The sequence below is a fragment of the Balaenoptera borealis genome (genome assembly GCF_965194805.1).
Source record: "Balaenoptera borealis genome assembly, chromosome: 16".
NCBI lineage: Eukaryota > Metazoa > Chordata > Mammalia > Artiodactyla > Balaenopteridae > Balaenoptera > Balaenoptera borealis.
In genome coordinates, this window is record NC_138872.1 from 33452897 (window position 1) to 33504361 (window position 51465).

At 43.4% G+C, this 51465-nt stretch overlaps 2 protein-coding genes and 2 long non-coding RNA genes across 6 annotated transcripts; 2 read left to right on the forward strand and 2 right to left on the reverse strand.

Annotated features, from left to right (window-relative positions):
• Positions 1–4015: 4015 nt before the first annotated feature.
• Positions 4016–5976, reverse strand: LOC309613269. Its single transcript, XR_014235618.1, has 2 exons — positions 5802–5976; positions 4016–4653 (listed from the first exon to the last, which is right to left on the reverse strand). It is a non-coding gene; the product is annotated as an uncharacterized lncRNA (long non-coding RNA).
• Positions 5977–6115: 139 nt separating this feature from the next.
• Positions 6116–32497, forward strand: CRLS1 (cardiolipin synthase 1). 3 transcript variants are annotated; one of them, XM_082359880.1, is made up of 7 exons: positions 6116–6536; positions 9333–9470; positions 14037–14166; positions 27001–27086; positions 27992–28060; positions 29672–29763; positions 31507–32497. In XM_082359880.1, exons 1-7 carry the CDS (start codon positions 6231–6233, stop codon positions 31592–31594), a joined length of 909 nt encoding a protein of 302 aa, XP_082216006.1. In that variant the 5' UTR covers positions 6116–6230; the 3' UTR covers positions 31595–32497. The 3 variants fall into 3 exon arrangements, with proteins under 3 accessions (XP_082216006.1, XP_082216007.1, XP_082216008.1); XM_082359881.1 differs by having other exon boundaries at positions 6400–6708; XM_082359882.1 differs by lacking the exon at positions 6116–6536 and adding an exon at positions 6801–6822.
• Positions 32498–33515: 1018 nt separating this feature from the next.
• LRRN4 (leucine rich repeat neuronal 4) lies at positions 33516–50221 on the reverse strand. The gene is made up of 4 exons (XM_082359875.1): positions 46556–50221; positions 44511–44715; positions 38946–39083; positions 33516–37433 (listed from the first exon to the last, which is right to left on the reverse strand). Exons 1-4 carry the CDS (start codon positions 47217–47219, stop codon positions 36188–36190), a joined length of 2253 nt encoding a protein of 750 aa, XP_082216001.1. The 5' UTR covers positions 47220–50221; the 3' UTR covers positions 33516–36187.
• On the forward strand, positions 37327–39950 carry LOC309613270. The gene is made up of 2 exons (XR_014235619.1): positions 37327–38479; positions 39251–39950. It is a non-coding gene; the product is annotated as an uncharacterized lncRNA (long non-coding RNA).
• Positions 50222–51465: the final 1244 nt, after the last annotated feature.

Here is a 51465-nt window from a genome sequence, read left to right on the forward strand (position 1 = left end):
CCACCTTTTCCTAGATATAAACACGTGCTCCAGAATTAAAGTTATTAAACAACCTGATTTAACTGAAAAAAAAAAATTAATGCTGGGAATTCCCTGGTGATCCAGGGGTTAGGACTTGGTGCTTTCACTGCCACAGCCCAGGGTTCGATCCCTGGTCAGGGAATTAAGCTCCTGCAAGCTGCGCAGCACAGCCAAAAGAAAAAAAAAAAATTAATGCTGAGTTGTGTGGAGACATGGTTTCTAAAAATATGAGAACTAACAAACTGTTAAGTTTTCAAGGAATATGGGGTATGTATAGGAAATCAGTAGCTGAAGAATATTTACCACATTCAAAAACACTTTAAAAAACAAAATTCTCAAATTTGTATTCAATTTGCAGATATTATATAACCTCTTTAAAATTAACTAAAGTGCTGAGTATTCTGTGGAGGAAAAAAATTATCTTGTGCTCACAGTTGAAGGTTTCTCTCAGAAGTAAACCACTGAAAGAATCCACAGTATTGGTTTAAATTTTTTCCATTGGGGAGGGGTGTGTGGAGGTGTTTATCATCTTTCAAATTCAGTCACTTGTCCTGAAATGGATTGGATAGTTAGATGATAACATTAAAATAGGTCTCTCTAAGCTATAGAAAACAAGATTCTTAAATTTTTGACAAGGAGAAATGGAACAAAAAATAAAGCAAGTCATACGCTAAATAATGTTAAAAATCCTGCTGTTACTTTAAAAATATTTTACTACTGGGAATTCCCTGGTGGTCCAGTGATTAGGACTCGGTGCTTTCACTTCTGTGGGACCAGGTTCAATCCCTGGTCAGGGAACTAAGATCCCACAAGCTGTGCGGCGCGGCCAAAAAAAAATTTTTTTTTTATTACTAAGGGAAAATAGGACAAAAGTATTAAAACCAACTCTTTCACTTCCTTGTTTGTAGATAATGCCTGCCTATGTGACTGTTTTTACTTCCTTTGAAGCTTCCTACAAGAAATGAACCATTTACATGAGTTTTTTTTTTTTTTTTTTTTTTTTAATTTATTTATTTATTTATGGCTGTGTTGGGTCTTTGTTTCTGTGCGAGGGCTTTCTCTAGTTGCCGCAAGTGGGGCCACTCTTCATCGTGGTGCGCAGGCCTCTCACTATCGCGGCCTCTCTTGTTGCGGAGCACAGGCTCCAGACGCGCAGACTCAGTAATTGTGGCTCACGGGCCTAGTTGCTCCGCGGCATGTGGGATCTTCCCAGACCAGGGCTTGAACCCGTGTGCCCTGCATTGGCAGGCAGATTCTCAACCACTGCGCCACCAGGGAAGCCCTACATGAGTTTTTATAAACTTTTAGCTAAAGACTTGTTCACATATTCTAGTAGCATCAATACTTTCTCAGAAAGGAATAATCAAAGGCTGGCACTAGAAATTGCCAAAAAAAGAATTTAGTTTAGATCTCTTAATTATTTAAAGAGCAATCTAAATTATAGAGTTTAGACTCTATAGAGTTCATCTCTGCAGACCCTGAAGAGCTTGACCTTACCACTAATGCCCTCTCTTGGGTACATGTGTTTCAAATCTAAACCCAATCACTTCATTCCTTCCTGTTTAGACTGTTAGTTCGTGTAGTTATTACAATGGTTTAAACCTGTACCTTATTTGTGTTACTAGGTATTCAAAATACCTTTGGGGTTAGGATGAGTGATTACAGCTCACTCCTACAAAACTTAGCTCTCTTTGATTCCTGAGGAGAGAAATAATTTCATTTTCCTGACTTGGCTTTAACTTCCAATTATTATTTATATAAGACCCATCCACTTGCAGAGCTATTTTCTTTGCACTATAATTATTTTCTTCTGGTCCCAGGAAACAGAAAGTGGCTCAAGTTTATTGTGTCCCAGATCGAACAACTTAATATAAGTAACAAACAATATACCTTATTGTATGTCTAATATAAGAAGAGGGTAAACATATCTCTATGTTTATCAATAGACTATTAACAGACAGAAAATATTAATGAATAGATTTGGGATAGTTTTCTTTTCAAAAAGCTTATGCTTCAAATAGAAGTGACAAATGGGAAAGAATGAGTGGGTTGCAGAATTTTCAAAAGCCTAAAACCAGGATCCAGGAATCTTTAGCAGAGGTAAGACGTGCCTATATTCAGCACAGCCCGATCTGCACCGCTTTGCAGCTAACCAAGGAAAGCCTGAGTGGCGAGACAATACTACCCTCTAGGGGCAACATTTTTATTTTCACAACTTCCTCAGCAAAGGATCAATGAAAAGATAAGAAGCCATACACAGGGGCTTCCCTGGTGGCCCAGTGGTTGGGAATCCGCCTGCCAGTGCAAGGGACACGGGTTTGAGCCCTGGTCCGCGAAGATCCCACATGTCGTGGAGCAACTGTGTGCCACAGCTGCCACGGGCTATGTTCCACAACTGCTGAGCCTGTGCTCTGGAGCCTGTGAGCCACAACTACTGAGCCCGCATGCCACAGCTGGTGAGGCGCGTGTGCCTGGAGCCTGTGCTCCGCAACAGGAGAGGCCACCGCAGTGAGAGGCCCGCGCACCGCAATTAAGAGTGGACCCTGCTCACCGCAACTACAGAAAGCCCGCGAGCAGCAACGGAGACCCAACGCAGCCAAAAATTAATAAATAAGTAAATAAATTTATTTAAATAAAAAAGCCATACATGGTATAGCTCCATAGCTCCGCTGTGACTGCACCGTAGATATTAGTAGCTATTGTTAGCATTTATGCTTTCAAAGAAGTAACTTAAGCACACTGTCAACTGGCTAATTATTCAAGGTTAATTATTTACAATCCTTTCTCTTTTCCTGTTCTTTTGTTGTTAGAATTTACATGATTGACTACAGAAGTTGGGATAAGACACCTGACTAGTTTTTTAAAAAAATAATTCTAATAAAAAGGGTGAAGAGATAAAAATTGGAATTAATTTCAAGCAAGAGACTTAGGGCTTATATATGGATACTTACTTGGATTCTTGTTACAGGCTTACTTTTCCAATTATTTTTTCCTAATTTTGGGAAAAAGTCCAGTGACAGAGATTCCCAATCCCTCAGACATATGAGCTGCCCACCTATTTAGTTAATCTTATTGGATAGAAATTAACTTATACAATTTATGAAACAGGGAATTAACTTATTATAAATCAAATACTAACGGTAGAATTTTTAGGTTTCCTCTGCCCCCTGCTCTCCCCTAAGCTGAATATGTTAGCAAATATGCTTCACTACTATTTATTATGTGTATCCTAACAGCTTATACCTGGGATTGTTGTTTTACTGGGTTTCTGCATTTTCTCCACGCTTCATCCCAGATTAATCTGTTCATTTGTTGACACCTGTCATGTTCTACAAAATGAGATCAAAGACTGATAGCTGCATGTTCTCCTGTCTTAAAATGTTAAGGAAATGGTTTGTTGGAAGCACTGTTACTTTTTAGTTCTATGTATTGAGCTGTCATTGACCTTTAGGCCAAAATGCCAGACACTTAACTGCCCTACTTTATAAAGACTTAGTAGTAATATCAGTAGTCCGTAGTAAAGCTGACTTTCTATATTACACATATATACATATATATAATAGTTTCCTATATTTTATTTTATTAAACATTTTCCAGCTTTATTGAGATATAATTGACATATAACATTGTGTAAATTTAATATGATGATTTGATATATGTATATATTGGGAATTGTTTACCACAGTAAGGTTAGTTAACACCTCCATCACCACACATAATTATTTGTGTATGTGTGTATGTGGTGAGGATATTTAAGCTCTACTCTCTGAGCAACTTTGAAGTATATAATACAGTACTGTTAACTATAGTCACCATGCTGTATATTAGTGCCCCAGAACTTATAACTGGAAATTTGTACCCTTTAACCAACACCTCCCCATTTCCTAGTTTACTATATTTAAAGTGTGAGTTTTGTTTTAATTGGGGGTTAATTTTTTCTCTAATTTTATATTGAAGTGAGAAACAGAAGAAAGTAATGAAATCACTACACAGACAACAGACAAAAGTTTTATTTTAAAAACTTACAATTTAGTATAATGTAATTCCATACACAGAAATATACAAAAAATACATACGACTAAAATTGTATTTTAAACAGAAAACCATAAATGATATTTCATGGTTTAATTTCTGTGACTATTTTTTGCCTATGAGCCAAAAGTCTATCTCCAAACAATAAAGCAACTAAGTGAAGAGCTCAGGTGTTATTCTTTTTTTTTTTTTTTAATTTTTATTTATTTATGTATATATGTATGTATGTATTGGCTGCGTCGGGTCTTCCTTGCTGCGTGCGGGCTTTCTCTAGTTGTGGCGAGCGGGAGCTACTCTTCGTTGTGGTGCGCAGGCTTCTCATTGCGGTGGCTTCTTCTGTTGCGGAGCATGCGCTCTAGGCGCACAGGCTTCAGTAGTTGTGGCACGTGGGCTCAGTAGTTGTGGCTCGTGGGCTCTAGAGTGCAGGCTCAGTAGTTGTGGCGCACGGGCTTAGTTGCTCCACGGCATGTGGGATCTTCCCGGACCAGGGCTCGAACCCGTGTCCCCTGCATTGGCAGGCGGATTCTTAACCACTGCGCCATCAGGGAAGCCCTCAGGTGTTATTCTTGATGGTATCATTCTTGATGGTCCTGGATAAAACTAGATTACCATAAATTGATAGTACATAAGTTGAATAAATAATTGCACATTAAACTAGAATTTAGAAAAACAAGATTAGGTAAATACCAAAAGGAATAGAAATAAAAACTATCAGAGCAAGAAATGAAAAAAACATGAAGAGAAAAGCAAGTAAGATCATGCCCTCATAGCAACTATTAGAGGCAGATGCAGCAGGATTGACAGCTTATGGAGCACAGAGAAGAAAAAATCCCAAGAGACAATGAGAAAGTGTCCTAAATTAGGAGAAGGTGGCAAGAGTGAGTAAACGGAAAGAGTGAGTAAATGCAGTTCCCTGAGTGGAAGGGATAAGAGACTGAAATACTGCCCATTCCCCCTTGACAGGATTATCCAGAAAGTCTATGTATCAGTTGTAGGTATTTGATTCCAATATCATTGTTTTTTAAAATTATCCTTTTTACATTGCTACTACACTTTAATTTTTCTCTCAATATCAGCATCTCAATATGTGTCTAAGAAGTTGAAGATTTCTTTTGATAAATACTCAGCTCTACAATGACGTTCAAATTCAATTGGTCTTTCCTAAGCTACCTGAACCAAGTTTAAGATCAACTTCAATGTGGGTCTGTCATCACAGACACGGCTGAGGGGGATGGTGCAGAGGCCACAAGAACCATTCAACTTCACTCTGACATAGACTCTACAAGAAAACAGGTCTGTAACATTGCAATATTAATAAATATTAATAACAATATAGCAATAATCAATATAATTTATAACTTCTATATTAATAATTAATGTATACAATTTGTCAGTTAATTAACGATGAGCTGATTCTTATTTTGGATATTCCTCTAATAAGCACGTTTCTTAACCTCTCTAAGCCTAAATTTCCTTATCTGTAAAAGTAAGATACTAATGGAACCCATCCTAGAGTTGCTGGGAAGATTAAACGGGATGATGCACTCTAGCCTGGCTACAGTAAACACTTTTTTCAGGTAAACGATCAGTAATTGCTATTACTGACATTTTCTAACACCCATATTTTTGGGCATATGCAACGCTCAAAAGAGGGAAAAGAACAGAGAGCTAGTATTAAGTACTTCCTCTGTATCAGACATTTTAGCAATATGTAAAACTCTTGCGAGTGTGCCCAGAGGCGCGCACACCTCGGGTTTCCGGCCGGGGCGCGAGATGTCTCCCGCTCTCTCTCGGCCACAGCCGCCGCGCAGTAGTCGTACCCTGCGCGTTCCTCTCCTCGCCTCCCCACGGAGCCCGGGTCCCGCCTGTGGGCGGACTGCGGCGCCGCGCCGGACCGCTACCCGGCAGCCCACTGGGCCTAACGGCACGTGACTCCCGCCGCCGCCGCCGCCGGCGCTGGGAAGGTCAGCGGCGACGGTGTCGCAAAAGCGTCGCGACGGCGTCTGTTCTTGGCGGCCCAGGCCACTGGTATAACCGAACGTGTTGAGGCTTGAGAACCAGTATGGAGGCTGTCGAGGTTCTCCGATATTGCGGGGCTTCGATGGGGAAGCGACTCGCCGGTGCCCCGGGCTGCTGAGCTCTCGCCGCCTGCGTCCCCGCAGCTCGCCCGCAGGGCCATGCTGGCCTCGCGGGTGGCGCGCGCCTCGTGGGGTGCCTTGCGCGTAGCCGTGTGGGCGCCCGGAGCGCGGCCGGGCAAGGGGCGCGCTCGCGGGGCCTTGCTGCCGCCAGTGCCCTGCTGCCTGGGCTGCCTGGCGGAGCGCTGGTGGCTGCGCCCGGCTGCGCTCGGCCTGCGGCTGCCTGGGTCCAGCCCGCGGGCCCACTGCTCGGGCGCGGGGAAGGCAGCCCCCGGGCCCGCAGCGGAAAAGGACGCTGCCACCGAGGCCCGGGGCGGCCGGTGGGGCCCGGCGAGCGCCGCCAGCCTGGTACGTACCGAGGAGGAGGCGGAGGGGCGACTCTGGGTCGGGGTCGACTGCTCCGGCGGGGCTCGGTCCCGGACGCAAATAAAGTGCCGTGGCCGGTGAGGTCTGATGCTTCCGTTTCAGAACTTTTACAGCGTTCCCCGAAGAGAAGTTATGGGCAGATCATTCGGTCGGGGTGAGTGTCAGGGGTACCAGCCGCGTCCTCCTTCTGTCTCGGTGGTCAAGTTAGAACCCTCTTCTTCCCCTCTATCCGCACCGGTAGCTGGACGCGCCTCTGGATACTGCATTGGTAAAAATAGCCTTCACTTGTCTTATTAAAAGCCCATTTTAAATTTTCTGAAGCGAATCCCCAATGTTTAGGGCAAGTCTCTGGGCGTCTTCAGAAAGATATACAGGCCCTTTTGTTTGCTTGTGCAGGTTTGGTTAACTATCATTTGCCCTTTGGTAACTTTACATATTGTAGGATGAAGGATAACTAAGTAATTTAAATAGTAATTAAAAGATCCTTTAATCTCTAATTATAGAAAAAGATTAAACCTCTCTTCCTGAGGTAACGGAGGAAAATATTTGTCTGCTTACCTGTTGAAATACTGACCAAACAGAAGACATGAGAGCATGAGTGTGGGAGAGCTTTTGATGTCATGTAGCAAGACTCATGCAATTATTACATCTTCAATTGTTATGTCTTAAGTGGGCCCCTGTGCTGCTTTCATCAGTTGTACAGCATGGGTTGGGGTGGCCACATCCTGGCAGGGGTCTCAGCTACATTAATAGCTAGAGCATGTTGGGGTTTGAATGAATGCTGGATGCTTTGAGGTTGCCATATCCTGGCTGAAGTCCTTCCCAGAACGGCAGTAGTTGGTCGAGTATGCCACAGGTTATCTGGTTGGGTAATCTGAGATTAGCTCTCTTAATTTTAACTTAGAAACGTTTACGAAGTTAATGATTAGAAATTGAGGTATTTTATTTTAACTGGAATATTTTATGTGGAGCTAAAAGGAATCCCTTTCATTGTTCCAAGAACATTCAGTCTGGTTTATTAATTCACCAAATGAAATGATCTGGCTGTTTACAACTGTGTCTTTAATTTTTCCCCATGGGCCTCTCTGAGTTTAATTTTGGGCCTCTGTATTCTGACCTTTTGCTTTGTTTTTCCTTTTTGTCAATCATGAACTGTACCTCCCCACCCCCTTAGTGAGCCACTGTAATGCTGGATCAGTATTTGACTTACTCTGTATCACAGTATGGTCAACAGACTTATCTTTTTTCTCTGGACTCTGAAACACTTGGACCTTTGAACTAGAATTTGGAATATGTTCCAAGAATGATTCCATTTAATTAATATAATGTGGATTAGTTCAACAGAAGGTCCTTGAGTAGAGGTTTGGAGTGCTGCTTGTTTGGTGATTGTTTCCTGGAGAATTTGAATTTTTCTGTAGCTTTAGTGACGGTATTTTGCCACTGGGCCCCAATAACCCCATTATTCCTCCAAACTGAGGTGAACATTTCTTGCTGGGTTCTGTTTATAAACACAAACTTAGTATCTTTAGAGAACTGGCTTTTCTTACAGAATGGTTGAAGGTATTTTAAAAGAGGTATTTAGAAGAGGAAATTGTTACTTTTTAAAAAAATCAAAATTAAGGTTCAGGCAAATAGGTTACTGATTGATAAAGAGGTTAAGTAGGGTTATCTTGTGAGGAGATAGTCCCATGGGGTAGAGCTGGCAGTCTTGACTCAGTGGAGAAAAAAAATCCAGCCTTTAGGGAATGACATTTTCTCTGTATTATTTCTGTACCCTTTTTTGTGCAGTGTATCGTAGTTCCACTAGGCTGAGGCTTTTTGAAGTTGAAATACCCTCTCATGAAACAGACTTTGGCAAGGAAGGAATGGTTTTCAGAGCAGCTGCCGAGGTGCCCTTTTGTTGGTGCCAACTTCAAACACCTTGGCTCCAAATGAAGTTTCAAGGAATCATAAAGCCCCCCACAGGGGAGCTGTGAAAGCCCTCAGCTTCTGGTTGGGGATCTTAACATTTCTGTGGCTATTTTAAACAAATTTACAAAACCTCTTTTATTTCCTAAGTATCTCAATCCCTTTTCCTTGTTCCATTTTCTTCTAGCAGTTCTCCAGTTTAGTGATGAGGTTATGGAATTAAATGTTTTTTTCCTCTTCATTCATATCTCCAACACTGTATATGGCATTTAGCATTCTTTTGATGGGTATGTGTAGAGGAGTGAGGAGAGGTTATTTGCAATAAATGTTTTTTAGCCAAAATGCCCATGGTTGACAATTTGGCTTTTTTCTGACACTTTCTAGACCGTTTGTCTACTTGAAGTATAAGATCTTCCTGAAGATCTTTTTTTTAATTTTGTATAATGGGAAGGTAATTCTTTTTTTAAAAAAATTTTTATTTAATATAGTTGATTTACAATGTTGAATTTTCACTTTTAAAAGCAGTATGTTTTTAGTTTTGAATTCTGATGGTGAAGTAATACATTAAAGGCTTGACTTATATGATAGATAATACATGTTTCTTCCTTCTCTCTTTAGTGAAAAAACTTACTCTATATACAGCCAACATTTTAGTCTGTGTTTGGGTATATGACATATCTTCATCTTCTGCATTCTTAACAGTTTTAGATGTGTGTAAAAAGAACAGAATGGATTTTAAAACTGAAAGTACTAATTTTAAGGTTTTTGTAGCTTCTAACCTTTAAGTTGATGGAGTGTATTTTTCCAATGTATATAGTTATTTAAAGTATGAATTTATAGTATTTAAATTTTGTTGTCTTTATGTTTCAGTATGAAAACCCATGGACAATCCCAAATATGTTGTCAATGACGAGAATTGGCTTGGCCCCGGTTTTGGGCTATTTGATTATTGAAGAAGATTTTAATATTGCACTAGGAGTTTTTGCTTTAGCTGGGCTAACTGATTTGGTAAGTTGTACCGGCACTCCCCCTGTTTTGCTCCCCTTCTAAATCCCAGGGTCTCTACTACACTGAAATAGCACAGCCTCAGTCTGCTTTTCTTTGGAAGGAAATCCTCAAGATGAATTTCACCTAGTACTTTGTGAAAGGCTTGTCTTTAACATCCATGTGGGACTCTGTTATTCTTTATATGATCTAAGGAAGGAAGTGGAGGTTGTAGGGAGGCATGGGAGAGGGAGCTTTTTACTCTTGGTTTTTAACTTTTTCATAAAAGAAAAAACCTTAGAAATTCTCAAAGGGCCAAGTACTTGCTTTAGGGATAGAAATAAAGGAGAGAAGCTGTGAGACTTTTTTTCTACTTATATAGTAGAGAGAAATATCTGATCTGCAACAACAGTTGGTTTTACTGGTGGAGAGGGAAACAGTGGGCCAGTTGTTGTGACCAGGGAGCTTGCAGAGGCCAGATCTCTGCTCAGGTTTATGCTGGCAGGAGGCCATAGGCACCCCACAGATTTGGTCCTTGATTCCTTCTCTACACCCCTCTGACCACCTTCCAGAAGACCCTGCCCTGGGTGGGCATTAGACATCCTTCCTTCTTCCACTCTCCCAGCAGATGGACCAAGGAGAAAAGAGCACCTTGACACCACTGTGTCATTTTATAGGAAGGGAAAGATTTATTCAGGTTATCTCTAATTAGAACTTGGAAAATAATTTTCTAACAGAAAGCCTCACTATGTGTTATATAGGCTTTTGTGGACTGGCCAGTCATCATCATGTATGACATTATTTGCATTTACCACCCACCCTGTTGCATAAAAGATTTGAAATGGCTTGTAAAACTACATGTCCTGCAAAAACACAATTGAAGGAAGTGGGGAAAAGGTAGAGGAAAGATTTTAAATTAGGACAAAAGCATGTAGAAATAGACATTGTATATATAAATTGTATATTCTTGTACAAGGCTGGTCTGAGATCCAAGTGAGCACCCAGACAGGCAATAATAATTTGGTGCCTCTTTAAACTGATGTCTGTTTGAAAAGCTTTGCTCAGTATTCAGTGAGAATAAAGAGAAACTAATTTTCTGTTAATAAAAATCACGTAGCATCTTTCTTTGTAACATCAGCTATTCCCTTTGAGGTTCATAGAAACAAAATTCCACCTGCCCAGTAGCATTGTTGAGCAATACAGAATTAGCTGAAGCTTCTGCAGGATAAATAAATGAGGGCATTTGCATTGTTATGTGGCATTTCCAAATATGCATCAAATACAGTTTCTTGAAGTGGTTACCACCTCTTTTTCCCGAGTTTAGCTCCTGTTTGTCACAACTTCTCATTCTCACAATCTCTTCTTTTGTCCCTGCTTTTGTCTGTGAAGCCTGAAGCCCTCCACTTATTAATATGGTCTCCAAGTCTGTCAAAGGCCATTATATTGATAATGGAATTTTTTTTTTCGTAATAGGCAAGATCTTTTTCAGTTACTGGATTTGCTCTTTTTTGGTTTGTAGGTTTTTTTAGTTGCCACATGAGATTGCAATATTCATCGAATGGGAGAGGCCTCATTTATACTTTTCTAAATAACTAAGACAATGTGTATGGAAACCTGAGTTAACTGGCACCATATTACATTTACTTCATGTAGGCTTTGATGCCTCTAGAATGGCTGCTGGGCAGATGGCTGGACTCATGGAGGGTTTAAGTAGGCGAATGTTGTATATGGGAAATGGATTACAGGAATGCAAGAATAGAAGCAGAGAGGCTGGTTATGAGGCTGATAGTAATCTAGGGAAGTGGGTTGGGAAATATGTTTTGAAGATAGAGTTGATATGTTAGTGGATTGGATATGGGGGGTGAGAGAAAGGAATTAAATAGGAGTGCTAGGCTGTTATTTTTTTTTTCCTTTTCAACAAGCAGATGCATGGAGGTTTACATTTTCTGTGATGGTCAACACTCAGGGTAGGACAGGGTTTGTGGGAAAAGAGTTGTTATGCCTGTTCAGATAGAGGTAACATTGGGTAGTTGAATACAGTAGTTTGGAGTTGGAGGCAATCATGGTTAGAGATAGATTTAAGAGTTATCATCATATAGATGGTCAATTCTGGATGAAATCATCTAGCCTGTGGTAAAAGAAGAGAAGAGGTCAGAGAAAAGAACAATAAATGGAGCAATGGAGAAGGAGCCAATAAAGGACACTGAGAAGGAATAGCTGGTGAGAAAGAAAGAAAATTGGGCAGTAAGGTGTCCCAGATGTTAAGTGAAGAAAGTGTTTCAATTGTGTTGAAGTCAAGTAAGCTAAGAATGTAGAATTCATTGGTGACTTTTATGAGTACAATCTCTAGAGGGTGGGGCAGTCAGAATGGGCTGGCGAGCATACATGAGGTGGTGATGACAATAGATGTCACACTGAGGAAGTTTTGCTTCATAGGGGAATAGAGAGATAGTCAAGGAAGGGTAGTTTATAAAGAGATACATACTGGGGAAATTTTTGTTGTTAATTAACTAATTAATTAAATGACTGGGTAGGAAGAGAGAGATTGATGATGCAGGGGAGGTGGGGAAAACTCAAGGTAAGAGGGCCTGGGATCAGGGAACGCAGAGAGAATGTGCATGGATGCTAGTAGGTGGTGGATTTGGAGGTGGGAATACGAGGGAGGGCTGACAATCTGTTTCTGTTTTTTGAGCAAATATAGACATGGTCATGAGCTAGAGAGAGAGGCTTTGGGAGGGATGAGCAGACTGTGAATAGAGAAGGTAAACACAGTAAGCAGATGTAGGTTTGCAGGCAGTATTGAGTGCCCACAGGAGATTTGTGGTCATGAAAAAGAGAGATCAATCAGCCCATTTATGTGTTTTTCTTGATCAGTGTTCAGCTGCTTGGGTGCAGGCCTGGAGTACATGATAGTTGTATTTAAGCAGGGTTGAGGGAGAGTGGAGTAGGGAGTTAAAGAGGTTTACAAAGAAGAGATGATGTTGATGACCTTGGAATCCAATGTGGGTAGAGGAACAATGAAGACAAGAGGGTGATGATGGTGAAAAAATGGGAGGTTAAGTTCCCTGAGATCAGAAACTGACACCTGAATCTTCCAAGGCCCCAACTCCCAGTTCTAGGCACTTTCTGTTAGTGTTACCTGTAGTATACTTAAGAAAATAGATTTTTTCAGTTGAGGTAGTAATAGCTAGTAACTGCTTTTTTGAGGATTTACTAAGTGCTGAGTGCTAAACAAGTATTAATCACATTATGTACTGAGACAACCCACCCTTCGAGGTAGGTAGCACTATCTCTGTTTTACAGATGAGGAAACTGAGGCTTAGGCCAAATAACTTGCCCAGAGTCACACAGTTAAGTGAGTGGGAGAGCCAGTGCTTGAACCACTTATGCTCTGCTGCGAAGAGTAAGTTCTTAACCATTGTCCTGTACGACTGCTCTAAGTCATTGGAATACTTGAGATACGGAGGACTTATTTGTGCTTTAAAATGTACCATGTTAAATTATGTCTAGATTAATTTGATCTTTTTCCTTGGAACTAGGACTGGAAAATTCAAATATTTGTTGAAGTTTGAAGTTAAATAAAATGAGTAAAAGCCAGGGTAGGGACTTGGAAAACCAGAAAATATCTGCCTCGTTTAATGAAAATAGGCAGTACTTGGTTTCAGTCAGTTTTGTGGCCCCAGGGTGGCCAGATCTTCTCATTTCTCAAGTGAGCCTGGAGATCTGGATTTTTTGAGTTAAGACTTTGAATATTTAAATATTGGCAACTAATTTATATTTAAAAAATCACTGGGCAGGTCAAACAAAACCAGCCTGCAGGCCTCTTTGGCCCCCTGGTAACCCAAGTACGACCTCTGCTTTAAAATATAATTTGTTTCCAAGAGTAGTGAATAAGTAATTTTCATATCAAAAATTTTAAGTAGGCCAGGTACAGAGGACTGAGTTTTGTATTCAAATACAGGTCATGCAATATAGTCAGACATGGAATTAACAGTGGCACTAGATAAAAAATATTGATAATAACAGTTAAAAGAGAATAAAATAAAAATAATAACAGCTAAAACATAGGGAGTTGGGTCATATTATAGAAAAGTAGGTAGGAATGGAAGTTAGAAAATCTCGAAGTTAAACGGTAGTCCTTGCAAGTAAAAGCAGCTATTTTGGCTGTAGTGAACTAGCCCAGCGCTCAAGGGGCGGGGGATGGGAGGGGTGGGTTGGGGTGGAGTGCCTAGTCCATGCTCTGTCAGTCCTGCTTTCTTTGAGTTTTATTTGTGTTCTTTACATCTCTAAATTTGTGTCTGGGTTCATCCCACAAAGGGGCATTGTGAAAACATTGCAAAATAGCTGAAGGCCTTGAGAAAGAAAAGTGAAAATTTTTTTCTGTAGAAAAGTGAAATCATTTTCTGACCAGTTGGTAATTTAAAAGCTAAATGTATACCAGTAAAACAGAAGGTTTGGGGGTAAGAGACAGAAGAGGTTTTATCTACATTTTATGCAAGTATAGCTGTTACTCTGGTATCTCTTAACCTTCAAGATATCTACTCTGTACCTATTATGACATTTATTAAAAAAAAAAACTTCTATTTTCAGTTGGATGGATTTATTGCTCGAAACTGGGCCAGTCAAAAATCAGCTTTGGGAAGTGCTCTTGATCCACTTGCTGATAAAATACTTATCAGTATCTTATATGTTAGCTTGACCTATGCAGATCTTATTCCAGGTAAGAACGCCATCATGCGTACTTTTGAATAGTACAGGGAAGAATCACATTTATCAGCTTAGGATTTCTCTTGATTGAGAGACAAATAATTTTTGTTACAAAAATATGTTTTCAACTTTAAAGTGTTTCCCTAAATTTAAACTATTGAACTGTTTTGCTTGCCAAGCTATTTGTTTTACTTTAGAATTTATGACCTTGTATATACTATAGAATGCATTGTTTTCTTAGTAAAATTTGTAAAATTAAAATTGAGCAAATATTTCAAAAAAATTGAGCTAATTCATATTATCTTAGAATCTTTTGAAACTATGATTTTCTTAGTGCCTAGCTTTTGAAAGCAATTTAAAGTTTTCCTAAGTTATTATTTATTAAGTACAATTTAATAAGTGAGAGCTCTGAAATCCTAAAGATGTCTATAAAATTTCACATTGTTATTATTATTACTTAGATGGTATTACGCAATTTTAAATTATACACGTAGTTTGTACATTGTCTGAATACTTTTTTTTAAAATTAATTAATTAATTAATTTATTTTTGGCCACGTTGGGTCTTCGTTGCTGTGCACGGGCTTTCTCTAGTTGTTGGTGAGCGGGGGCTACTCTTCGTTGCGGTGTGCGGGCTTCTCATTGCGGTGGCTTCTCTTGTTGCGGAGCAAAGGCTCTAGGTGCACAGGCTTCAGTAGTTGTGGCTCGTGGGCTCTAGAGTGCAGGCTAAGTAGTTGTGGTACATGGACTTAGTTGCTCCACGGCATGTGGGATCTTCCCGGACCAGGGCTCGAACCCGTGTCCCCTGCATTGGCAGGCGGATTCTCAACCACTGCACCACCAGGGAAGCCCCTGAATACTCTTTGTAACAAAATTTTATGATCTTTTGTATTTTGTATGTGCTTTTTTGGTTGTTCATTTTCTACTTCAGCTGTGTTTCTCAGTTTTTAATCCTTTGGTTCAGATTAAACTGTTTATTTCCAAGAGTTAGAACCTGAGAACAAAGAAGCTGCCACTTGGTCCTTCAACACCATGTTATTACTGACATTTGATAGGAAGAAGTTTAGTGGCGTTTCAGTCTAGTATAGTCTCCCAATCTAGAGGTTCTTTTTCTCCTCTACCTTTAGGCTTTTTAAAAAAAAATAAATTTATTTATTTGTTTTTATTTTTGGCTGCGTTGGGTCTTCGTTGCTGTGCGCGGGCTTTCTCTAGTTGAGTGGAGCGGGGGCTACTCTTCGTTGCGGTGTGCGGGCTTCTCATTGCGGTGGCTTCTCTAGCTGTGGGGCACGGGCTCAAGAGCGCAGGCTCAGTAGTTATGGCGTACGGGCTTAGTTGCTCCACGGCATGTGGGATCTTCCCGGATCAGGGCTTGAACCCGTGTCCCCTGCATTGGCAAGCGGATTCTTAACCACTGCGCCACCAGGGAAGTCCCTACTTTTAGGCTTTTAAATCCACATACCAAATTTAAAAATGAATTAGACTACTGTTTATGTGCTACTTTGAAAGTCAGAATTATGGTGTGTGTATGGTTGGGGGTATTGAAGGGGCAGGGGTATGCTATAAGTAATATATATAATTTGTAGGAAAAAAGATCCTAAGGAGCATTCTGTTAACATTCACAATTAAAATTAGTGTGTGTGTATGTGTATTTTCATGCTTCCCATTTTTCACAGTTACTTTGTATTTTGTTGTATTGTTTTACAAAGGTTGGCCAGCCCAGGTATTTCCCTGTTGAACACAGAAATTGTTTCCAGGTTTTGGTATTATGGATATTGTTGATACAATTGATGTAGGTCGCTTTTGGAACTGAAACTTCCCTTCATTATCATTCTGGGAACTTCCATTTTCTCTCTTCTGTGTTGGGTTTGTTTTTCCAGGCTCCCATGGCTTCCTTGTTATGGTCCTCCTTTTGGTGGAGTAGAATCTCCAGTTGTTTCCTATGCTAGGATGCAGCCTGGCAGCCAGGTTTTTAGAGGTGTACAATGTCTTTATTCTACAGACATCTAAAATGTATTTGTTCTACCCTCCATACTTGAATGGGGCATAATTTTCAATTGCAGGTTATTTTCACTCAGAATTTTAAAGACCCTGATTATAGATTAACAGATTCCATCTTGCTGTTGAGAAGTCTCATGCCATTCTGATACCTTTTCCTTTATGTGTGATTATGTTTTGTATTAGAAAGCTTTTAAGATTTCTTTGCATAATTCCTAGTTGATGGTTTAAAAAAATTCTCTCTCTTAAAAATTAATTTTCTAACTGCTTCTTGGGATACCCAATTATCCCAGCACTTTTTATTGAAAAGTCTATACTTTCCAGACTCACTGCCATGTGCATATATACATGGGTCCATTTCTGGGTTGTCTAGTTTATTCCCCATTGATTTGTCTATCTTTGCACCAGTACCGTCCCTAATTATTATTATTACTGTGCTAAAAGTCTTTTTTTTTTTTAATTTATTATTTATTTATTTATTTTTGGCTGCGTTGGGTCTTTGTTGCTGTGCGCGGGCTTTCTCTAGTTGCGGTGAGCGGGGGCTACTCTTCGTTGTGGTGCGCAGGCTTCTCGTTGCAGTGGTTTCACTTGTTGCAGAGCACAGGCTCTAGGTGCACGGGCTTCAGTAGTTGTGGCACGTAGGCTCATTAGTTGTGGCTCGTGGGCTCTAGAGTGCAGGCTCAGTAGTTGTGGTGCACGGGCTTAGTTGTTCAGCCGCATGTGGGCTCTTCCCGGACCAGGGCTCAAACCCGTGTCCCCTGCATTGGCAGGCAGATTCTTAACCACTGCGCCACCAGGGAAGTCCCCCAAAAGTCTTGATATATGATAGAGCATGTTCTTCCACCTTGATATTCTTACCTGTTTTCATTTGTGTGTGAATTTTAGAATCAGCTTTCAAGTTCCCCAGAAAAACCTGTTGGGATTTTATTGGGATTGCACTGAATTTACAGATTTATTTGGAAGAATTGGTATTTTTACAGTATTGTCTTCCAGTCCATATACATGTTGTATTTACTCTATTTAGGTCTGTTAAAATGTTAAAATGTTACAGTTTTCTCTAGAGAGGTAATAAGTAATTTTTTATTAGATTTATTCCTAGGTGACTGATAGTTCTTGATGCTTTTGTAAATGGTAGCTTTTTTAATATTTCATTTTGTAATAGCTGATGTTGATAGGATGAAATCAGTTCCATCTCTAACAGTGATTTTTGTGTCTAGCAAAACTTGCTGAACTCTTTATTCTCTTGGATTTTCTGTATCCTTGATTATGTATTATCTATAATTAATGACAGTGTGTTTCTTCTTCTCCAATCCTTTTACCTTTTTAAAAATTTGCCTCACTATAGTGCACAGTGCAGTGTTGAGTAGGAGTGATATCTGTTTCTTATTTCCAGTCTAAGAAGGAAAGCTTTCAGTCTTTCAGTATTAAATATGACATTTCCTGTAGGGTTTTGTAGATACCCCTTTTTCAGGTTAAAGAAGTTCACTTCTACTGGCAGTTTGTTCAGAAGTTTTTTTACATTGGATATTGAATTTTATGAAAATTTTTTTCTTCATGTATTATGATAGTCATATTTTTTCCCTTTAAGCTTAATGTGTGGTGAATTACGTTATTGATTTTCTAAGTTAAATCAACCTGATGACATTCCTGTTACAAATCTAACTTGGTCATGATATATTATGAAGATATTGCTGTATTTGGTTTACTAATATTTTGTTGAAGATTTCACATCTAGATTCACAAGATTGGCCTGGAATTCTTTTCTACAAATACCCTTGTTAGGTTTTTTTTTTTTTTTTTTAATATTTATTTATTTGTCTGCGCTGGGTCTTAGTTGCAGCATGCGGGATCTTTAGTTGTGGCATGTGAATTCTTAGTTGCGGCATGTGGAATCTAGTTCCCTGACTAGGGATCGAACCCAGGCCCCCTGCATTGGGAGCGTGGAGTCTTAGCCACTGGACCACCAAGGAAGTTCCCTACCTTTGTTAGGTTTTAATACCAAGTTTATAATAATCTCATAAAATGAATTTAGGGAGTGTACTCCCCCGCCCCACACCCCATTCTTGGGAGATGTTTGTGTGAGATTGCAATTATTCCTTCTTGGAATGTTGGTAGAACTTGTTGAAGCCATTGAAGCCTGGAGTTTTCTTTGGGAAAAAGTTTTAAAATAGTTGATTCATTTTTTAAAAAAGTGGTTACAGGGTGATTCAGTTTTTCTGGTTCATCTTTTGTCTGTTTTGTGAGTTGTGATGTTTTTCTAGGAACTTGTCCATTTCAGCTACATTAAAAAAAAATTTACCATAAGCTATTTATAGTATCCACATTAACTTTTTGATGTCTGTAGGCTATGTAGCTATGCCCCCCTTTTCATCCTAATTATTAGTTATTTGTCCCTTTTTTTCTTTGACTTGTCTTGCCAGAGGTTTGTCTGTTTTATGAATCTTTTCAAAGAACCAACTTTGAACTTTGTCAAACTTCTCTGATATGTTTACTACTTCATTAAATCTTGCTCTTTTATTTCTGTCTCCTCCTTTGGTTATTCTCTGCTCTTTTTCTAAATTCTATAGATCAGTCCTGTCTAGTAGAAATATAATGGGAACCATAGATCTAATTTAAATTTTTCTAGTAGTTATGTTCAAAGTGAGAAGAAACAGGTGAAGTGTGTGTGTGTGTGTGTGTGTGCTTGCACTTCTGCTACAGTGGAGACTGAGTGCTCTTTGCATGCACTGCTGCCTGTGCCAGCCCACCCCCCATTTTAATAATATTTTATTTAACCCACTAGATGGAAAATATTGTCATTTCATTATATAATCAATAAAAAATCATTAATGAGATTTTTTTTCATACTCTGTCTTCAAAAGCCAGTGTGCTGTTTGCACTTACAGCACCTCTCACTTCAGACTAGCCACATTTCAAGTGCTTTATCTTTACATGTTGCTCATGGCTATTGTACTGAACAACGCAGCTATAGATGAATGTTTAACTCGTTCCTTTTTTTTTTGTTTTTTTGTTTTTTCGGTTGTGCCGTTGTGGGATCTTAGTTCTTCAACCAGGGATTGAACCTGAGCCCCCTGCAGTGGAAGCACGAAGTTGTAACCACTGGACCACCAGGGAATTCCCTCAGCTTTTCTTTTTTAAAGTTTGCATTTAAGGCTATATATTTCCTCTAAGTGTCCCTTTCACTGTATCTCATATGTTGGTATTAGTGTACTTGTCATTATTGAGTTCAAAGTAATCTATTTCCATTATGATATTTCTTTGGCCTATGGTGTTAATAAACATTTATTTCTTAATATGTGGGATTTTCTAGGTATCTTTTTGTTATCGATTTCAAGCATAATTACCTTGTGTTCAGAGACCATGTTCTGTGATTTTAGCCCTTCAGCCCAGTACACAGTCAAATTTTATAAACATTTTATGCATTTTTCAAATGAATGTGTATTCTGCAGTCATTGGGTATGATGTTCTACATATGTCCATTTGGTCAATTTTTTTTTTTTTTAAGTAAATAAATTTATTTCTTTATCTTGGGCTGTGTTGGGTCTTCGTTGCTGCACGCAGCCTTTCTCTAGTTGCGGTGAGCAGGGGCTACTCTTCGTTGTGGTGCATGGGTTTCTCATTGCGGTAGCTTCTCTTGTTGCAGAGCATGGGCTCTAGGCACGCGGGCTTCAGTAGTTGTGGCATGCAGGCTCAGTAGTTGTGGCACACAGGCTTAGTTGCTCCACGGGATGTGGAACCTTCCTGGACCAGGGATTGAACCTGTGTCCCCTGCATTGGCAGGCAGATTCTTAACTACTGTGCCACCAGGGAAGTCCCTGGTCAAGTTTTTAATCTTGGTGGCTAAATCTCCTTCTTTACGGACTTATTTTTTACATTTGGTCTGCTTTTCTGTCAGTTACTGAGAGAGTAGAGTTTCCTGCTGTGTCCAATTTTCCATTATTTTTTCTTTTTAGCTCTGAGTTTTGCTTCATGTGTTTTGAAGTCATGCTATTAATAAGTGCATATAAAGTAGAATTGTTATGTCTTCTTGGTGAATTGAATGTTTTATTTTGAAGTGACCCTCTATATCTTTAGAAATGATTTTTGCCTTGAAGTCTCTCTCTCTCTCTCTCTCTTTTTTTTTTGACCACACCATGTGGCATGTGAGATCTTAGTTCCCTGACCAGGGATTGAACCTGTGCCCCCTGCAGTGGAAAGGTGGAGTCTTAAACCATTGGACTGCCAGGGAAGTCCCTGCCTTGAAGTCTCTTTTGTTGACTATTACTATAGCTACACTAGCTTACTTTTGGTCAGTGTTTACATGATAAATCAATCTTTTACTTTCAACTTGTCCACATCTTTATACTTTAGATATTCTTTATAAATAACATATAGATAGATGGTTTTTCTTTACTTTATCCAGTCTAAAAATATTTTATCTTTCAACTGGAACATTTAATCCATTTACTATGATTACTAATATTTGTGTAGCAGTCTTCCATTTTATTTTGTGTTTTATTTGGCCTGTATGTTCTATTCTACTTTTGTCTATATTCTATTATTATCACTGTTTTCCTGTACCAATTGGAAAGTTTTACACTCTGTTAACGTTTAGCTAGTCTCAAAATTATAATTCATCTTTATCAAAGTTTAATGTTAACAAATCTATACATTTGGCCTTCTGTATCTGTGGGTTCTACATCCACGGATTCAACCAACCTCAGATTGGGGGGAAAAAATCTAGAAAGTCCAACCAAACTTTGCTGCAAACTGGAAACTGAGAGTATTTACATTGTATTAGATATTAAGTAATATAGAGATGACTTAAAGAATATGGGAGGGTGTGCATTGGTTATATGCAAATACTACACCATTTTATATAAGGGACTTGAGCATTTGTGGATTTTGGTATATGTTGGGGGGAAGCAGGGTGGATCCTCAGACCAGCCCCCCATGGATACCGAGGGATGCCTATACGCCTTCTGGACACTGGAAGGGCCTTAGAATACTTTAACTCCATTTATTCCTTTCTCAATTTAGGTTATTCTCATACTTTAATTTTATATATGTGTTCAACCCACATGATATTGTTTATTAAGTCAGTGTTCATTTAGATGTATCTTCATACTTTTTTCTGGTTTATGTTTGGTGTATTTCAGACCTTCCACCTGGAATCATTTTCCTTTTCTCTAAAGTATATCTTTAGAAATTCTATTAATACAGGTCTACTGGTGGTACATTCTTTTCTTTGTTTCTCTGAAAATATTTTTATTTTGCCTTTATTCTTTTTTTGTGTGTGTGTGAGGACATTTAAATTCTACTCTCTTAGCAGATTTTAATTATACAGTACAGTGTTACCAACTAGTCAGTGTGTTATACATTAGATCCTCACACCTTATTCATCTTTTTTTTCATCTTAAAATTGAAAGTTTGTGTCTTTTTACCAACCTCTATTTCCCTTTTTTTTTTTTTTTAGAGTCTACATATAAGTGATATCACGCAGTATTTGTCTTTCTCTGTCTGATTTTGCTTTTATTCTTGAAGGATATTTTTGTTGGGTATAGAATTCTGGGCTGGTAGTTGTTTTCTTTCAGTACATTTAAAGAACCATGCAATTGTCTACTCACTTCCATTGTTGATAATAAATTGTTAACCCATTTCTTTTTCAAAGGTACTTTTACTCTGTCTGCTTTTAAGATTTCCTCTTTCTCTTCGGTTTTCCATAGTTTCACAATATTTGATGTGATTTTCTTTTTTATTTATCCTGCTCGTGATTTGTTGGGCTTTTTAATCTGTGGATTGATATCTTTAATCAGTTCTAGAAAATTCTGAGCCACAATCTTCAGGTATTGTTGTCTGTGTTTCTCCTTCTTTTGGGACTGCAGTATATCTGTGTTAGATTTCACTGTATCCTTAAAGTGTCTCAGCCTCTTTTCTGCATGATACCTCATTTTATCTTTCTGCACTCCATTCTAGGTGATTACTAATGAAGCTTGCTCTTTCATTTCACTGATTCTCTCCTCAGCTGTGCCAAATTCGTTTAAGTCTTCTATTATATTTTTTAGTTATAAAATCTCTATTTTATTCTTCTTCAAACTTAGTAAATCATCTTTTATAGTTTGCAGTTCCCTGCTGAAATTTTCAATCTTGATTTTTATATCCCTTTGAACATAGTAAGCTTTAGTTGTTTTATAAACACTGATAATTCTGAAATATCTTTTGAGGGTCTCTTTCATGTGTCTGTTTCTATTGATTCTTACTAATGGTATCTTATGTCTTTGGTTATTTTTGACTGTTTAGACACTGTACTAATATTTAAGAAAATAATTTGGAGGAATATCTTGATGTGTAGGATGATGGCATCACTCTCCAGAGGAGATTTTTTGTTCAGTTCTGCCAGGTATCTAGGCATGCTAACAGTCTGGGACCACCTAGATGGCCAGATGATAAGACATTCTTTTTTAAGGCTTAGTTTGCTTAGGGCCATCTCCTCTCCCAACCCTGTGGGAATAGTTGTTCAGATCCCAGCTTAAAGCTAGGAGGTGGTTTGTCACTGCCCAACCTGAGGGCTCTGGGCTTTGACTACTGTTCCCCCGCCCTTTAAGGCTGCCAAAACCCCTATTCAGCTTTGTGGCTTACTTCCCTAGGGTCAGGGACAGTGGCTTTGAGTGGCTTTGAGTGCCTAGGCTTTATTTTCCTGAGTTCTCATTCTGATACTTTCTTAGCATCTTACAAGCTTTTCACTTTCAAGATTTTTTTGTTTAACGTTCTTCTTTAATTGTCTTAGCAGGAGAATTATTACCTACTCAGATATTAATGGAGCTGAACCTGAGGATCTTTTTATTTACCTATAGGTCTGAAATTTTACAATGGTATATGTTGTAGATCCTACTAGAGTTTGTAGTAAGTCTTTCTTCCATTGTGCTGGGTACTAAGAAGGCCCCTTCAGTCTGAAAACTTATCCTTCAGTTATGAACATTTTTCCCTAGGTTCTTTTCTTACTGGAAACTCTTTTTGTTCTCTTTCTGGGAGATTTCCCCAACTTTGTCATTTACCCCTTCTACTGACATTTTAATTAATTTATTTATTTAATTAAAAAAATTGTTTTTTGGCTGTACTACGTGGCATGTGGGATCTTAGTTCCCCGACCAGGGATTGAACCCTCAGTCTCTGTAGTGGAAGTGTGGAATCTTAACCACTGGACTGCCAAGGAAGTCCCTCAATTGACATTTTTATTGCTATCATTTTTAATTTCCAAGAGGAAATAAAGAGCTCTTGTTCTGTATGTTCTTTAAAAACAAAACAAAGGGGCTTCCCTGGTGGCGCAGTGGTTAAGAATCTGCCCGCCAGTGCAAGGGACACGGGTTCGAGCCCTGGCCCAGGAAGATCCCACATGCCGCGGAGCAACTAAGCCCGTGCGCCACAACTACTGAGCCTGTGCTCAAGAGCCCGCAAGCCACAACTGCTGAGCCCACGTGCCACAACTACTGAAGCCTGTGCGCCTAGAGCCCATGCTCCACAACAAGGGAATCCACTGCAATGAGAAGCCCGTGCACCGCAACGAAGAGTAGCCCCCGCTCGCCGCAACTAGAGAAAGCCCGCACACAGCAGCGACGACCCAACACAGCCAACAAATAAATAAATAAATAAATAAATAAATAATTTTTTAAATGTCTTTTTCTTACTTCATAGGTGAGTATCATCATTTCAGGACATCTTCTGTCTATCTGTTTTTGCGTGTGTGTGTGGGGGGGTGGTTTTAAGCCCCTATATTGTATCTATTTCTTTTCTTCTTTTCTTCTTTTTTTTTTCTGTTTGTTTTGGTCTCTCTTTCATGATGGAGACTTTGCTAAAATATCTGGTGATCCTTGGCTGCTTACTTCATAAATGTTTAACTGGGTGCTCCCTGGGCATTGGTGGAATTTGTTGGGTGGTATACTACCCTCTAGGGTGAACAGGCAGTGAGAGACCAGGCATGGCCCTTAATTCTCAGTACCTTTAGGTCTATTCTGTAGGTAAGAGCTCTCCATTTGCTCCTTAGAGATTGCAGAGGTCCTGGTTTAGAGATTAACATGTAGAACAAGGGTTGGCAGACTTTTTCTGTAAAGGCCAGATGGTAAATATTTCCGACTTTATGGGCCATGTGGTCTTTGTTGTAACTACTCAAGTCTGCTATTGTAGTGTGAAAACAGCCATAGAAAATACATAAACAAATGACTATGGCTGTGTGTTAACTTTATTATTTTCAATGCAATAATGTATGCTATTGATAGTGATCACTTCTACTATATAAAAGTGACTTGATTTTATTTCCCTTTAACACTAATAAATTTGCTCATGATGTACTTCTTTGTTGCAGAAACTGTATTTCAGACAGAGTTAGTAAATAGAGAGGAAAACCTTGGAACACTCCCTGACACATTTTACACCTCCCTAACACACTATCATACTCTAATAGACAAAGGAAAGCTGCTTTAGCCCTGGAGGAAAAGGGAAAGGAAGGCCGGGAGAGAAGGCAGGAACAGTTAGAAGATTCAAAAGCCAGGGAACTGGACAAAATTGCCTCCCAAATCACAGTAAGAGCCTGTATGTATACGTGCTCTCAGTTGGCAGAGGCCTTAGAGATCACCCGGTGCAGCCTGGTCCCAGTCTGGCTGTGCTTGTGAACCCCCAGGGAGCATTCATCTTTGCTTTTATGAAGCTTTCACGAGGTGATTCTGTGATGAGTAGTCAGTTTGGGGAACACTGGATTTTGTAAACAGTCCTATCTTCCACCAGACTGTTAACATGGTAAACTGAGCCCAGAGATGCATTCTGCAGTACTACTGACTAACTGGTGACCTTGGCCAGGTTTTATAATCTGCCTGAGGCTTGTTTTCAATATTTGTAAAATGGGGTAATGATGGTTCACATATCATGGAGTTGATATGTAGATTAAATGACATAATATGTATAAAATACTTAAATGGTGCCAGATGCCCAATAAATGGTAATTTTAGTAGTTAATAGAACTAGAGCCCAAGGCTTTGCAGTGTATTGAATTGCGTCCTCTCTTCTTCTGCAGAAACCTTATTTAGAATTAAATTATATTCTTTTTACCCTGTGGTGATGAACTACAATAACAGGTGTTTATTTTCCGCTAATGTTGTGTTTACTGTATATAATTCACATGAGTTTGCTGCATTTTAAAAATAAATAAAATCTGATTGTTATTTGATTTTGCCAGCTGATTATTACTATAGAAAAGTTTGGTTTACAGGCACAAAAATCCTCCTAAAAATCATGACTGCCTTGTTTTGTTACTTGGTTCATACAGCCGAGTCTTCTTTATGCTCCAAATGCCATGACTTGAGTGGATAAACATTTTCTCTTTGGAATCGTCTTGTCATTGAGTACTAGGCCAAGGATCAACACTTACATCACAGCCACAACCAGCAGAGATTTAAATTTTAAATCTGTAATTAATTAGTGAGATTTTTCGTAAGTTTCTGAACCAATAGAGGACCCTAAGTATAGCCTTAAAAGTAATTCACAAAGAGCTGTTTGAAAGTATTATGGAAGGGATGTGCATGATTCTTTTATTTTAGTAATTGAAACAATTTGAACTGTTAGCCTCGAGATTTTTTCCTTTTTAAAAAAATATTTTTTTCTAATAACATGACATATATTCATGGTTAAAACTTCCTTCAACGTGGAAGGATGTAAAATGAAACAAGATCTCTGCCCTCCCATTCTCATTCGACAAGGGAGCAGGAGTTCCTTGGGTATCCATTTAAAATGTCCTTCTGCTGGCACTGGGACCATCCTGTAGGATCTTAGGAATAATGAGAAAACTATCAACAAGTTGAATTCATGTTTAACTAGAATTCATTGAATGAATGAGCAGAAGAAAAAATAGCAATTGCCTGGATAGGAACTGGCCGGGCAAAAATGAAGATATTTTGGTTCTCCACAAGTGGTACACATAGCAAATTTTACTGTTCATAAGATAATCTAGAATGCAGAAGCAAGCAGTCAGAGTTCTTGAAAGTCAGAAGGGCTTGAGTTGGGACTTCCCTGGTGGCACAGTGGTTAAGAATCCACCTGCCAATGCAGGGGACACGGGTTTGAGCCCTGGTCCCAGAAGATCCCACGTGCCACAGAGCAACTAAGCCTATGCGCCACAACTACTGAGCCTGTGCTCTAGAGCCAGCGAGCCACAACTACTGAGCCCACGTGCCACAACTACTGAAGCCCACGTGCCACAACTACTGAAGCCCACGTGCCTAGAGCCCGTGCTCCGCAACAAGAGAAACCACCGCAATGAGAAGCCTGTGCACCACAACAAAGAGTAGCCCCCGCTCGCCGCAACTAGAGAAAGCCCGCGTGAGCAACGAAGACCCAACGCACCCAAAAATAAATAAATAAATTTATTTTTTAAAAAAAAGAAAAAAGAATGCCTTGAGTCCCGGCATCCTTTCCAACCTTTTTACCATCTCATTCCATGTAATTATAGTGAGCTTGGTGATCTTTTTTCTAAATTTACAAAGCTGGGAAGTAACAAAGGAAATAGGGCTGAGTAGAGCTGACACTGATAACTGCAATTTAAAAACGTATGCAAGGAAAAAAAAAAATACAGAAAGGGGTGAGAGGATCAACATTCTGAAATGTGACTTTAAAAGCCATAGTCTGTCTTTCACCTTGTTTTGAAGGCAGGTTAAAAAAATATAAAAATCAGTGGTTCACTGTAAGGACCCTAAACAGGCATCAATAAGTGTTTATTTTAAAATTTTTGCTTAGGTGAAGCACCAGTTTATGGTAAGACTTCATTGTATGTATAATGTCTTAATAATTTTCAAAATCCCAATCAAAATTATTTTATATTTGATTTTCAGTTCCACTTACTTATATGATAATTTCAAGAGATGTAATGTTGATTGCTGCTGTTTTTTATGTCAGATATCGAACTCTTCCAACACCGGTGAGTTTGTTTCAAAAAAATGTTCTTTTAGTATTACTTGTAACTTAAGGCAAAAGAAAAAAATCAGTATTGTGTACTGAGTTTCACTTTATGGGAATAATTTATGACAATTATGTATTCAATCCATTTACTAGGAATTTAAAGAAAACAGACATAACTGTCATCTTGCTATTTGAATCACCCATTATGGTAGCTGTTCAGTGAACATATGAATAATCAGTTTTTTTAAAAGGATGTTTTTGTTATAAGTGAAAATTGTTTTAGTTGATAGTCCATAAAACTCAGGCCAGCTAGCCCCATCCCTAGCAGCAAACTCTGTTAGGAGTGTTTTGTATAAGTAAGCACCCTTCCCTGTCTAATTTAGCTTCTAGTATGGATTATCTAGAACTGGTTTTTAAAATCACAGTTTTATGAGCATGGAGTGGTCTGTTTGCACATCTGTTCATTGGTTCTACAAATATTTGAGCACATAAGCATAGCATAGCTTATAACCACCTCACGAACATAACCTCATCTTTTGATTCCCAGTCCAGTGAAAATGGCAGTATTTTATTCATTTTGGTTCTTTTTAGCCTATAAAGAAAATAGTGATGAGGGAGATTTGTTGAGTCTATTTAGTAGAAAGACGTAGTCAAGCAGACTTTATGATACTTATTGTGTTAGAAATTTATAGAAATTGAGAAATCTATAAATTAAAAAATATGTTTTCAGTAAACTGTAGGTGATTTATGAAGAATGTAGATGTTGCTCATTTAGTATAATAAAAGAAGATGGAGATAAAGGGTTTATCTAGCATATAGCCAGGCATGTGTTATACACTCAGTAACTGTTACATATAATAACAAAATATTTATTTTAAACTTGAATGATGAATAAACTTTATTTATTTTTTTGTCCTCTGCCAGAGAACACTTTCTAAGTATTTCAATCCTTGCTATGCCACTGCTAGGTTAAAACCAACCTTCATCAGCAAGGTAAGAGACACACAACATCCTTTTAAGTTAAAAACCCTTGTGGATTTTTATTATGATGACTATAAACCTCAGCCTGGAGCAGCTGAAAATGAGACACATTTTAATGCATTGACCATAGAGAATAGAGAGTGGGGTCATTAATCCAGTTCTTTTGTCCTCCAGGCTTTCTGGATCTTTAGTATATATGTTGTGTTTTGTGTTGGTGGTGTAAGAATTTAAGTCTCCAAATGAGGTATTAGGGCCACCACTTAGGGGAGGTGTAGAAAGTGGAAATGTAATTGCATATTGACACAGAGTATGAAGATTCCTTTCTGGTTTCACTACCCACCCCTCCCTGTAGTGAAAACACCATATAACAAGGTCCTTTCATTTGCAAGATCGATTGTTAACATGGAAAGGGATAGGAGAAAGTTTTATTCACTAATAAACAACTCCTACTCCTAGTTGTCCATCTGTTTTCCTGAGCCCTCTTCAGGGTAATAACTGTATGCCAGTCTTTGCACACAGAGAGGACACTATTAATGCTTCTGAAGGCACATTTGTTTTACTAGTAGCCTGGGTAAGTTTGCTGTAATTATTCTTTTGCTCCATGCCTTGTGACAGAGGTTTAACAGGTTAGGGATGTCAGTCATCTTTGGGACGGAGGGATGATTACTCTTAAACCAGAGACTCCCTAGGGTGAATTTTTACCTACAAATATGCGTTATTTATTTATTTATCTATCTATTTATTTTACCTATTTATTTTTGTGACTTACATAAGTATCAAGTACAGTAATTGGAGTATAGCACTGTACAGAAGGTGGCTTAAAGAGGTACCAGGGACAAATGCCTCAATTCCTTGGGCTTGCAGGGAGTTCTCCAGACAATTTTTATTATTTTTAAAACGGAGTAGAATCCTTGTAATTTGGCTGCAGAATGGATGAGAGAACATAGGTGCTTCTCTAGACACATCACCCACAGATTCATACATCACCCGCTTCCCCAGAATGCTTCTCTCAATGAGTAGAGGAAGTCTCCAGTGGTTCTGTTGTCTTCCTTTTCTCCACCACTCTGTCTTTTAGGGTAGGGAAACCTACTCATTTCCGAACTGAGAGCCTCTCTCATGGAGATTAGTGCATTTCAATTTTCTAACCTCATAGGTTTGACAGGTGGTAGGCAAGTGAAAGGAGTATTGAATGAAGTACTAGGAAATCTGGGTTCTGGGTTTGGATCTGTAACCTGCTATGACTGCTGGCAAGTCACTTAACTCATTACCTTTTTACCTGTGAAGAGTAGCTTCATTATTTCCATATTCACAGGGCTGTTTTAATAGGCAACTGAGAAAAAGGCAAAGAACTTTGCAACATTATTGAATTGCTATGGAAATTCAAGATAATGGTGTTTTCTGATAGTTGCCCTTCTCCTCACTATATAGGGCAGCTGTGGAGACAGATGAGCCCGTTAGTGAAGTTTAGCCTTTTGTGTGAATGCCAGCTTCTTTGGCAGGGATATTACAATATCAAGCAAGCTGAGGGTCTGTTGTGTTACACTGTGATGGGTTATGCCTTTCTCTCGTGAGCTTGAAACATGATTGGGTTGGCACTGTTCATTTATGACTTCTTTTTTTTAGGTTAACACAGCAGTCCAGTTAATCTTGGTGGCAGCTTCTTTGGCAGCTCCGGTTTTCAATTATGCTGACAGCATTTATCTTCAGATCCTGTGGTAAGCTAAACTTAGAATTACTCTCTGAGAATGTCAACAAAATGGCTTATTGTGACAATCCTAGAATTACTTTGTTCTTAATCATGTTTATCAAGCACTGGGTAAAGCTGTGGGCTATATTTTTTGATTGATACCATTTTTAAGAAGCTTACTATCAAGTATAGGATATAGAAGTTATAGGGGGTTTCATGCAAGTTAGAAGGGATGAGAGGTACAGATAATGTGTTGGGGTTTTGTAGGAGAGAAAAATACTTCCAGGTAGGAAGAAGAGGGAAAGCTTCAGGGAAGAAGTGGCATTTGAGCCATGAGGTCTAGGTGGAGAGAGACTGAGGGGAGGCCATTCTGGTGAAGGACAGACCCTGAGCAAAGTCAGACATGCAGGAGAGTGGATAAGGGGAAAGTGCACCCAGCCTAGTGAAGGGGGCAGAGTGGGAGAGAAACTTGGAGAAAGGAGTTTGAGTTTTATTTTATTAAGGTTATGTATAGCCTTGAAAATGTGTCACATTCATACTTTATGCCACACTGATACTAAAGCACTGTATTTTTACTCTTAACTCGATAATTAAAACTTTGCTTGATGCAGTCTGAGCCAGAAAATAGTTGGTTAACTAAAGTCAGTTAAGCTAAAAAGCTTTAAAAATGATACACACGCTAGACATTTTATTTTCTAAAATATATAATCATACATTCATTCTGATTCGTCCTACGTCTTCTGATAAAGGCCCAATGCCTTTTCTTTGATTATAGGCTCATCAGTGGGATTTTTTTTCTTTCTTGCAAAAAACTACATCCATAATACAACCTCTGTGATTTTCATGTTCTGCTTCTTTTAAAGTGATATAAGAATGTAAGACATTTATGAAGCAGAGTATAGAAACTTTCTAGATTTTTACCATTTTCTCTAGTATTTTAACAATTACATTGTCTACTTACTTTGACAGTAATTTTTAGCAACTCGCCATGATATCAAGCCTTTCCAAAGCCTCCAGCTTAGTTCTCAGAAATAGTGACTCTTCCTACCTGTATGTTTCATTATGTGTGAATTTAGGATATCAAACTGGCATAAACAGGTTTGGGATCAAACTGATAGAGTCCTGATGAGCCTACACCTCACCTGGTGGAAACAGAAGCACATGCGTGCACCAGAAAGGAATGTGTTAGCTGCGAGCACTCAGCAAGCCCTGAGTGTCACTCGTGTCATTTCAAAGAGAATCTGATTAATCTAATTCTCCTTAATTTTAAGGAAATATCAATAAAGAAAGCTGAATTTTATTTAAAATGACTCAGATATTAGAATTCCCAAGATCTGTAAGAAATAGCTTCTAAAACTAACACTCTAAGCAGCGTGGAACAGTGGGAGGAGCACAAGGGCTCTAGAGTTGGAACCAAGCCAGACTCATAGTTCTGTGGCCCTGAGCAAGCTCTCTGGCGCACTGTTTCCTCTGTAAGATGAGCTTGCTGTGAAAAATAAAACTACCTAGAATAATGTCTGGGTAAAAAATGACAATTGCTATTATTATTTTTTTCAGACTGATTAACTAGATTAATTCTGTTTGACATTACTGATTCAAATGAAGTCTTAAAGAAAAGCAGTATATTTAAATTCTTGTTAAAAAAAAAAAAGTTACACCAACACAGGCTTTTTTACTTTGAAACAACTCTTTTAAATGTATTCTTTATGATTCTTATAGTTAACATTTTTTAGAGTTTAGACTAAATTTTATTTCTTTCCTTCCATAAAAGGTGTCTTACAGCTTTTACCACAGCTGCATCAGCTTACAGTTATTATCATTATGGTCGGAAAACTGTTCAGGTGATAAAAGGCAGATGAAAGTCATCCATCATCATTAGCAAGGAAGCAATATATATCATCGGCGGCAGGGCCAGTGGAAATCTACAGGCGTTTCCTTTTTTGGTGTTCAGCTTGAAAAAGGACTTGTCAGAACAAACCATGTCATCAAAATTTAAGTAATATGCATTGAAAATAAGCTTGATCATGGGCATATGCAGAATTTCCAATGTATTTTTAAATACAAATAAAACTATAATTTAGAATTTTTTTATCTTAGGTTTCTTGATTAATTTATAAGTAGCAATTATTCCAATTATTGTCAGTCATTTTTTGATCTGTAAAACAAAAAACAGTCTAGAGCATGGAAACTGAAGAGTTGTCACTTTAATAGAATTTAGATTGCTCACAAAGCACTAGGGAATTTCCTGGGTTTAAATATGTATCCTGTACAACTTGGCTGCCCAGTTGTTTGTTTGACTTTTAGATCTGTGCACACATTAACAGTACATGTGGTTAATATTTGATTGTTTAGGATAATGACTATAAAGGTAGCTTAGTTGTGGATGAAGTATACTTGTAAAGAGATTAAAAATGCAGTAAATTTTGAAAATAATAAATAAGATCAAAATAGAAGGTACTGAAGTTCATGTTCAGAAGTCTTCCAACCTCTCAGGTGCCTAATAGTTTATGCATCAGGATAATAAGTGACAAAGGTAGTTGAAAAATGAAAACATGTCTGTTACCCTAGCCATCCAAGAGGCAGTGAGTTACATCATGCCTTCCCACTGTATCTCTAACATAACAATGTTTGTATGATATTGGGACCTGTATTCATATGTTATGTAAATAATATGAAATTATATTTTTCAAAGGTTTTTTTAAGCTTTGGGGAATCTTCTTTTGTTAAGATGTTAAAGGAATAAAAGAGCCGGAAAAAAGTGACCTTCAGTTTGGGTTGTCTGTGTTCCACGGTCGTCTGCTGTTGCGAAGTTTTCTGATTCATAAAGTCCATTCAGATATATCACTTGCACTTAACATTGTAAAAATAATTGGTTTGGGATCATCTGACTGAAAAGCCCTATTCTTGCTACGCTGTCATGTTTAAGAGAATGGACGATGCAGGGAGAGGGAAGAGGAAGACAAGTGGCTGGTGCTGGTTGCTTCCTCTTAACAGTGGAGGCCTGTTGCTGCTCATTGTCCCGAGGTCTAACCTAAGTGTAACATGGACTCATACAGTGAGATTATCTAAACATAGCCTGTTGAGCTGTGTTAAAATGAGAAGTTATAAGCAAAATTCATGCCTCTTGGTTGTGGCATCCTTGGATCAGTGTGCCCCTTGTTGCCTGCTGTTCCTGGCTTCCTTGTTCCCAGATTAGCTGCTAAGCCATCCTTGGCTTGGAAAACGCTGAAGCCTGCAGCCAGGGACACTGCTAAGGAATCCAGTGGAAGGGGGTGAGAGAAGGGTGGTGTGAGGCTGGCCATTCTCCCTTTCGGGAACCTCCTGTAATGTCTCATAATGGCCTGGGATGCAGTGAGCCTCGAGGTGGAAGTCCCGTTGCTGGACCACCCAAGAGACACATTGACCATGTATCAGCACTAGCAAAGTATGAGCACACAAAAATGATGTTTAAAAAAGGGAGAACTTGAAATAAAGTAGGGGAAAAATTAGAATTTTGTGTCTTGTTATGCTTATTTATGGTCTAGTGTTGATACTATTTGGAGTGACTTATGGGTTGGGTCCATAGTCTCTTTAGTATCAAAGTCTTAATCTGGTTCTGGTTAATAGATTTTTTTTCCTCCTCAACCTGTAGGTTTTTGGATACTGAATTGCTATAAGACATAAATTCTGCTGGTCTATAAAACATTGAAATTGTATTAGGTATGTTTGAGTGTATATTCATGCATACAGACTCCAAGCAAGACAGATTCATTTTGATGCCTCCACATAACAGACTCAATCTTGTTTTTTTTAAGGAATATTATTTAAATTAATTAATTAAGTCTGTTTTGGGTCTTCCTTGCGGTGCGTGGGCTCTCTAGATGCGGCTCGCAGGCTTCTCTAGTTGCAGCACACAGGCAGCTAGGGCGCACGGGCTCAGAAGTTGCGGTGTGCGGGCTTAGTTGCGGTATGTGGGATCATAGTTCCCTGACCAGGGATTGAACCTGGGCCCCCTGCATTGGGAGTGTGGCGTCTTTACCACTGGACCACCAGGGAAGGTCCCTCAATCTTGATATTAAGCTAAAAAAGGCATTGGGATAATTTAATTACATGCCTGAGGGCTTTTATGTTAGTCACATTTTGGACTTTTGCCTTGCAATGTTAAATTTGGAGCTGGTAGGTATCTTAAATCAGTCTTATTTCTCTTGGTTACATATGTGATGAAACTAGGGATCCACCTCAGAATTTTGGGAAGCCTTTTCAAAACTTCACCTAGAAATACAGTTATTCAGGTCAAACTTGGATATGCTTAGTTTCTGCAGCATGGTTTTTGTGCTGCAGCATGTCATGGAAACAAAAGATACATGGGAATCAAACTTGATTTTTTTTTTTTTCTTGGAATAGAAGTAAATGCTGTTGTGGGTTGAATTGTGCCTCAAAGATATTGTTCAAGTTCTAACCCCAGTACCTGTGAATGTGACCTTATTTGGATATAGAGTCTTTGCAGACGTAATCAAGTTAGCATGGTCATACTGGATTTGGGTGAGCCTTAAGCCACTGCCTAGTGTCCTTATATGAAGATGGAAATTTGACTTCTGGGTACATATCCAAAGGAGATAAGATCATTATCTCGAAGAGATATTTTCACCTCCATGTTCATTGTCACATTATTTACAGTAATCAAGGCATGGAAACAACCTAAGTGTCAAGTGGATGAATGGATAAAGAAAAAATATATATACAATAGAATATTATTCAACCATAAAAAATAAAGAGATCTTGCAATTTGGAACAACATGGATGGACCCTGAGGGCATTATACTAACTGAAAAAAGAGAAAGACAAATTCAGTATCATCTCATATGTGAAATCTAAAAAAACCAACTCAGAGTTGATTGGTGGTCCCTAAGGGTGGGGGGTGGGCTGAGGAATGGGTGAAGGTGGTCAAATGGTACAAACTTCCCGTTACAAGTTCATGATGACTACAGTTAACAATACCATACTATTAGAAAATAGCTAAGATCTTAAAAGTTCTCACCACACATACACTCATATACACACACAAGATAATTGTATGAGGTGACAGACGTGTTCACTAACCTTATTTTAATTATTTCTATATATATAGGAGTATCAAATCATTGCATTGTACACCTTAAACAAGGTTATATGTCAATTATATCTCAATAAGCCTGGAGAAAAGAATGGAAAAAGGGGGGGAGTGTTTAGACACATGAGACACAGAGACTGTCACAAGACAACGAGGCATGGATAAGAGTGATGCGCCTGTAAGCCCAGGAACCCAAGGATTGCTGGCTTCCACCAGACACTGGGGTGGAGGGGTGGGGGCAGTGGGGGGAGGGGGGCCGGCATGGAATAGTTCTCCCTCAGTCTCCAGAAGGAACCAACCCTGCTAATACCTTGACTGCGGATTTCTGGCCTGACCTGTAGGAGAATAAACTTCTGTCGTTTTAAGCCACCCAGTTTGTGGTAACCTGTTACAGTGGCCACAGGAAACTTACATAAATGCTAACGTAGAAAACTAAAATCTAGATCTATGACCCCCATTTTAATTTAATAAAGTCTCTTTCCCCCCCTAAGTTTGTATAGAAGTAAAAAAAAGGTGTAGTGAGACATAGCCCACAGTCAGATACGAATCATACAAAAAAGGTTTGTTTGATGCAATCTGAGCAGAGAAATGCTTTGGCCTCTAGCCAGAGCCTTGAGGTTTTCCTTTTATTTCTTCTCTCTCTTAAAAAAAAAAAAAGTTTCCTGAAAGTGAGCTTATTAATTATTATGCTTCCTCAAAAAAGGAGTTCACAGATCCTTTGCCCACCTGGTCCTAGGTGAAATGCAGCAAAAACCAAGTTTGAAAGGACAGCCTTCCCCGTGTTTCACAGATGTTCCCGGAAGACTGCAGTTTAAAGCTAGAAGCACACTTGCTGCTGTACCCTGAAATGAACTAATGAACCTGCAAGGCCTGAGGGAACATAACCGGTTCTCAGGTTAAGATTCCACTGTGGGGAGGAGCGGGTGATGAGAATCCACTGGAGTCGTTACCTTGAATAACAGGACCCTTAGCCAGAGCTTGACCATGAGGAACTTCTCTGAAATGACTTGAGGATGTCGTTTCCAATTTGAGAAAAGCGGCCTCACTGCGCCATTTGTTTTCTCTCTTCCTACTTCCACACACAATTCTATTTATTCTACCGGACGCTGAAGGGCACTGACTGCTGAAAAACCCCAATGAAACCACACACAGGGATGCCCGGCAGCGTGAACCATCACGTTTCTGGGAACAGAGAGAAGCAGCAGGAAGCGAAGGCAGTGAGGTTCCCGGGGATGAGGAACTCAGAGCGGGGAGTGCCACGTGTGCCCGAGGAGCCCGGGCCTCGCGCGAGGGAGAGACGCTCGGGGCCGACGGGCCGTTCGGGACCCGGGTACCGCCTTCTCCTCGCGTAGGCGGCGGGAGCTCAGCGATCGCGCGCCCGCGGGAGCGAGGCCGGGGCCGGCGGCGCGGGTTCGGCGGCGAAGGCGGGGTTGCGGTAGGCCAGCAGCTGCGTGCGGCGGTTCGGGGAGCGTGGCGTCCGGCCCCGGCGGCAGAGGCCAGCGGCCAGCAGCGCGGTGCTGACGAGCAGTAGGCCGCCCGCAGCACCCAGCCCGGCCGCGACGAGCGCTGGGCTGCGCCCGGTGCTGAAGGCGGCGCACGCCCCGCGCCGGCTGAGGCCCGCGCCGTTGGCCGCCAGGACGCATACGCGATAGGTGGTGGCCGGCGACAGCCCGTGCAGGGCGTGCTGGCGCGCGGTGGCGCAGACGTCCCACACCACCGACTGATTCCCCGGCCGGCCCTCGGGCGCGTAGCGAATCTGGTAGGCGCGCACCACCGAGTTGGGGGCGCACCAGCGCACTAGCGCCGACGTGTCAGTTGTCTCCGCCACCGCCTGCAGCTTGGGGGGGTCCGGGAGGGTGTCTTCCCCGCTGAGGCCGGGGCACCGGCACCGCCAGCGCCGCTGCAGCTCTGCGCACGGCGTCTGGAGGTGCCTGCAGGGGTGGTAATCGCAGGGCTCATCCCGGGCCGGCGCCCCCACTTCCTCCTTCCCGCTCTCTTCTTCCTCCTCACTGGAGTCGTCCAGCAGCAGGACCGGAATCCCGCCCTCGGAAGGAGGCGGGTGGGGAGCCCGCGGGGTGGCCCGTGTCCCTCGGGCGGGCTGAGGCGTGCTCCCTGGGTTCCGGGAGGTAGGGGAGAGACCCGGGTGTTTGCTGGCCCATGGGGTGGAGGCAGCTGAGATAGTAGGTTCCAGGACAAGCCGGGCAGCATGTTCTTCTTGGTGCTCTGTCCCGGCTGTGCTCGCAGCCCTAGGTGGGTTGCTAGAGTTGCTGGAACCTGCTGGAGAGACAGTAGTGGAGGGAACGGCCCCGTCCTCGGCAAGGCTGTGCCGCGGCCCCGCCGCTCGTGTGGGGGGATCCACAGGGAGGGAGGGCACCTTGGTAACACTCTGTCGGCCTCCCGCAGATTGGGTAGAGGCGGCTGTGCTCCGCAGGGGGGAGGGACCCTGTGTAGATGGTGTGTGGGTGGAGAAGACTGAGGAGGGTGGGTTGGAATCAAGGAAGGTGGTGTTTTGGTCCGAATGGCACACACTTGGCAGCTGGGACAGCAAAAGAGGGGCTGAGAAGGTGCCACTGGATCCTGCTGCTGGTGTGCACACAGTGTCTGCTGCCCTAGAGGGGAGGCCAATTGGTTAGAAGGTATTTGGCATCAGGGCTGCTTCTGTGCTGGGCTTTGAGTCCTCAGTGCAGATAATCCCTCTCCCAAGCCTTGTGACACATCTGACAGGTACCATGTGGTACACGTGCAACATGGGTCACCCCAGTGACCATCAGGGCAACCTGTGTAGGAGGGTCCCCTCATCACTCCCATTGTGCAGAGAAGAAAATGGGAACTCAGAAAGAGGGACTAACTGCCCAAGATAGCCTGGCTACTAAACGCAGAGCCAAAACCCAGGGTGAGCCCAGTGAAGGGCAGTCCAGATGCTCTAAGTGTGGTCTGCCATTTTATTCTCACCTGTCTGCTTCCTAGTGGTGAGTACTAGTAACAATACTCATACTAGCTAACATTTTTTGAGTGCTTGCTGCATGCTAGGGACTATTGCTAACACTTTACTGTATAAACCAATCTAGTCTGCACTACCTCATGAGGTAGGCACTATTATCCCCATTTTACAGATGAGGAGGTAGAGGCACAAAGAGGTTAAGTAACAGCCAAAATCAACAGTAGTAAGTACTCTCAACCTTTTCATTTATACCAGAGCAAGGCCCTTCACTGCAAAGGGCCTGGGTGCCAGAGGCAACATGAAGGGGGCAGGGGGGCAGACTGAGCCCCACTTGATATCCAGGCTTGCGTGAGAGGTGAGAAAAGAACCCCACAGGACAGGGCTCTCAAAGTGAGCTGCAAGGAGAACAGATTAGCTGGTGGAGGTGGTTTGAGGGTGCTCAAGACCAGAGGTGTCCCCAGCCCGCATCCTCTCCTGGTGGCCAGCCTGGGCATGGCTCCCCACTGCAAAACAACTCTTCCAGCCAGCAGCCAATGGGAAGTCTCCATAGGAATTCTTTTTCTCCTGTCTCACGAGAGCTCTATAAGCCCACTGGCCCTGGACTTATAGGCCAGGCTCCGTTTTGGGGACTCAGTGGGGCCCAGTGGTTAAGAGCACATTTTTGGAAGACGGTATAGATCCTGCCTCCTCCACCCAGCGGCTACGTGAATCTAAGTAAGTACCTCTCTTCCTTGGGCCCCAATTCGCTCGTTTGTAAAATGAGCAATGATAACTCCGCTTTAGCAGAGACAAGCTAGCTATTTACTTTGCCCACTTTCTTTTCCTAGCGGGCACACAGCTAGATTACATTTCCCAGCCTCCCTTGTAGTAGGCGTGGCCTGCTAAGTGACATCTGGCCAATGGGATGTGAGTGACGGTGGTGAGCTCCACCTCCTGGCCTGGCCCATTAAAACCTCCTGAGTCGGGGGTCCTCCATGCTCTCTGCCCCTCTGGCTGGCTGGGAGGGAACTAGAGCCTCTATGTCCTGGGTTCTTGAGTGTGACTACATGAGGAACGGCCGCCCCACCCAGCACTGCCAACCTGTCCAGCATGGTTACATGAGCAAGATATGAGCTGCGAGAACTTCAGCTCCGGAGGGCAGGCCCTCACCCCTCAGTCATCTGCTTTGTAAATGTGTTACCTGCTTAGGACAATCCTCCTTGCATCCATGAGGAGCCAGGACAACTCACAGCTGCAAGTGAGAGGGTTGCCAAAGAGGTTGATGGACAGGACCTGGGAGGAATGCAGGTTCCAAGGAGGGAAGGAACTCAAGTTGCAGCTGGAATGCACAAAAATCTATTAAGTCAGTCTTTTACAATCAGGTCAAAACTATACCCAGAGAGCCACGGTGGTGTCATGGGAAATCCATTCTGTTAGGTGCTAGATGATATTGCTTTGAGCAAACTCTTAATAACCTTGGATTTTTTTTTTTTTTTTCATATGTAGGGATACAAACCTAACCCCGTCAGTATCACCCCTCAAAACAAATGGAGACAATCCTCCCTGCTGGTTATATCAAAAAGAGTCTGTGATGATGAAAGTGTTTATAAATATAAATCTCTAAACAAAAGTAAGATATTGTTGGACTTCCCTGGTGGCGCAGTGGTTAAGAATCCGCCTGCCAACGCAGGGGACATGGGTTCGAGCCCTGGTCCAGGAAGATCCCACATGCCGCAGAGCAACTAAGCCTGTGCACCACAACTACTGACCCTGCGCTCTAGAGCCCGGGAGTCACAACTACTGAGCCCACGTGCCACAACTACTGAAGCCCGCGTGCCTAGAGCCCGTGCTCCACAACAAGAGAAGCCACCACAATGAGAAGCCCACGCACTGCAAGGAAGAGCAGCCCCCACTCGCCGTAACTAGAGAAAGCCCACCCACAGCAACAAAGACCCAACACAGCCAAAATAAATAAGTAATAAAATAAAAGATATTTTAAAAAAAATAAGATATTGTTATTATAGACCAGTCACAAGAAATGGCAGAAATTCTTAATTAGTGAGAACACTCTTGAACGTATACTATTGCAGTTGAACTGCAGCTGATGGCACTCAACACCAGTCCTTTGGAAGATGCCTCACTGAAGTGTATCAGTTAGCTCTCGCTAACTTAGCTTAAAATAATAAATATTTATTCTTTTTCATGATTCTGTGGGTTGACTCAGTGATTTTTATGGTCTGGGCCAGCTCAGCTGGGCCCGAAAGATCTAGGATGGCCTCCCATATATGGAGCCTCAGCTGGGTTTTCCGGGACCTCTCTCCACGTGTCTCTCATCACCCAGGAGGCTTGCGCACATGGTGCTGGACCAGTCCCCACCAGCAAGAGAGGGCGAGCCCCAGCTTGCTCATCTGCTTTCAAGTCTCTGCTTATATCACCTTTGCTAATGTCCCTCTGGCCTAAATAAGTCACATGGCCACGCCCAGCTTCAAGGGGTGGAGAACAGACTCTACTTCCTGATGGGAGGAGCTGCAAAGTCACATTGCAAAGGGGTGTGTCTACAGGGATGGGAGGAATTACCAGAGCCATTTTTGCAAACAATGTACCACACCTAGCAATGGCAGGCCCCCTCCTGGTTTTCTGCTTTTTCTGCCCAGAGCCTCACTGAGGGTTTGGCCTCAACTGTCTCAACTCCTGGAGTCTCCTGGCCTCTTGTACATGTTCTCAGTTATAATCTGAGCATCATGAGCAACAGGAGTTACACTTTATCTACAGGCCTCTTCCCATCAAAGGCTGGCTTTTCTCCATCTGCCTGGGAAACATCCACCTTCTCCTGCTCTGGGGGAGATGCAGATGTTCTGGGCAAGGAAGGACCCACCACCCAGATCTGCTCTAACACTCCTGGCCAGTGGGCACCTGACAGTTGTCCCCTGTGGAGCACTGACTATATGTGTGTGCCATTTATATTGAAACTTAAGGTGTACCCACATTATGTGTATATATATGCAAATGCTCGCTTTTAGCAGGATTCACAGAGATAGAGTAGAAATCTTAGGATGGGAGTTTACTTAGCACTTCATCTTTCAAAGGAAATATTTTTCTTTTTGCCTGAAGGGGAGAGGAAAAGGATTACCATATTTTGGGGGAAGTAACATTGTTTAGTGGTTCAGGTAACATTATCTCATTGATATCATTATGTCAGATCATAAGGTAGATAATATTTCACTCTTTTTTTTTTTTGGCTGCGCTTGCGGGATCTTAGTTCCCTGACCAGGGATTGAACCTGGGCCCCAGCAGTGAGAGCGCCAACTCCTAACCACTGGACCGCCAGGGAATTCCCAATATTTCACTCATTTTATAAATAAGGAAAAGGAGTCTTTTCCTTATCTGACAGCCCTTTCTGCCATCCAGTGCAACCTGCACATGATAAAGACAAGCTGCATTTGCCATCCACATGCTGAGGGAGAGCCTGCATCACGTCCTGACGCATGATGGCACCTAGGTGTTCTCTGCATCTGAACTGACAAAGCCCTAGTGTGGAAGAAGTTTCCCCTCGCCCTCTAAACAATCCCTTTTCTCTTTTTTTTTTGCTGAAATATTGCCGAAGGCGTCTCCCTCCCGCATGTAGCGTTGTCGGAGAGGACTGTGGATGGCGTTGGGCATGCCGGGTTGGCAGAGCAGCCAGGAGGGTGCCATCCCCTCTTCAGAGGGTGCTGGCTGTGCCAGGGCACGCACACGTCCCCCAGCATCTATCACAGACAGCCTCCCAGGGGAGGCTGTGGGTGCGTTAAGGAGAGCCAGAAGCAAGGCAGGCTGAGAAGAAGGGAAGAGGGTCCAGCAGGGGAGAGGGCATTTAATGAGCTTCAGAGGCTTGAGAGCTCCCAGACTTCTGGGAGTGGCTTCTCCCCCAGCTGGAGCACAGCGGGGTACAGTGGGGGCCTGGGCTGAGCCAGCCAGAGAGTTAAACCTTTCCCTCCAGCCATGGAAAGCATGGAAAGGTTTTCATTTGGCTTAAGACTCAATCAGATCACAATTTAGACAGATCTCTTGGCTGAATATGGTGACTGGGTTACAAGGGTTCTTAACCTGAAGTCCTTGGAGACAGGGTCTGTGAACTTGGATGGAGAATATTACTTCTTTACTTTCACAAACCTCTAACTGAAATTAACCATTTGCTACAGTGGCAAAAGAAGGCAGCAAACCACAGGTGAGTCACCGACAAATCACAGATATTTCCATATCACTTTTCAGTAGTTTTCTGTCATTTATAATCATCAAAATTATGGAAGTTATTGGACCTGCTGCTGGATTTTGTTATTTACGGTGTTAAATAAAGAAGCACACCCCACACACATATATTCCTAAAACACACATTTAAAAATATTTTGTTAACTATAATTGGTTTCTTTGGAATCCTACGTACGTACCCTACTTTATGTATATCAGAACCTTCTTCTGAGAAAGGCCCATAGGCTTCACAGACTGCCACAGGAGTCCATGGCACAGAAACGTTTGAGACTTCCTGCACTAACATGTGGGCCCCTGAAGGTGGAGTCACCCATTAGAAGGCTCTTGGTTATTGGGGCAGGGAATGTTGAGAACTTGACCTCAAGCTGCCCTGCAGGGCGGGTAGGAAGGGCTGGCACAGGAGCTATTGGGAATGGAGACCAGGCTGGACCTGGTAACTGGGAAGCCAACCTTAAGATCCGTCTACACCTGCACTGACTCTTCAACCCACTCCCATCTGGCTCCACTGAGAATGAATGTCACCAACACCCCACATTTTGCCAAATCCTATGGCATCAGACAAGGGGGTGGGGACAATGCTAGAGGAAGCATGTAGGGTGAGAAATGACACGCAAAAAAGTTATAAGAAGTGGAAATAGCCAATGACCTTAAGAAGGCCTATCCAGAAAGGATGGAGAAGCACCAGGGCAACATCCTGAGGACAAGGAGAGAGTGTCAAGAGGGAGGAAAGACTCAACAAGGGGCTCAATGGATAGAGAAGTGTCCACTGGACGTAGCAGCTGAAATGCCACTGGTCCCGTTCAATCATGAAGCTGAAGTGGGTGGTCAGATTGCAGCGAACTGAGAAGCGTAGGGATGAGAGGAAGCAGCCACCACTTCTGACCCAGGTATGCCTGCTTTTCTTGGGGTCTAGGTTGCCTTTTTCCACCTGGTGAGTTTGGACTCACCGTTGAAGGTATGGATCAATTATATTCTTCTTCCAGTCTGCTGGAGCTGATCGTTAACCCCACTTGCCTTATAGCACAGTACATGGTGTGTGCCTCTACTGATCCCAGCGTATCATGACAATTGGCAGATGTCCGCTGCCTACAGAACTGTGCACTCCCTGAAAGCAAGGGCCATGCTGTCATCATCACCACCACCATCGCCCTCAACAGCATCACTGTTACTGGTGCCTTCACCACTATCCCCATCAGCATCCACCGTCACCACCTGATGCCTCCTCCACCATCTCTGTGCTAAGGGTCCTCAGTTAGGGATCTCCAGCCCAGGCCTTCCATGATTTCCAGGCTCGTGTATCTAGCTGTGTGCTAGATCCTGAAAGACCTATGAGACATCCAGTGGAGATGTCCAGTAGTAATAATACAAACCTCCTGTTCTGTGCCAGGCACTGTTCTAGGCACATATCAAAACATTTCCTCTCACAACAATGCAATGGGGGAGGATTTGATCATTATCCCCATTTCACAGATGAGGAAACTGAGCCACAGAAGCATTAGGTAACTTGCCCCAACTCACATAGTGGTGGGTGGAGTCAGGATTGAGCCCAGGCAGTTTGGTTCCATATCTGATAACCTTAAATAATGCTGCATTAGTCTGAAGCTCAAAAGAGGAGTCTGAGCCAGAGATGATATCACTCTCATCCACATCATCACCACTGCTACCATCGTCATCACCATTACCATCCTATCACCAGTTCACCATCATCACCATCATCAGAGTTACCATTACCACCATCACTGTCATCATTATATCACCTTCATCACAACCACCATGGTGATCTTAACTAATGTTATAGAGCACACACAATGTGCCAGGCACTGAGCTAAGTGCTCTGCATGTTCTGTGTCCTTTTCCCTTGTGATAAGCCCCAAAGTGAGTACTCTGGAGCTAGCAGAGAAAAAAGAGAAGTGGCTACATTGAGAGTGATGGTGGGGCAACAGTGCTTGCTTCCCAGGGCCCAGTTGTGGGCCCACAGGAAAGGAGGTGGCCTGGGATCATCTTCAAAGGGATGTTGCCCTTCCTGCTAGAAGTCAGAACAGTAGTTGCTCTTGGGAAGGAGGGTGGATATAGTGACACTTGGGACATCCACTGGGCCAGACGGCACCATCCCCAGGTCCCAATGCAAGTAGGACCTGCTCAAGCCCTGGAAGGGGCTGCTGACTTGCATAAACACATGGGGAAGCAGGTGGATGGAGAAATAGAGAAGACCCTGATGCCCTCAACTCCTCTTCCCACTGCAAGTTTCTCATCCTGGGCTTAAAGGGAAGTTAACATGCATGAGAGTTTGAAGTTTTAACAATATTCTGGACAAGACTGATTTGCTTGGTTTTTAGGCTGGATGGACTCTCTAGGATGTGCCCACCATATCACCCGAAGGATGAGGAGGAACAAGACCCCAGCGAGGCCTTGAAGGAGCAGTGGAAGGAAAAGTAAGGTCTGGTTTATCCTATAAAATAGTTATGCCTATTCAACTTAGTGTAATGGGCAAAAATCAGTCACGTGATTCAGGAACACTTACTTCTGGAAATGAAGGACCTGTAGGAGAGGCGTGTCTTGAAAGATGTGTGTATGGACAGAGGTAAGTGCTGGCGAATCTTGACAATCCAGCTGCTGCAGGTCAGGGGTCACCTTGAAAATGTCCCCCTCCAGGCTGTTCAGCCTGGGCATCTTCCTTAGGTAGAGGGACGTGAGCTTCGGCAGGTCTCTGATCCATCCTGACTGAACTGAAACACAGAGGGGAAACTGCCCACTACCTGGGAAGGCATAAACCCAGGAGGCCGGCACGGGATCAAGGAAACAATGAGAGTGACAAGGTGAGTGGTGAAGGTCATTGCAGAGCATGGGTACAGTGGGCAGCTTTGGGAATCTCAGAAGCATGAGCCATTTCAGCTGGAAGGGCCCTCGGAGATGACCAATTCTTCCTTTTCCAGCCCCAGGTGGCTGAGGCCCCAGAGGACATTGATTGGTGAAAGGCCACACAGTGGGGAAGGGACAGGGTGGGGCTTGACCCCAGGACACTGTCTCCAAGTCCACTGTTGCCCCACCCTCTTGTTAAACCCCACACAGAAGTACCCCAGCCTTTACTCTGATGGCTACTAGAAGCAAGGGAAATCTTTGAGGAATGTAAGGAAGGAGGAGAGGAGGAGTGTGGCAGGAGGAGGCCCAGAAACCTCATTTCGTGGCTCTCCTAGTAAATGGAGAACGTGCCCCTTCTCCTGTTTCCTGTTCTTTGTTCTCTTGTCGGTGGTGGAACAGGTGATAACAGTAAGTCCCCTACATACGAACATTCAAGTTGTGAACTTTCAAAGATGCGAACATGCATTCGCATGTCCAATCATGTAAGTTAGTTCTATTTGAGGAGGCACTGTTAGTTTTTGAGGCACAGGACTGGAATGTAGAACAGTACATGAAGGTTGCAGCAGCCGTTCAGAATGCAATCCAGTGCTACCATGTCATCTATGATAAGAAAAAAAGAGCTAATACCCAGACATCACTGGATTATTTTTTTAAGAGGGTAGATAGAATTGAATCCAGCAAGGAACCAGAACCTGTGCCATCAACGTCAGGCATGAATGAAATTGCAGCTTGCCCTCCGTCTCCTATTGCTGACGATCCTTTAGCTCTACCATCTCCCACCTCCTCTCCCTCCTCCAGTCAGTAACTCTTCTTGCCTGTTCACTCGATGCCAGCCCCTGCATGCCAGCTATTTTACTGTACTACTGTACTTTTCAAGGTAGTGTACTGTAAGATTAAAAAATATTTTATTTTTTGTTTGTTTTTATGTATTATTTGTGTGAAAAGTATTATAAACCTATTACAGTACAGTACTATATAGCTGATTGTGTTAGTTGGGTACCTGGGCTGACTTTGTTGGGCTTACCAACAAATTGGACTTACGAGCACGTTCTAGGAACAGAACTCCTTCGTATGTAGGGCACTTACTGTGTAGACGAGAAGCGTTTTTTAAAAATAAAACCAACCTTGTGAATCAGAGTCAGAACATGCCAAGTGCAGGAAAACAGGTATTCTCACCTCCCGCCTGTGTCTTATTGAAGGATTCAACATTCACAGGAAGAGTTTTAGCCAACTGAACAGAAATCAATGAATGCATCCTCTGAGCATCAGGTACTTCACGTTAACTAAATGTTTGGTACCAAGTTCGTCCATTCATCAGCCCCAAAGCGCTGCATCCACTCCCCATTTTACAAGCATTGACCAGCTCTGCTGGGGAGCAGAACAGAGAGGCTAAAAGTGTGGGCTTTGGACCCAGAACGCTTGGGTTCGGATGTGGAGGCACCGCTAATGACCTGGGAGGCCGCGGGCCAGCCATTCCCCTTTCTCTGTGCCCTGGTTCCCTCACATGCAGAACGGAGATGGGACTCAAGGAGTGAAGCCTGTTGCGGCGCTTCGAACAGGGTGCCCTCGGCTTGGGGAATCTCGGGGCGGGTCTTTTTGAGTGGTCTTGTGAGCAGGCGCCCGGGGCAGCGCCCCTCGAGGAAGTTCACAGCCCTTTCTCCCCAGATCGCCGGCCACTCGGGCTCGACACCCGGCGCCCGCACTCACCGCGCCGGAGGAACGTGCCGCTGAGATCCAGGACCTCGAGCGCAGCCAGGGGCGCGCCACCAGCCCCCGTGAAGGCAGCGTCGGCGATGCCAGCATGGTCGCCGCGGCCCAGCGCGGTGCAGGACAGGTTGAGCAGGCGCAGCGCGGGGAAGCAGGCGAAGGCTCCGGTCTGCAGCGCCCGCAGCGGGTTCCCGGCCAGCGCCAGCGTTCGGAGGCCGGGCAGCACGGGCCCGGAGCACGGCGGCAGGGCTTCCAGCAGGTTGTAGCTGAGGTCGAGCGTGTGCAGTCCCGCGGGCGCGCCGGGGCCCCAGCGCAGCGCGGCGATGCGGTTGTGGCGCAGCGTCAGCACCTGCAGCCGCAGCAGGTGACCGAGCTCGGGCGCGCTCAGGGCGCGCAGCAGGTTGTGGCTGCCGTCGAGACTGCGCAGCGCGCGCGGCAGGCAGCCCGGCAGGCGCTCTAGGCCGCGGTTCGCGAGGGTCAGGGTCGTGACTCCCGCGGCGGGGAGCCCTTCGCAGGGCGAGACCGTGGCGTTGCCGACCCCGCTCCCCCAGGGGCCCTGGTGAGTGAGCTGGAAAACTGGGGCCTTCTGGAGAGGCCCCGCCCAGCTCGGGCGCGGCGCCGTCGACAGCAGCAGCAGCAGCAGCAGCAACGGAGTCCACCACATGGCGCTTGGCTGGAGACAGAACAGCGGACCAACCCATTAAATGCATCGGAAACGCCGAACGAAGGGGCAAATGCGCCGCCGCCACCCCCCGCCGCCTCTTCCCCAGGAAGAGCCCAGCCCTGGATGTTCCCTGAAGGGCAAGGGCTGTTCCCCCGCGTCACCAGATGTGCGGTGACTTGGCCTCTGCCTGCTTTGCCTCATCATCTCCCGCATGTACCCCGCGGCACCTCCTGCCCTTTCTTCCCCTAGCTTTGCCTTTCCCTCTAATTCACTCGAGGGTTTCCACCCACAGGTGACCTCTTGAGGAAGGCCTCCCTTATCTGTCCCTGAACTTTCCAGTAACCTTCTCCCTTTGCTTGTCCCCATCCCATGAGTTTCTGGGGGGAAGGGAACATGGCCTTTCTCTTTGCAAATTCTCCCCAGGTGTGCAGACGCTGCTGCATAAACGTATATTAGTAACACGCCAGTGGATGGCCTCAGTCGGGAGGAAGCTCTGCTGGGGTATAATAAACATGAGACTTAAGGAAGACTTTATTAGTTCCAACGACACTCAGTTGCCCCAATTTTTCCCCTTAGAACTGCGGAGCCACAGGTGAGTCCAGTTTGCCTGTAACCTAGTTTGCAAGTCACACTTTAAATTCTGGGATCTCTTTCTTGGGAGGGCACTCAGGGTTGCCTTCAGGGAAGAAAGGAGCCCACAGACCACTGTGGGGCTTGGGAACCTGGAGTCAAGCATTTCCTCATCCCATGTTGGTCCCAACAAAAGCTAGGGCTCCTGAGGTCAGCCCTGCCCAGAAGGGATGGCTGAGGGCTGCTAGATGTGGAGTTTCTGGAGTACCCAGGATTGCACAGGGCAGCTGGGAGATCAGGTAGGGATAGATCAGGCAGCCATGGGCTGCTGTGGATGCCGCAGAGCTACTTCCAACTAGGTCCTGACCTTGAGGTCACTGCTTGACATCCCCTCATTTTTGCAGGTGTGTATTCCTGCTCCAGCTCTCTCTGCTGACTGCCAAGTCCCTGAGCAACCACCCTGGCTCCAGGGGAAGGGCCTCCCTCTTGCTAGTTGGAGTGTCAAGGCAGTGAGAAAGATCCTGGAAACTGAGGCTAGGAGTCCATGTGTCCAGCAATATGTCACACTCACCTGGAAGCTGTCCTTTCAGAGTGTGGCAGTCTTGGATGCCCGTCTACAGTCTTCAGTTTTGTCTTACAGATTCCAGGAGCCAGTAGCTTAGCAGCTCAACTTTGAATTTCAGAAGGAGGTCTGTTTCCCAGATGCCCCTGGCCCTGGCCCCACCCACCCAGGGATCCTCAGATACCCCAGCCCCTGCAGCCCCTCCTTCCCTACCGAGATATTGTGGTCTTCAGCCAATACTCTCACTGCCTGTCTCCTGGGCCTGCCCCTGCCCCTTTCGGGGCATGGCACCTCCCCCCAGCCCTCCCCCATCTTCACCTGGCCTTTCGTCAGCCAGCAAGCCAGCCAGCCAGCTGCCTTTCCCAGGCCTGAGAGATGGAGGGAGTCCACTCTTCCGGGACAAGGTGAGCACTGAGGGATAATGGGGGCAGTGGGGCAGAGGCAGCTCCGTCACTTCCCAGGAATCTGATCCTCCTGCCAGGTGGTTCCCATTTCCTGGGATGGTTGGAGGCTGAATGGTGAGCTGGTATGAGGAGGAAGCCCCCTTCCCCAAAAGAGGAAGGTATCCCAGTCTATAGGAAGGAAAAAGCGGCAGGAGTGGGGGGTCCTCAGAGGAATGTGATAGCGGGGGCAGGCATGGACCGGATCCAGGAGTCCCCAAGAAGGATGGGTTTGGTTTCTCTGGGACTCAGTTCAGTGACAGCATGGATGTTTGTCTCTCATCAGGGGTGGGAATCAATAAAGAGGGCAGAAATGCAGAAAGATCATTCCTGCCCCGTGGCTGGGGTGATCAATCCTGGTTACCAAAAGCCCCAGGTCTCCCTGAAACCGTGGGGATGCTAAATGTGCTTTGCTTAGAGCAAATTTTTTAGAGCAGTCGGTGCCTTTCTCCCCCAGAATTCCAAGACTGTTCATTCATCTGAGGGCCTTTGATCTGCACACCCCCGCCCCCACCCCAGGCCAGGGGTTAATCATCCCCAGCATTGTGTACACAGACCTCTGAGACCAAAACTTCATCCTTCCTCTTGTCAGTTCTTATCTGAGCAGCCGCTGAGGAACTCCAGGACCTCTGGGAATTGGCATGTTTAATTGGTTAATTGCAAATCCCCGGGGATCTCTTTTGAGGCCTTCTCCACCCAAAGCCTCAAAAATATCCTTTCAGCCTAATTGCTAGCCCGGGGCCTTGCTGCTCAGAAGTATACCTTCATCAGCCCCACATGGGGGTGGGGAGAGGCCTGTTCTGTGCAGCCCTGTTTGGGGCAGTGCATTTGCTACCAGGGAGCCTGAGGCGCAGGCCACAGAGGTAGAAATTCTGTGCCATAAACAACAGGGAGGTCAAGTGGGAGGCAGGAGTCAGGGAAAGGTGGGAAGGTGAGAGGACCAATGTGGGGGGTCAGTGGGTGGCCTCAGGTAAGGCCCTTACCTCTGCCTTCACTTGGTTCACGGGCAGAAGAGCACCCAGCAGGTCAACTGAAGCCTCAGCTTCTCTCAGAGCGTAACAGCTGGGACTGCCCTGGAGGTGACTGACAGCCTGAGGCCAGCAGAGGTTTGGGGTGTTCAGGCAGGGGTGCCCGGATGAGAGGGAGCCGAACCCACTGAAACATGCCCATTTGAACTGAGACTCTGAGGAGGAAGCGGCTCTCCATGGAGACCTACAAAGGGACTTCCCTGGCGGTCCAGTGGTTAGGACTCAGCGCTCCCAATGCAGGGGGCAGGGGTTCGATCCCTGGTTGGGGAACTAAGATACTGCGTGCCTCACGGTGTGGCCAAAAACAAGAAAACATGGAGGCCTATAAAGAGGACCCCAGAGAGCGATGTCAGTGTGCTCCTCTGTACACTAGCGGGGTAAGAGGTCTGGACAGGCCCTGGCTGAGGTCATCACCTGGCCAGCGTCATTGCCAGAGCCCCAGGCCCTCTGAGCCAGCTTCTTGTCCCCGCTGCTTGCTGGCTGGCTCACCAGTGTCAGCAAGGGCCTGGCCTGCACAGGCAGACCCGACGTCTGAGCTCGGCCCTTGGACTGCTCTGTTGCTCTGGTCATGCCCAACCCAAGCAGACACACTCTCGGGGAGCTGCCCAGGTGGGCCTTTGAGCCGGGGAGTCTGGTGGCAGATCCTGCACGGTGGCGTTTGCTTTGTGATCTCATCCAGGTGGCAGGTGGGCCTTGCCCCAGGGGTGCACTCTGCTTGTCACCAACATCCTCCCACCTTTCAAAACTGAGCACTTACTATACTCAGAGCCTAATGCCATATGCATTATCTTACTGAATGCTCACCAGGTACGATTTTTCCCATGCTACAGGTAAGGAAACTGAGGCCCCCAGAGGCTGACTCGGCTCTGGAGCACACTACCAGTTAGTCTGTCTGGCTTACCCACTGCTTTCTATTGCCTTCCACAGGCCTCAGCATTTGACACTGTAATATCCCTGTAAGCACAAAAGAAACTCTTCCAAATATTTAGAGAGATCCAAATCACTCAAGAAGCCAGGACAGTTGGGATATTTCCTTTCATAGCTGAGCAGCTCATTCTCCAAAGAAACAGAGCTGACTTCCTGGTTCCCTGTGGACCCAGGACTGACTGAGGCAGATGGCTGGGCAGGGCCACCGGGCACCTCTCAGGAAAGCCCTGGCTGTCTTCTCCAGCCGCTTCTCCTCTTCCAGACACATCTGGAAAAGATGACTGAAGTGTTTGTCCCCTTCGGACAAGGGTGCTAAGGTCCCACAACAGAGTCCTGGGGTCAAGTGTGTCCTCCACATGCTGCCCCACGCCGAATGCCATGCCTCGTCCCGCCCTCCAGCACTGTTCCCAAGCGGCTCCTCTGTCTGGGTGCCCTCCCCCCGACCACCTTACTCTCCAATCCAGCTCACTCTTCCAGACCTACTGTGGCTTCCCTCAGAAGTCAGCCCTGATGTAAAGACATGAATCCATGTAGTTTATTCCAGAGACCATCCTAAGAAGCATGGAGAGGGAGTAAAGAAGTGAGACCGGGATGGGCAGGCACTGCAGGTGTGTTAATGAGCAGGTCACTCAGTCCCCCTGGGATCCTCCGGGAGGCTGTGGCCAGCCGCCTTGGGATTATTTCATCATGTGGCCAGGTGGTGGGGTATTTACCCCCTA

What these genes read in the sequence shown, in the direction of transcription:
- CRLS1 (XM_082359880.1), top strand. Translation starts at nt 6,231, where the DNA reads ATGCTGGCCTCGCGGGTGGCGCGCGCCTCGTGGGGTGCCTTGCGCGTA. An exon ending in TAGCTGGGCTAACTGATTTG is followed by an intron (nt 9,471 to 14,036) that starts GTAAGTTGTACC and finishes TTCTATTTTCAG; the next exon opens with TTGGATGGATTTATTGCTCG. An exon ending in ATCGAACTCTTCCAACACCG is followed by an intron (nt 27,087 to 27,991) that starts GTGAGTTTGTTT and finishes GTCCTCTGCCAG; the next exon opens with AGAACACTTTCTAAGTATTT.
- LRRN4 (XM_082359875.1), bottom strand. Translation starts at nt 47,219, where the DNA reads ATGTGGTGGACTCCGTTGCTGCTGCTGCTGCTGCTGCTGTCGACGGCG. An exon ending in CAGGTCCTTCATTTCCAGAA is followed by an intron (nt 39,084 to 44,510) that starts GTAAGTGTTCCT and finishes TGTGCATTCCAG; the next exon opens with CTGCAACTTGAGTTCCTTCC. An exon ending in AGGAGGATTGTCCTAAGCAG is followed by an intron (nt 37,434 to 38,945) that starts GTAACACATTTA and finishes CCTCCCCTCTAG; the next exon opens with GGCAGCAGACACTGTGTGCA.